The sequence below is a fragment of the Cottoperca gobio genome, chromosome 2 (assembly GCF_900634415.1).
Source record: "Cottoperca gobio chromosome 2, fCotGob3.1, whole genome shotgun sequence".
In the NCBI taxonomy this organism is placed as follows: Eukaryota; Metazoa; Chordata; class Actinopteri; order Perciformes; family Bovichtidae; genus Cottoperca; species Cottoperca gobio.
In genome coordinates this window covers 2,621,329-2,693,417 of record NC_041356.1, presented here as the reverse complement: position 1 = coordinate 2,693,417, position 72,089 = coordinate 2,621,329, and the positions used below count along the sequence as shown (strand labels likewise).

The 72,089-nt window shown below is 40.2% G+C and overlaps 3 protein-coding genes across 4 annotated transcripts in view; all 3 read left to right on the top strand.

Moving 5' to 3' along the window:
• The window catches only part of igf3 (insulin-like growth factor 3), a 5,042-nt gene extending 3,208 nt beyond the window's left edge, over positions 1 to 1,834 (top strand). The window contains exons 3-4 of the mRNA XM_029450467.1: positions 1 to 37; positions 689 to 1,834. The exon at positions 1 to 37 is cut by the window's left edge and continues 151 nt beyond it. Of these exons, the coding sequence (XP_029306327.1) occupies positions 1 to 37; positions 689 to 949 (298 nt within the window). The 3' untranslated portion in view covers positions 950 to 1,834. The remainder of the gene's footprint in view (positions 38 to 688) is intronic.
• Positions 1,835 to 33,339: 31,505 nt separating this feature from the next.
• On the top strand, positions 33,340 to 57,711 carry dennd2da (DENN/MADD domain containing 2Da). Of its 2 annotated transcripts, XM_029451221.1 has the most exons (17): positions 33,340 to 33,539; positions 40,688 to 40,754; positions 40,855 to 40,941; positions 41,126 to 41,191; positions 48,644 to 48,691; positions 49,090 to 49,173; positions 51,656 to 51,828; positions 52,583 to 52,695; positions 52,800 to 52,869; positions 52,962 to 53,039; positions 53,599 to 53,739; positions 55,186 to 55,334; positions 55,907 to 56,078; positions 56,176 to 56,226; positions 56,306 to 56,387; positions 56,469 to 56,714; positions 57,388 to 57,711. In XM_029451221.1, the coding sequence occupies exons 1-17, from the start codon at positions 33,513 to 33,515 to the stop codon at positions 57,453 to 57,455; spliced, it is 1,722 nt and encodes a 573-aa protein (XP_029307081.1). In that variant the 5' UTR covers positions 33,340 to 33,512; the 3' UTR covers positions 57,456 to 57,711. The 2 variants fall into 2 exon arrangements, with proteins under 2 accessions (XP_029307081.1, XP_029307086.1); XM_029451226.1 differs by lacking the exons at positions 33,340 to 33,539; positions 40,688 to 40,754; positions 40,855 to 40,941; positions 41,126 to 41,191 and adding an exon at positions 43,299 to 43,539.
• Positions 57,712 to 58,695: 984 nt separating this feature from the next.
• Positions 58,696 to 71,801, top strand: LOC115020206 (serine/threonine-protein kinase 38-like). The gene is given in 15 exon segments (XM_029450165.1): positions 58,696 to 58,856; positions 60,396 to 60,533; positions 61,218 to 61,269; positions 61,765 to 61,887; positions 62,128 to 62,211; positions 62,373 to 62,496; positions 62,977 to 63,131; positions 63,438 to 63,549; positions 63,786 to 63,847; positions 67,246 to 67,363; positions 67,476 to 67,599; positions 67,786 to 67,834; positions 67,836 to 67,882; positions 69,039 to 69,133; positions 69,221 to 71,801. Coding segments are annotated over 14 exon segments (1,413 nt in total). The 5' UTR covers positions 58,696 to 58,856; positions 60,396 to 60,402; the 3' UTR covers positions 69,358 to 71,801.
• The last annotated feature ends 288 nt before the right edge of the window (positions 71,802 to 72,089 follow it).

The window sequence follows — 72,089 nt, the reverse complement described above, 5'->3', positions numbered from 1 at the left end:
AACCACAGAACGTCTTACCACTACCCAGCTGGACATGGTATGCCCTTCTGATTCTGATCCTGATACTGCCTGAGCTTAGTCTTAGCCTTTGGAACTGTAGCTGGATAAAATAGTCTTAACTCAAGGCTCACTTACTAGCTTTTCCCAGGGCTGTCAAATACATTCGTAGTGCTCAGCAGAGACTGAGGTGTCATCACATGACCTAAGTATGGAACTTTGTATATGGGTGGGGAGGATATAACACCTGTCTTTGTTCAAGGATGTTTTTTGGTAGAGGGGAGACAGTGGATGTGTGCAGAAAGATCAAGGATTGACCCATGGAAATCCTACCCAAACCTGACATGCATAAAAACATTTTCAAACAGAGAATCTGAAAGGACCCGAGGAGCCAGGCGATAATTAGACCTGATCCAAGAGAGACCCACAACAATATAAGGGGGCCCGATCCAACCCTTCTTGAGTTAAGAATATTTTGTCAAGAGGAAAAATACAGTGCAACATTGTTCTCCACTTAGCATAAGGCAACAACAAAATGTTCATGTTAGAAAGTCAAAACCAAAAGTCCATTATAATATAGTTGGTCTCTGTGTTAAATCCTAACTTAGCCCCCACACAGGGCCAAGGTTACCTGCTTCAGCAAATATACATGTCCTCAAATTAACTCCTCATTCTTCTCTTTGTGTTGCAGGCACAGCAGTTCCAAGCATTATTTCAGAAAAAGCTTTCTGAGCACCTGGGGGCTCCCAACAGTCCAAAAAGGGAAGTGTATAGAAAGAAAACACAGCCGTCAGTTCGACGGAAAAGCAAAATTGCAACATCACACAGGAGGATTAAAACAAGGAGCACAACCAGAAGTCCTATTTCTACCTCTGGGAGTCCCCTTCAAAGAATGACAACAGTTGACCTCATAAAAAGCTCAATATTTATAGTTCCTGGATTGAAGAACTGATGCTAACTGTTATAACATCAACTCAAAGTAATTCTCTACTAAGTAGGGGTGGTTGGAAATCACAAAGAGAATTGAGGCTAATGAAGACTTACCGGGTGATAATACACTGAAGTCAACAGCTCCAGGAGGTCCTGACACCACCTCTGGGCTCGCTGCTGTTACACGAGGAACTCAGTGGAAACTCTTGCTCAGCCTTTCATTTGTATTTCTGGAACAAGTGTCATTGCGTGTATTATACACTCTTTTCTAATGTCACTGTCCAGTATTTGTATCTGTAACAGCCACTCTGATAGCTCATTACTGACTGGCCTCAATCTATCAATCTGATGATTTTCAACCCATGATGGACTTGGTCTTGTGGGAAATGGTATTTGTTAAAGAAACAACAACATTGTTTTCCATCCCTGTCTAGACAGATGGATTGTACATTTAAAGGTGGTGTTTTACTCCAGCTCTCCAGGCTTTTTCCACTGCAGCGACCTGACCTGAACTTTTAAGATAATTGTTTGTATTTTTTGGGGGAGGGACATATTATCACCTAATGTGGTTGTTGTGATGAACAAGTTAGCAAACCGTGATATACATATTTAGCATGAATGATATAACATTCAAATTCATTTGGAGTAGTGTCTGTGTCCACTTTACAAAACACCTCCTGATGAAGATATTTGCTAAATGCTCCACCATGCTCACCCAGCTAACTGCACTGTGTCGGGCTGCTGTTTGCTGCTGAGCAGGTAGTGTGCAGTGGCTTTTTAGATTCTGCAGTAGACAGGTGTGCATGCATTAATACGTTTTTCTCTCACTGAGATGATCAAGTATAGTGTTGATTATTTTGTGTTTTATGTAAAATACGTTTACTGCATTTATTATTTATTTTACTATGACAACATTAATATAATAAATATTTTTGAAGAATAAATAATTTAATCTTCATGTTATCACTTGATTTGAAGGAGAAAGCCTAAATAACTGAAAAAGTAATTTGTGGTTTGACTGTGCTCGTGATGTTTCACTAAGCATGTTGCTCACACGCACGTTTTGAACTTCATGAGATTTTATAACGATTACAACTCAAATTGACTTTTTATTTTGACGTTCAGCTTTGCAGCGATCATAAACAGCTGACTCATTTTACTTTGACATGACTAAAGTTATTATCTCTTTCCAAGACCTTTCCACAAGTTGTGAAGGCCACCTCAGCCCTCAGTGAAGAGCGCCCTGATAACACAAATGGCTCCTCTACGCTTACAGTAAGGAGCATTATTCTGTGACAAAGTCTCAGTTTGTATTGAGGGTAAAGGAGTACATGTGCTATCGAGGAAGTGGTCGCTTGTATTTGTGAGCAAATGCTGGTCTTCACTTGTACAATACAGCCTATCATCTATAAAGATTGTAAGGTAAAGTCATTTATCAGGCTCACAAACTATGAACCCATATCACATTTTAGGATACATTTACATTACACTTGTATTCAATGGTTTTGCTCTGCAATTCAGTTGCTGGATTCTAAAATGTGTGTGTGTGTGTGTGTGTTTGTGTGTGTGTGTGGGAAGAAACCTCAGGGAGAGCAATTGAGGAGGGACCTCCCAGGATGGACAGACGTGCAATAGAAGTCTTGTGTTGAGAATAAACAATATAGTAAAAATACAACATGATGTGATCAAATATAAAAAAGATGGATCCAGTAGATGATTGACAGTTGGAAACATAGTCATTAAATAAAGGTGACAATGTACAAAACTGCAGGCCATGATTGAATATCTCTGCTTTACTGTCAGCGCAGTTTATTTGTTTATTTTTATTTGATATGGATATCAATATAGCATTAGAATTGTAACATATATTTTTCAGAATTATCAGATGCACTGTGTTTGTAACAAAACATTAATTTACAACAGGAGGCTTTTAAAAAATGTTTGAAAGCAAAGTTAAAATAGAAAATAATATTATTTTATTATTATTGTTTATTATTATTTTTTGACAGAGACCACATAATAATCATTAATTTCTATACTTGAGATATGATGCATCATACAGTGATATAGCTAAAAGCTTATTTTCATCCCCAGTCCAGGCAGGTGAACAATAATACAAACAGCATTATAAAATACTGTTCATTATGTACATAGTCACAGGATGCATATAGCATTTACAGAACAGTTCTGGTTTGATGAGTTAATAACAATTAAAACATTTTAATTAATGATTGTATTCTTGATTCTCTATTTAACCACCTTTTTAGCCTCAAAACAAGAAAAACAAAACAAAAGTAACTCTTCGGCATCTTTTTTTCTTTCTCTCTAACACACATTAGAAGAGCGGACTAAAGCATATCGACAAACCAATCGAGGATCAGCCCTAGAAGTTTTCTTCAGTTTTTGTGTCCCAAATATGTAACTTTGGTCACATAATAGTATATTGTTTTATGTGAGGGGACATGGTTACCCCTGTCTCTGTTCAAAGATGGTCTCTGGTGTCAGATGTCAATGTCCTCTATTCTTCCACTGACTCCTGGTTGATGACCTTTGACCTCTTCCCCGTTGACGCTGTTAGCTTTGCATAAAACTGTATAAACAACATGTTGGTGTTTTGCAGAGAAGTACATGCTCCTATTTCTGAGCCAGGATTTCAGGACATCAGAAAATCCATACTCTAGTCCAGCACATAAACCTGCAAAACCACCATATATCATTTTTGAAGCCTTTGGACAGAGCCAAGCTAGCTGGTTCCTTTATGCTAAGCTAAGCTAACTGACTGCTAACTGTAGCTTCACATTTCCTGTACAGCCATAAAAGTGGTATCAATCTTCTCTTCTGACACTCAGCTAGAAAGTGAATGAGAGTATTTACAAAAATGTTAAACTATTGCTTTTAAAAGATTTGGACAAGTTGTTCAACTCATAGGAACCTTTTGACTTTCTTAGTTAGTTACTGCATCTCTATTTTCATGTCTTGCCCACCTTAATGCATGCTGTAAAGCAGTCTCTTTTAACCTTTTGACTTTAAAGTTTTCATCTAGAGATTCATCTACAGAGATCCTAAACTTTTAGTACTTCTCAATAAAAAGTTAAATAAAATGGAATTGTTTATAGCATCCTTCGGCGGTCTACTAATGAAAACTGTGTATAATTGAAACACCAGCATTATTTTGGAGTTATGCAAGACAACTCTAAATGTGTTTAGCGAAAATGCAAAAGTGTTTCAGAGCAATCCACTGCTGCGTTAGTGAGTTAGTGCCTTTGTATCCAAATTTCAGATTGAAAGTTCACAAATAAGAGGAGAGATGCTGTATCAGTACTGTATTAGTACATTAGTATGTATTACTATGTAGTACAGTATTTGCACCTAATTCTGGTGAGAAACATGTATTGAATTATTTGAGAGGGCACCTAAGTTCAGAGGTACATGTTGTTGTCTGCAGTGAACAGTTAACTCGTATTCCAAGCTGGAATGTAACAGCACTGCCAACCAGCTGGCTACAGCCTGCCCTGGGCTGTGATTTAGGACAGGATATTGTTGAGATTTTCGGACACAAGACTTGGACTTCTGGTTAGTGATTACACAGCTGATTCTTCAGGTTGCACCATAAGTGAACAACAGATGGTGAGTGCGTCCAAGTACCTGCACAGTACAGAGCAGGTGACATTTATGATAAAGGCTCTCGAAGAGAACAAGTAGCACACACTAGGAGGCTAGTCATTGTTGGCTGTAGCTCAGGAGGTTGAGCAAGGTGGGTGGTTCTGAAGATTCTGAACCCTTTTGGTCCCGACCGTGCCATCGGTTGAATGGCATCAGTGTACGATTGTGTGTGTATGGGTACATTTTTATATGTAGTCTATAGCGCTTCGAGAGTTTGGAAGACAAAAAAGTAGCTATAAAAAAGTCAACTTATCAGAATCAGAAATCAGAAATCTTTTTAAAATTAAAGTGGCGATTACACAATAATTAAATAGAATAAAATGGCTAAAACAGTCAAACATTTTGAGAAATACACTCTTTCTCTGAGAGTGAGAAGTTCAGCTGTTGACTGAGTAAAGGAAGAAGGTGCCACTGCTTCCAAAAGCTGATGGATGCCCTAAAAGTCTTTGGTTTTTCCAGTAAGCAATTTGTTCATTTTTAACGGGGGGGGGGGGAGGACGACGACTTCCAAAATGAAACTCACCGAAGGGCGGGACTCAGAGAAAAAATCGCAATTACAAATCTTTCTGCCACTTCAGTACCACAGACAGCACCATGAATTCATCAATACACAGCACAGTTAGGCAACTGATGTTTCAGAGCCATGGTCGTGGCCATAGATTCTAAAACCTCTGTTGCATAATGAGTCAGACAGACTAGACTAACAAATGATTCAACTAAACAACCAGTATGCACCTGCACTTTCTCTGCTACCAGGGGGTGGAGTGAAGGTGTGTCAGTCTATAATAAATCCGTTTTCCGTGCCATTATACGGCTTAGGCGCAGCATGCAGCACCAAAGCCATATCAACGTAAAACCAATGTGCACCAGAAAATAATATATATATTTTTTTTAATTGGCAATCAGTAGTTTATCATTTTTACCAACCCTAGTAGAGGTGCATGGAGGTCTGGAGTTGAGAACCCAGTGTCTAGGCCAGGGGTGTGTAGGGGGCGGAGCCCTGCCCTTCGCGAACAGCAGAGAAACTGCACAAAGCAAGCCGTAGACCGGGGGTGTCAAACTCAATCACAGAGAGGGCCAACATTAAAAACAGGGACTGCATCAGAGTCTCCCACAGGCGCAGCTTGGCATCATACATGTCTGTGATCACATGGCCCTGAAGCTGGAGGTTTAACAGTGAGATACTTCCTTATGTCACACAAAAAGGCCAGCTCACATCGTCACTTTCGTCCCAGAGATCTGTGGTGTCTTTCCCTTTGCTTTCCAAAAACTTTCATTTCATTCACACATTCACACACAAATGTCTTTTCCCGTGGTTGTTCCATGCATTGATTTAATTACCAAAACCGGCGGGCCAGTTATGACAGACATATGATATTTTCTCGCGGGCCGAATATAATAATAATAATAATAATAATAATAATAATAATAATACATTTTATTTGTAAAGCGCCTTTCAAAGCTAAAAGCAATCTCAAGGCGCAAAAATGCAGGACAACAACAAAAACAGACATTAGAGGTTAAATAGGTCATAATAGCCTTGAGTTTGACACCCGTGCAGTGAACACTGAAACGTGCACATAAATGAGATAAATAATGTAAGCGTTTAGTTTATTTAATAAAAGAGCACCTGTTCAATGCAACACTGATACCACTATTAGTACTCGGAGACGTGTTATTCTTAAAAAATGCACGCATAAAATATTTGGCTTTTATGGCTCTCCCAGCCAAAAAGGTTCCCGACCCCTGGTCTAGGCTATTATTATTATTATTATTATTATTATTATTATTATTATTATTATTATTATTATTATTATTATTATTACTATTGTTATTATTATTATTATTATTATTATTATTATCATTATTGTTATCATTGTTATTGTTATTATTATCATTTTTATTATTATTATTATTAGCCAGATCGTTTTTATAAAATAATTACTGAATTGTTCGTCATCATTTTTTTAAAGTTGTGAATAAATATAATTAATGTAAGATTATTTAAAAGTTTTCTCAATTGGCTCTTTTGATTATCAGAATATGATTTTAGAGGGTAAACATTGATAGAAGAATTAAATGTTCAAACGAGGGCTGTGACATGTGTAAATAATAAAATAATTATTCAACTATAGATAATGCGCAAAAAGCTTAAAGACAAAACTTGCTATAGTTCAGGGGTTCTCAACGGGGGAAGCAATATTTTAGAAAGTTCTTAAATCTAAGATTTGAAAAACAAGAGCGAGGCAAAGTCCTTGTATGTGTAAATTTACTTGGCAATAAACCAAATTCTGAATTGATTCTGATCAGTGTTCAGGCAACTTTGTGTTGAAAAAAAACAAAAAGAACAGCGCCGCCACCCTCAGCCACCACTGCTCGAGAGCATTAATGTTTCCACCATGAATAAAACTAATCGGAATCATAAAAAACTAACGCTCTGGTCGGGACTTGGACCAGCAGCAGACGAGCTGCGCTTTGGCTGCATCTGTATATGCATCTGCATCACTACTGCTGATTCAGGCTGTGTGTGTTTAAAAAACTCTGATAGTTTCCGAACGTTGGAATCGACGTCGCTCCATTTATAATTAATGTGTTGGTAGTCGAACCTCTGATTGAAGAGGAACAATGCGGATTCCGTCCTGGTCGTGGAACAACGGACCAACTCTTCACTCTCGCAAGGATCCTGGAGGGGGCCTGGGAGTACGCCCATCCGGTCTACATGTGTTTTGTGGATCTGGAGAAGGCGTATGACCGGGTCCCCCGGGTGATACTGTGGGAGGTGCTGCGGGAGTATGGGGTGAGGGGGTCACTTTTGAGGGCCATCCAATCCCTGTACGCCCAAAGCGAGAGTTGTGTCCGGATACTCGGCAGTAAGTCGGACTCGTTTCCCGTGAATGTTGGCCTCCGCCAGGGCTGCGCTTTATCACCAATCCTGTTCGTGATTTTCATGGATAGGATATCGAGGCGTAGTCGTGGAGGAGAGGGGTTGCAGTTCGGTGACCTGAGGATCTCATCGCTGCTCTTTGCAGATGATGTGGTCCTTATGGCATCATCGGTCTGTGACCTTCAACAGTCACTGGATCGGTTCGCAGCCGAGTGTGAAGCGGTTGGGATGAGGATCAGCACCTCCAAATCTGAGGCCATGGCTCTCAGCAGGAAACCGGTGGATTGCCTACTCCGGGTAGGGAATGAGCCATTACCCCAAGTGAAGGAGTTCAAGTACCTCGGGGTCTTGTTCGCAAGTGAGGGGACAATGGAGCGAGAGATTGGCCGGAGAATCGGAGCAGCGGGGGCGGTATTACAGTCACTTTACCGCACCGTTGTGATGAAAAGAGAGCTGAGCCAGAAGGCAAAGCTCTCAATCTACCGGTCGATCTTTGTTCCTACCCTCACCTATGGTCATGAAGGCTGGGTCATGACCGAAAGAACGAGATCACGGGTACAAGCGGCCGAAATGGGTTTTCTCAGACGGGTGGCTGGCGTCTCCCTTAGAGATAGGGTGAGAAGCTCAGCCATCCGTGAGAGACTCGGAGTAGAGCCGCTGCTCCTTTACGTTGAAAGGAGCCAGTTGAGGTGGTTCGGGCATCTAGTAAGGATGCCACCTGGGCGCCTCCCTAGGGAGGTGTTCCAGGCACGTCCAGCTGGGAGGAGACCCCGGGGAAGACCCAGGACTCGGTGGAGAAATTATATCTCCTCACTGGCCTGGGAACGCCTCAGGATCCCCCAGTTGGAGCTGGAGGATGTGGCCCGGAGAAGGGAAGATTGGGGTTCCTTACTGGAGCTGCTGCCCCCGCGACCCGATTCCGGATAAGCGGTAGACGATGGATGGATGGATGGTGTTGGATCTTTTACTTTTTTGCACTTTGTAGTTCTCTCCTCTCCTTTCCTCCGCTCTGACTGGAGGTATGTGCGCACTTGTGTGTGTCAGGAGTGGAGCCCCGCCCTTCGCGAAACAGAGCAGAGGAGAGAATGTAAAAAGCGGCAACTCAGTAGACATCGAAACGTGCACATAAATTAGAGCACCTGTTCAATGTGAAAAGTGAGTTGTGATTTGGCGCTATATATTTATTAAAAAAAATAAGCGCCTTAGACTTGTTCCCTTGTTGGCTGCTCGTTTTCCGTTGGATCACTTAAGACTGCAAATTGTTTTGTATTTCTGATAGGCTGCTGTGTTTAACACCAATTAAAGTTTGAATGTCTGACCCGTTTCTCTTTGACTGCAGTATATGACACTGATTAAAGTTTGAATCTCAAACCTTTTACCGTTGCATTTGTTTAACACTCCTGAATAACATTTCTATTTACATGGCTTTTTTTGCTCCCTGGGTAAATGGCGTATTAGGGCAATTGAAGGTAAAAACAATTATTTTAATAGTATAATATTTATTATTATTTATTATTTAGAAATGTTATTATCTAACTTCAATCTCAGAGAATTAAAGTTTTTATAATAAGTAGGGCTGTCAAATTAGTGCGTTAATTTCGATGAATTAATCACAGAAAAAATAACGCGACAAAACAATTTACGCATATCAATCGCCCTCTTAGATGCCCCTTGACCCTTTACGTCAAATGACGCGGAGTGGCCACAGTAGCCTCGTCATCAGCGGATGAGAAAACGTTACTTTATCCCAATGAGTGGAAAGTTTCCATTTAAAAAACTAAAATATTGATAAATGCGATTCATTTATATTAATTAATGACAAAGCATGTAATTAATTCGACTAATTCTTTTAATCGCTTGACATCCCTAATAATAACATGATATAGCAGCCTAATAATACGAATTTAAATATAAAATGAATATAATCAATAATATAAATAATAAATACTAAGAATATTAATCATAATAATACAAACACAATAATAATCAACATTAAAATTCAGGGGAAACAATTAGCCTACATTTTTTTTGATGGGGGCGATATAGGACCTGAATAATTGTTACGAGGGCGCTGGCCCTAAAAAGGTTGAGAACCACTATAGTAAAAATAATGGTCCAAAATGATGTGAAATTGCATAGTTCCATCCATCCATTGCCTACCGCTTATCCGGGGTCGGGTTGCAGGGGCAGCAGCTCCAGTAGGGAACCCCAAACTTCCCTTTTCCGGGCCACATCCGCCAGCTCCGACTGGGGGGCTCCCGAGGCGTTCCCAGGCCAGTGAGGAGATATGATCTCTCCACCGAGTCCTGGGTCTTCCCGAGGTCTCCTCGCAGCTGGACGTGCCTGGAACATCCAGCTGGGAGGAGACTGGACAGTGCTTCCCTAGGGAGGTCCCTAGGGAAGCACCCAAGTGGCATCCTTACTAGATGCCCAATCCACCTCAACTGGCTCCTTTCAACGCAAAAGAGCACTCTACACCGAGTCTCTCACGGATGACTGAGCTTCTCACCCTATCTCTAAGGGAGATGCCAGCCACCCACCTGAGAAAACTTATTTTGGCCGCGTGTACCTGCAAACTTGTTCCTTTGGTCATGACTCAGCCTTAGTGACCGTAGGTGAGGGTTGGAACGAAGATGGACCTGTAGATTGAAAGCTTTGCCTTCTTGCTCATCTCTCTTTTTGTCAAAATGGTGCGGTAAAGCAAATCTCTCGCTCTGTTGTCCCCTCACTCGTGAACGAGACCCCGAGGTACTTGAACTCCTTCACTTGGGTTAAGGACTCATTCCCTACCCGGAGTAGGTAATTCACCGGTTTCCTGCTGAGAGCCATGGCCACAGATTTCGAGGTTCTGATCCTCATCCCAACCGCTTCACACTCGGCTGCGAACTGATCCAGTGATTGCTGAAGTTCACACACTGATGATGCCATCAAGACCACACCATCTGCAAAGAGCAGCAATGAGATCCTCAGGCCACCGAACTGCAACCCCTCTTCTCCACGACTACACCTCAATATCCTGTCCGTGAATATCACAAACAGCATTGGTGATTAAGTGTAGTCCTGGCGGAGGCCAACACTCACTGGAAATGAGTCCGAATCCGAATACTTACTGTCCAGGTATCCGGACACAACTCTTGCTTCGGGCGTACAGGGATTGGATGGCCCTCAAAAGTGACCACCACCCCCCACCCCATACTCCCGCAGCACGTCCAACAGTATCACCATGGGGACCCGGTCATACACCTTCTCCAGATCCACAAAACACATATACCCAGGTTGGGCGTACTCTCCAGGATCTTTGCGAGAGTCAAGAGTTGGTCCATTGTTCCATGGCCAGGACGAAATCCGCATTGTTCCTCTTCAATCCGAGGTTTGACTATCGGCTGAACCCTCCTTTCCAGCACCTTGGAGTAGACTTTACCAGGGAGGCTAAGAAGTGTGATACCCCTGTAGTTGGCATACACTCTCTGGTCCGCCTTTTTGAACAGGGGAACCACCACCCCGGTCTGCCACCCCCTAGGCACTGTCCCAGACTTCCACGCAATGTTGACGAGGTGTGTCAACCAAGACAGCCCCTCCATACCCAAAGCCTTCAGCATTTCTGGACGGATCTCATCAACCCCTGTGGCTTTGCCACTGTGGAGTTGTTTGACTACCTCAGTGACCTCCATCAGGGAAATTGACGATGATCCCCATCAGCTTCCAGCTCTGCCTCTACCATAGAGGGCGTGTTAGTCGGATTCAGGAGTTCCTCAAAGTGCTCTTTCCACCGCCCGATAACCTTCTCAGTCGAAGTCAGCAGGGTCCCACCTTTGCTGTACACAGCTTGGATGTTTCCCCGCTTCCCCCTCCTGATGTGCCGGACGGTTTTCCAGAAGCACTTTGGTGCCAAGCAAAAATCCTTCTCCATAGCTTCTCCAAACTTCTCCCACACCCGCTGCTTTGCCTCTGCCAAGGCTGCAGCCCTTTTGAGCCCATCGGTACCCTGCAACTGTTTCCGGATTCCTCCCAGATAACATAACCAAGAAGGATTTATGCTTTGAAATTGCATAGTTTTGCAATCCAAATCAAAAACCCTACAACTTTCTAGGGAAAGGAAGTTTAAATCTATGATTAATACTTAACAAATTATGGTGACTTATTTGTAAATAGTGTGTTAAATAGGTAGATAAGATTGCTTTGTAAATCTAATTTACACCACTGGGTATAATCTGGTTCAAATTTGACAAGCTCTTTGAAAAGTCTCTTCTTGGGCAGGAAGGTGTTTCTGGCCTTTTGTCTCCACAACATAGTAACAGCTGTTCACAGTCGGCTTGATAAGGCAGAAGGGGAGAGCTTTCTCCTTGTGGCTGCTTGCGTCATAGCCAGATAGTGTTATTTACTCCCATCTCTTCCCATGCGGAGCTATTCTAATAAAGCCCCCACTCACATTTGATTCTCATGGCCATGAGTAGGCTGTTGTCAGCTCAAACGGGTAAATGTTAGACTGGTAACATTTTATACAGATCATATTTTTAACAATCTTAACAAATCTGTGACAAAGGAATACTGTTGCCCTTTTTGGTTTTCTGTTTCAATTGTTTCCAGCAATTGTCTCTAAATTTACGAATATACCTTTAATGCTGACTTCAAGGTTTGAAGTAAATAACCCTGACAAAGTGCAGCTGTAGTCACTCTGATCACCACTATAACATTCCATCTGTATTTCATTGTGACCAAAAAGCCTGTTGTTATATATATATATATATATATATATATATATATATATATATATATATATATATATATATATATATATATATATATAATGCATGCATCAAGTCAACGCTTTCCATTGAAAAGCTCTGCACACCGATGACACCATACCACACGAAATATGTAGATAAAATGTGTAAGAATACGATATATGCAAATCCTCCAACCTAATGGACAACATTAGTTACTTGTCATTTCCTTTTTTAGCAATCCATGTGAGTGCTTTCTCAGCTCTAGCCTCGATCAACAAGGCAACATCACTTCTTAGTACTTTCCAAAACTGCTATAAAAGACTTAAAATAAAGATCACCCGATCTGATCTGCCACCCCTTAAAACTACCTTCTCCAATATTGTTAACGAATGTAGTGGGGGTAGGGGGCGTCATGTACAATGTACATGTTGTGAAGCATGCTAAACTATTTAGCTACCTGGCAAGTGGGATAGTGTTGCCTTTATGGTTAAATGTGGTTAGGTTACAAAAACTTCTTGGTTAAGGTTAGGGTTCGAGTCATGATTAAAAGAAACCAACATTTACTTTCAATAACTACCGTAGTTGAGTGTTTCAATAAAATATTGAAAACTTTTATATATATGAATAATTTTATGAATAATATAAACTCAGCTGTTATGGAGAAAGGCTATTTTAATATCAGAACCAGTGAAATTCATTCCTCACAGTTGGATGGCTGGATGGCCAACTGGGAAAAGATGGGGGTGGGGGCCAAACCCCTGTCATGTTCAGTGAAGAAGTTAGTGATGTGATATTTAGTAATGTAAAGTGTTAATATTTCAGTGACACCTATTTGTCACCAAAGGCTTGATTTGACTCTCACAGACATTTCTGCTGAGCATGCACACAATTGGCACAAAAGGTTTTTGTGTAATTTGAACAGACTGTCAACAGGTCCACCTGCCTCTCGCTACATGTGTCTCTCTGTCAAGGCTGCTGAAGGATCTGGATGCTCTCTTTTATCAGCAGGCTCGTATCTGCAGCAGAGCAGCTGCAAACCCAGTGACAAGCTGCACTCAACCTGCACCAATAATACATCATCATCTGAACACATCAACAGCTAACAGCATCTGCCATCAAACAAGATACAGTGCAGGAATCATGTGTTTTTTAATTCACAGAGTTGTTGTTGCCAGCTTTGGTCCCTGAGTTCCAGGATAAACTACTTCACTGTGCCAGAACAGCTGAACCTGCTGAATGTTTTTGACACCGAATTTCCTTTTGAACCTTTCATCACCCGGTCTTTCATTTTTGCACTTTTGCTCTTCCTTATAGCCTATAAGTATTACCTGGTGAGGACATATTAAGGGCATAGGTGGGATTGCATGGATGTCATTACCATCATAATCCAAATGACATCATCATCAGTGAATGATGTTTACTATCACAGGATATAATTATACTAATTGTAGCCAATGTCCGTGAAAAATCACGAGAAGAGATGAAGAGAAGTAGGCGTGTAGTCGTTGTTGTTATGCTGTTACAGATGTGTGCAAGGCGGAGGAGACCGGCCGCTCCCTTTGTTATCCTGCAGAATACAGTGAGCTGTTTGCTGTGTTTAGCAGTGCTGGCTAACTGGAAGTCTTTTAGGCAAGTGCTCGCATCTGTATTGCTGAGTTTGCGGTTTTGTTGACCCGGTGACGTCATGGGTCACTGGCTAATGTAACCAAAAGCGACTTTGAGTCCTCACGCGGAGTTTATGGCACTTCCGAATGCAGACACAGAAAGTTGTTTAGGATTTTCACACCCATTGAGGATCATGGGAAATTGAGATATATGGCTCACCTGTCATGGTGTGAGTGTCCCAACACATGCAAACAAAACAAGTAATAATCCGTTTTTTAATCTGGACTAAAACATGTATGATTACCACCACCAATTAATTTATTGAGTAAACTGTTATTGGAGAATTAAACTTCTGTACAGATTTAGTTTTTTCATGTGTGGATCAAATATCCTGAAGGAAATTTGCAACTGTTCTAGTCTGAGCATATAGTTTGTGGTGATAGTCTGATATAACAGTAAATAGTCATAAATAAAAAGTAACATCAAAGCTAAAATATATCTGCAGGTATTATTTATTAAGAGTATATCACTTGCACACCCACTGTGTCAGAATCAGATTTGATTAACACCGACTATGAAGAGAATGGGCAAGAGAGAAAGAGAAATTAAAGAGAACCTGAGACTTTATTTTGTCTCTATTTGGTTGTGAGATCTCAGCAACCCTGATGACACTCAGGACACTCAGGACTCTGGTAGTGGAATTTTGACAAAATGTTACTTGTCTATTTCCATTTTAATTTGTTAATTTATACTTTATATCACTCACTTTCAGAGGGAAGATATTGTACTTTTTACTCACCTACATTTATTTGAAAGCTTTATTTACCAGTGACTTTACTGATTCAGATTCTTAAAACACACAAATGTATTAATGTATTAGATTCATAAAAATAAGAGCAGTGTATACAGTAAAATTGTTCAAATTAGCTCCACCATGACCACCTTCAACATTAAAGTGATGCTTACACATCACTTAGAAGGTGGGCGAATTTACCCGAAAATACCTACAAACAACATACCCAAAGTAAATTGAAAGCTCCTCTTCAACCATTTGCACCAGCTGCATGATTTTGGTCTCATTCAAAAGATAACTCTCTTATTGTTCTTGCATAACAGTGAAGAATCACTCCAAGTGCTTCTGGCACTGAGTAATAGTGGCCTGAATATACTGAATTTGAAGAAAATACACTCTGCCAGAATTTCTTTGTTGAAAAAGATGTCTGAAGATGGGTATAGCTGGTAGTCCCGAGCTGAAATACACAATAGAAACATAAAACCAAGTGTTATCAAGTTCACCACCAAATTTCAGATAAAAAGGGATAAAAACTTAATTTATTAGACAGGTTTGTCTAAGAGTAACACCAGGTGTACACCAACTGTGCAATATGTACATGTACTGTACATATTATAATATTTATTAATAAATATTATTTTTATCTATTTATAAATAACAATTATATACCCATATTCCCTGTTAGTAGTAATCACAAGTGAAGTATAAAGAGATTTCTTTCTAATATTTTTATATATTTTTTGTATTTCTTTCTGTACAATAAATAATAAATATTATTTTGGAAATCATTTTTGTTTTGAAAAAACAAACCAAGGGAAGTGACGCATCTAACAAAAGAGGCGCTCATTTTCTATACGATGCGTGGGCACTTTCTTATCAAGTTGACACTCATTGGCTCATGAAGATTGTAAAAAACCCATCGAAGCTCCGATTGGCTCAAATGAAGTGTCAATCTAATGCTGAAACCCCCGCTAAAACCAGGACGTGTCTGAACCGTGATGAGCGCACGAGATATTAAGTTATGACTGTTTATGATCACACAATGTAAAAATTGATCAGCTGATTTCACAGATTGCAACACCTGTTCATGGGCTTTTATTGATGTGACGATGTTCACAGTGGATAACTTTTTTACCGGAAACGAACGTGTGGACATCTGGCAATGCCTTAAGAGAGTCCTTTTCAAAATATTGCTGAAAAGAAGATATTTATGAGGCATAGGTAAGTGGGCTCAAAGTTATGATTTTGATTTTGAGTGTACTTGCTAGTTTGAGGAGCTGATTGTACCGCTGTTGTGATTTTCATCTCTATATTAAAATAGACGAGATTCTAAGCTTTCCAAAAATATAAAAAATACATGTACAGGCGCAATAAAACACCTGCTGGGCCCGCCGGCGGGCCCACGCACGGTGCATTAATAGTTATAATATTATTACTTGCTTGTCTGTGTGGAGTTTGCATCCAGGTTCTCTGGTTTCCTCCCACAGTCCAAAGACATGCAGATTATTATTTCATCAGACAACACGTTTGTTGTTTCCTGCTAGTAAATGTTGCAGCCAGCAATATGACCTTATCTTTAACACCTTTAATATTTCAATTGAAACAGTATTATCCTTATACAGTATGTGTAAATGTATTCCTAATTGAAGTTGCATTTATAGAAGCAAACCTGTTATTTTGGTCTAGTTTTGATAAAACTATACTATTGCAATACAAACTGAGTTAACAATTCTTAACACACAGAAAAGGAGATCCACATTGATTATACTTCTCATCAATAAATCAAAACCAGCAAAAAATCGAAGTTGACTTAGTTCAGTGATATGAACACATCATGTTCTCTCTGATAAGCCTCACAAACTGAAGTAGGTCACATCCGCCATATAATCTTTAACACACAGAATGTTACATGATTGCCAGCCTGATATCAATCATATTTATTTTTCTTACTCGAGAATTTGGACGGACCTTTAATTTTGATTCTAACTTCAAAATGATAATAAAACTACAAGTGCCTTGAGAGTTCCAGCCAAGTTAATCAGATTGATTAATGTTAAAATGTGAAGAGTTTTCAGTAGTGAAGAGCGAGTGAATTGAGCAGTAACAGTTTTATTGGGCTACCTCTGTTATAATGGTAAAGTGAGAGGTACTGTAAATGAAGAAGCAGTAATCAAACTCAGGACAGTCTTACTGTGGTGATGTACGTATTTTTAATACTGCTAATTATAGGTCAACTGATTTAGGACACAAAGCTCTCACATGCAGTCTCAGAGTATTCCCCTACTTGGGTGGTGCAGCCATTCACTAGAAGTTACAAACTGTACATACTATACTGCCTTGTCTTTTCAGTTCCTTTTGATGTGGAAGGATGTAGAACATTTACATGACATGCGTACAATGAAAGAGTTACTAGATGCTGTAATAAATCCTACTGTCCATACTGGCCATCCATACTGAATCATTGTTTTGTAAAAATTAAATCCCATCCCATTTTACAGATTTCTTCTCATTGGAGTTACAGACACTGAACGCAGCCAACATTGCATCATGTCTAATGGAAAACAGGTTTCATCAACCACATCCATCATTATTAGCATGTTCCCCTCGACTCTGCTCTTTGCCTTGTAGGAGACTTCAGCAAGCTTTAGAATAGAATAGAGCATAGGTCTTCAACAGGCGGCTGTACTGCAGGGGGGGGGGGGGTCGCAAAATTGTAGATAAAGATAAAGTAAAACAAAAAATATATATTTTTTGTATATATATTTTGCTTTTTTGCTTTGCTCAAACACATTCCCTTCTCCGCTGTGTTTCGCAAAAGGCGGGACTTCGCTCTTCCGACACACACCTACAGTCAGAGGAAAGGAGAGGGGTGAACTAACAGAAATTCGCGCCACATGCCACTCAGTATAAAGATTTGGTTGTGAAAGAAACCCATATGTATGTAGCTATATGGGGAAAATATCCAAATAATATGATTATGTCAGCAACCTATCTCTTCAGACTGATGTGTTCCTGCCTGTCAGCCATCCTGTGCTGTCAAGTGTGATAATGGCCAGACTGGATCAGGACGTCACTCAGAGCCACACAGTCTGGACAAGGACTAATCACAAAGTCCTTGTCCCACATATAAGAGTTGCATATTGTTGTCTCTTGTCCAAAAGCACGACACTGAGCCCATTAAGATAAATATGTTACATAATGCTTGTCAAAGTTCAAACATCAGATCCCATCAGTGGACAGAGCTACACTGCTGTCAGAACAAGTCCTCTAACTTATGCAACAACATACATTGTTTTAACTGCCCTTTAGGACTATAAAGCTGCTTTTCACACGATCAGCAGTAAAACAGCTCAGCACTGACTGTGCTGTTGTTTTCCTTTTGCTTGAAATTGCCACTGAGCGCTGCGCTCAAAGTTCAAATTATTTAAACTTTGACCTTGATTGCCGCTGACCTTTCAAAGGGCAACTAATGAGATAACAGCTGTATGAACGGGAGGTAACTATAGAAACAAAACTAACTGCCTTCACCGCAAGGCTCTGCGCCCGACCTTGTGGTGAGCGCAGAGAACATTTCCTATTATGTGAAGGCAGTGTTTTGTGATCTGACCCCACGAACAGCAGCTCAACATTATTTGTGACTTTCTCTATCATTTTCAGCCATATTGACCCTGAAACACATTTGAAACACACGTGAGTCACACTATTTGAAAGTGGGGGTTCTTAGCTTTCCTATGATATCTGTATTGTTTTTGCTGTCCAAATATTGGTTATTTATTCAAATGAATCATAAAACATAAAACTAATTCATCCAGACATGTTTTCACAAACACATACACACACTATACTGTTCTCCCTTTATGATTTCCACAAATTAATCCATTGAAAAAAGGCACTCCTATACACACTCATTTCCACGTGCACGCTTGGTCTCACGTGCACGCCCATCAATATAAAATACAAGGAAAAGTATAACTTGTGCACATAATTTGGTCATGTTTGAGCACATGCTTATTTGCACACCCATAGCCACATGCGTGCCCATACTCACGTGCACGATAATAATTTACAATTTTAATTAAAAATGTAATCTGTGCACATGTTTGAGCATATGCTTATGTGCTCACACTCATGCATGTACATGTTCATGTGCACACCCACACCATTGATCATCAACATGGGTTCATGTTTTAAATAAAACAGAGTTTGTATACATAAATACTTGAATAGATAGATATCCAAATAGCAAAAATAACATCCAAATAACAAATATATGCTTTTAGCTGCCTATCTCTGCAAATGTTTCGATTATTAAATCAATCAAGGCAGTTATTATCAGGACAAAAAACCTGTTGTCTCTAATTATGTAATTATCACACTACTACTTTTGTGGTGCCCTCTAATTATTCTATGGTGAATAAACATAGTTGTTTCACGCACCTCCCGCCCCAGTGTGTGCTGGAGGTCACAGTCTAATGAAGCCAACAAAACCACATCACAGTCCGTGAAAATCACTAACAGAATTAGTAAGTAGGGACAACCCTGGAAGAGGACAACACCTACTGGATATGTGTTTGGCTTTATAATTTTGTTTCCTAGTTCTTGTCAGTATACGTGCCGCATCATTCTGGATCAACAAGAGTCTTAAGGGAATTATTGGGACAGCCTGATAATAAGGAATTAAAATAAGAAGGCAGAAAGAAGTTTATTTAATGTGGGAGTTAAAGGACAGATCCTGATCAAAGATAACTCCCAAGATTCCTTACGGTGGTGCTGGAGGCCAAGTTAATGCCATCCAGGGAAACTATATCTTTAGATAATGCATTTCGGAGGTGTTTGGGGCTGCATACAATAATCTCAGTTTTGTCTGTGTTTAACATCATCCATGTTTTTATGTCCTTAAGGCAGGCTTATAGTTTAGTTAACTGAGTGGTTTCATCTAGCTTGAGCAATAGATATAATTGTATATAGTTGATATAATAGGTACAATCATCGGCAAAGCAATGGAAGTTTAAGGAGTGGTTCCTAATAATATTGCCCAAAGGAAGCATATATAAGTTGAATAGACTAGGTCCAAGTACAGAACCCTGCGGGACTCCAAGACTGACTTTCAGTCTGCATGGAGAATTCATCGTTAACGTGTACAAACTGAGATCGCTCAGATAAATAGGACTTAAACCAGTTTAGCGAATTTCCTTTTATGCCAACACAATGTTCTAGTCTCTGTAGTAGAATGTCCTGATCAACAGTGTTGAAAGCAGCACTGAGGTCTAACAAGACAAGAACAGAGACAAGTCCTTTGTCTGATGCCAATAAAAGGTCATTGGTAACTTTCACCAGTGCCGTCTCTGTGCTATGATGAACTCTAAATCCAGATTGAAATACCTCAAATAAATTATTATATAAAAAAATACAACTGTTTTGCGACTGCTTTCTCAAGGATCTTAGTGAGAAAGGGTAGGTTAGATATCGGTCTAAAACCTCTGGATCAAGACTAGGCTTTTTAAGAAGTGGTTTTATTACAGCTACTTTAAAGGATTGTGGTACGTAGCCAGATAATAGAGACTTCTTTAAACAGTTTAGTTGGAATCGGGTCTAAAAGACAGGTTGATGGCTTAGATGATGAGATTGTTGAAGTTAGTTGGTTACGGTCGATTGGAGTTAAACAGTCTAGATATATTTCAGGAGTAATTCGGTACCGATTGAGGGCAAAAGGAGATTAATTTTGTCACTAATAAGTATAATTGTATCGTTAAAGAAGCTCATGAAGTCATCACTACTGAGAGATATAGGAATAGAAGGCTCTGTAGAGCTGTGGCTCTCTGTCAGCCTGGCTACAGTGCTGAAAAGAAATCTGGGGGTGTTCTTATGTTCTTCTATTAATGAAGAGTAATAAGCTGCTCTGGCATTACGGAGAGTCTTCTTATACGTTTTAAGATGATATAACCAGATTAAACGAGATTCTTCCAGTTTGGTGGAATGCCATTTACTTTCAAGATTCCTGGACTTTTGTTTTAGTTTGCGGATTTGGGAGTTAAGCCACGGAGCTTTCTGTTTCATTATCTTCTTTTTTAAGAATAAAAAAATATATATTCAGTTGTTCACAGTTTCAGTGTGATGTGCATCATGACTTCCAGCTTACTGAGAAGTGTTTGTCTGTGCATCACAGTACATTTCAACATCTTCCATTAGATAGAAACACACAAAAGCTACAGGTAGGGTAGTTGTTGTCAATGAAAAGTCCCAGGCTCCATACAGTATACTTAATAAAATAGTGCAAGAGATATAATGGTGCAAGTAAAATGCAGGAATAAATAAAATATATACACATAAAATAGAATAAGATAAAGCAATGTAAAATGAAATACTGTACAGTAGAATAAATACTGTACACTGTAATAATATATAAATATGTGGATACGTAGAATAAACAGGTGTGTGTACTTTAAACACATGTAAGTAGTGACACTTCACAGAGCTCATGAGTTCAACAGTCTCATGGCCTGTGGGATAAAACTGAGAGTCTGCTGCTCTTGGCCCGGATGCTGCGGTACCGTCTGCAGACGGCAGCAGACTCAGCTGTTTGATGCCAAGGTGACGGGGGTCTTTAATAATCCTGTGTGTCTTCTTCCTCCATGGATGGCAGCTCCATCCTGGTGATGTGCTGAGCAGCTTTCACTCTCTGTAGAGGGTGTAACAGTGTGGCAGTCTGACACCACCTGTAATCACATGTATGCTCTCATGCATTTGCTAAAGCAAAATGCTTCTTGGCATCTAACTTCATATCATTTACCATTTATCTTTATTTCACAACATGACTGTGATGATCCATGTGATCAATCTCTGTAGTGTGAACTTTTCACTTAAGATATTTTTTGTGGATGAAACCTTTCCACAAACAATCTTTAATGTTCAAATTTCACAAAACTCATGAACAGGTTAAGAGAAGCAATTTGTGTAAATAAGAGAGTTGGCTGAATCTGACTGGGGACTTATAGACAAGCCTTACAGAAAGAAATAAGAGAGATGTAGGACAAGAATATGAGACCCGAGGCCCAATATTAGTTACTACAGTTAAAGCATTTGTCAAGCCTTTATTTCTATTTTCTTTTATAGAGATGTCTGTCAGAAGTTATGCAAGCAGCAGATAAAAGAAAGGTCAAAATACTAAGGGACAAACTGCTGAATAAAAAAATGTTTATGAAGATGATACACTGTCTCCTGGTCACACTCAGTAATCATCTGTGTGTTTACATCCTTACTAATCTTAACAGTGTACCCAACAAACACTTATCACAATCTACTGTACACTTCTTTCATTGTCATATTCACTCTAACACTGAGCAACACAACAAAAGGAGATCAGGAGACAAAGAATAGCTTGATAAGTAAAGTTTTGTCGGAGGTGAATGAACTCATACATACTGTGCAGGTTTCATGAATGTACTGACGCCGGTGTCCTGCAGCTACAGAGGATTTATAAAGTCAAACATTTAGGACAACGGTTTGCATCTCTAAATTGTAGGTCCAATGAGCAACTCTGACAAGGTTAACATGGCACGTACTCAGAATACACACACCCACATTGGGTAATATGAAAACTGGTAGAGATTACTACATGTCAGGAGCTTATTAATAAGCTTGCAGGTTATGAAAGTGGCAATTACTCACCATTATCAATCAATATCAACAAAGCTCAACTTAGTACAAATGTTTTTCAGAATGCTTTGTAGTAGACATTTAAACATGGCCTAACTAATCAGTAGTGATGTGCTGGTGACATTGTTTAGATGTAGTCCATAAATATCAGGCTCATGATTAACACAATATGTAATGATATACTTAAGCAATAGCTCACGACAGGCCGTGGTATATGCTCATTATATCACAGTTAAGGGGCGTGGCGAAGCGGAGGGTCGACAACCCCCTTAACTGTGATATAATGACCATATATCACGGTCTGAAGTGAGCTATTGCTTTTATAAAACGGTTACCAAGTGTGGCAATATGAAAGAAAAATACACCCTCCAATTTAAATAGTTTTTATTATTAAATAATGATGTTCAAAATAAAATAGTCCCTCCGTTGCCTTCAGCACAAAACATAGTGCTAACAGCTAGCGCGGTGTTCTGTTCGTTTCGGGTTTTTTCCATTTGGTCTACCTGCTCTTCACGTAGCTCGTGCATGTCGTCTTTCAGATGCTTTTTTCTCTGGAGATAGACACTGATCAATCTACTCCTCCATAGTAGAGAACATTGTACTATACTAAATGGACGGTCCCTTGTATTGGCGCATGCGCGACCGGAACCCGGAACCAGATTGAACTGTAAACACGTCTGTGTTTCAGCCTGTATAGTACGTTTTTGATTATTGTCATTTCACGCTGATATTATTTATAATAAACGCAACCGAACGAATGGAACTCTGTTCTTATTTACATAGTAAATCTTTGTAAGTTTGTTTCTTAACGGACGTAATTTAACAGCTGTAACGGTTGTAGGTTTTTCTCAGAGGCGGAGGATACTGACTTGTTGTGAAAAGTAACTACAATTCTACCCGTGATATTATACCCGCTCATTATATCACAGCTAAGAACCAATCAGATTGCTTGATTTGACATGTCCGTTTTATAAAGTAATGTAATGCCCTATGGCCTGCAGTATCACACAGTATCATAAAAACGTGACAGATCTAAATGTATAAAACTTGGTTATTTTTGGAAAATGTGTGTAAAACATGCAGTCGGGGCGGCTGTGGATCAGGACGTAGAGCGGTCGTCCACTAATAGGAGAATCGTGGTTCCCCGGCCCCTGTGGTAAACATGTCGAAGTGTCCTTGGGCAAGATACTGAACCCCATATTGCTCTCAATGGCATGGCCAACGGTGTGTGTGTGTGCGTGTGTGTGTGTGTGTGGCTCTGCCTCTGGGTGAATGGGTGATTGGGTGAATGGGTGAAAACCGCTTTGATTGGTCGGAAAGACAAAAAAGCGCTATATAAATGCAGTCTGTTTACTTTGTAGGACCGATAAACCTTGAATTTTAAAGTATAAATGTATTGTTACATATTTTGAATTTCTGTTTGTCACATATAATATGCACATTAAACTGATTAATACAATTACATTTATGTGCAAATTTGCCATTTATTCTTTTGTCACATATTACGTAACAGTAAGTTCTAAAGTAAAATGATTCACAGTTTAATGTATTAATTATGTAACTATATACTGTTGGGACCCTGCTGACTTCGACTGAGAAGGTTATCGGGCGGTGGAAGGAGCACTTTGAGGAACTCCTGAATCCAACTAACACGGCCTCTATGGTTGAGGCAGAGCTGGAAGCTGATGGGGGACCACTGCTTTGCAGATGATGTGGTCCTGATGGTGTCATCGGTCTGTGACCTTCAGCAGTCACTGGATCGGTTCGCAACCGAGTGTGAAGTGGTTGGGATGAGGATCAGCACCTCAAAATCTGAGGCCCAGCACCTTAAAATCTGAGGCCATGGCTCTCAGCAGGAAACCGGTGGATTGTCTACTCCGGGTAGGGAATAAGCCCTTACCCCAAAGTGAAGGAGTTCAAGTACCTCGGGGTCTTGTTTGCGAGTGAGGGCACGAAGCGAGAGATTGGCCGGAGAATTGGAGCAGCGTGGGCAGTATTGCATTCGCTTTACCGCACCGTTGTGACGAAAAGCTGAGCCAGAAGGCAAAGCTCTTGATCTTCCGGGCGATCTTCGTTCCTACCCTCACCTATGGTCATGAAGGCTGGGTCATGACCGAAAGAACAAGATCGCGGTTACAAGCGGCCAAAATGGGTTTTCTCTGACGGGTGGCTGGCGTCTCCCTTAGAGATAGGGTGAGAAGCTCAGCCATCCGTGAGAGACTCGGAATAGAGCCGCTGCTCCTTTGTGTTGAAAGGAGCCAGTTGAGGTGGTTCGGGTATCTAGTAAGGATGCCACCTGTGCATTTGTTTTGTGTTAAACATTAATATCTACAGTAAATACATACTGAACATGCATTCTTTTCCATTTTCTACTATCGTATGCATTGAATCCAGTAATCAAAATGTTACTCAATTAAATGTATTAAGTATTACCATCAAAGAAGAAGTAAAAGTACTCATTTTGCAAAAAGGCCCTTTTCAGAATAATATATAACATAATTATTATTGATGCGTTAATGTGTTCATCAACTCCTGTTCAGACCTAGTCTGTGCACACTCCTGTGAAAACAGAAAGCACATCACTAATGCAGATTATCCTCTCCAGAATGATTGCTTTCTTCTTTTCCATCCCGCCAGCCAGAATGCACATACAGTGACGTAGACCAGTGGTTCCCAAATGTTCTCTCCTTACTTACCTCTCCACTATGTCTCTGACTGTAATTGTGTGCGTTCGCGCGCGTGTGTGTGGGTTCGGAAGCGGAGCTCCGCCCCTCACGAAGCAAAGCAGAGGAGAGGAGAGAATGTAAATATGGCATGCGTGCGGTGAGGTTCATGGCTGAGGAGGCCTGACTCTGATATTAGCTATCAGTAGCTTGTTGGTGCTACAGTGCACCTGACTCTGATGTTATCCAGCAGTAGCTTGTTGGTGCTTACCGTCTCTGCGTAGAAGAAGAGCAGCAACACAAACCTGTGGGCTCACGTTCGCCCTCTTCAGTGCGGCAGAGTACTGTCTGACTCACCAGGTGTTTTCTCACTGTGATTTTATGTCACATCAGCAAGACTAAATATGTTACACACATAGCATACATTAACTGGACTATGGAAATCAAGACGCATAATAAAAGTGTCTGTAAACATTATATTGGTGACATACAGAGAGATAGCAACAGGCACGCGCCAAATGCATGCGCTCAACCTAGTTTGCGAGGGATTGCGCAATCCGAGGTGAGGCTCAGCTCGTCGCTGCCGCAGCTCGCTTCTTTCCTTTCTTTTCCTTGGCCTAAACATCATCAGAATATAAATTTAATTTTGAAATATTTTTTCCACAAATATGTATTATTACACAAATAGTCTATTCTCTTTATTGCATAGCTTCCCTCTTGGTTGCGCTGCTTACAGCCTCAGATCGAGATTTGGAAGTCTGGCCTTTATGTTAGAGCTTTTATCCAATCATATTTCAGCCATAATGTGTTGCCATGGTCCACGAAATCTGCCCTTAGGCTTTCAGAATCAACAGTGCGGGCGCCTGTAGCTTAAAGTGAACGGAGACAAAACTCTGGCGTTAACCAATCAGATTTCGAGTTGGCGACATCAGGGCCAGCTAGAAGGCATACGATAATGTCAGCATGTCTACGTCTTTTGATTGGATACGCACTATTGAGAGGCAGAGCTATGCAGAGCTAGTAACTGACCTTGAACGAGCTAGTTTGTGTAGATTTCTACATTTCAACCCACAATGGCTGAAGGAGGAGAAGATATCGGTTTGGTCGCAGATATCATTACAACACCATTTTCGAGACAAACTTTTCAAGAAAAGCTAGATATCGTTAGAAGAGAAAGGCCAACTCCGACGCCAGCGAGTCTATCCCTGTGCCTACTGCTTCTGCCGAGCGGTCATTCTCGGCCTTAAAGCGAATTAAAACTTATGGCAGAAATGCTACTGGACAGACTCGGTTTTCAGCATTAGCCTCCATGTCTATAGAAAAGGACTTATTGGTGGAACTGAAACGCACAGATAAACTGTACAACAGTCATTGAAGTCTTCTTGAGGAAAGAAAGGAGGATGGATTTTGTGTTCAAATAATCCGTTGTTTTGGTGAGTAACAAGCATTTTGTTTTTTGGCAAATATATAAAATGTTTGATGCTTCTGCAAGAGATGTAGAGATGTGTGTGGCGCACTGGCTCAGCTGTGCAGTAAAAGTACTCAAGGAGACTTGTTGAATTGTTTTGGTTTAACCTTTATCAAAGTGGACATTCAAGGCTAGGAATACACTTTCACCACTGTCGCAAATATATCCTCATGAACAAATGCAAATTATTTGTTTGTTTTCTTTTATTTTCAGTGAATAGTTTATGTGTCTTTATTCTTTATCGTCACGTTTCTTAAATGAAACTGCTTTAGGTGCGACAATGCGTTGTTTAGTGAACACACTTGTTAAAGCTCACATACTTTTAGTGGACTTAATAAAACTTTGTAGACTATTTATTGATTTATTGATTATAAATGCTTTGGAAATATTAATATAACTATAGTTTCTATAGCCATGGCGTCATAATGATGGTATTAAGAGGTGGAATAATTCAGGTAGGACTGTGTAGGACATCACTGAAGGCCTAGGTGTGAAATGCACGGCCTGCCACTGCTCTCCAGTGTGCAGCACTTCTCAACAGGTTCTGTCCAACATGAGCAAGGTCAGTGTCTTCCATTTTCTGCTACACAGATTACACATTTCGCACCTACTATCTGAGACAGTTCGGGGAGATGTGATGCATATAAACTCTGCACACACACATACTTTACAGAGAAAAAACTGCTGCTGATTTGCATAGATTCCTGTGTCAGCAGATCTAATCAAGGAAAATGAACCTGACCAAAAAGTCAACAAAAATCCTTCGCCTGTCTACGACCTTATCCTCATTGAGTGAACACACAGACATAATGCACAGAATAGGTTTGATGACCTAATGTACAGTGGTGACAGCTAGGATAATGATACTAACAAAGAAAGACGTTAAGTTGTAGGTTTGGATAACTTAGCTATAGCATGGTGTTACGCCTCAAACACAGGGAAGGAAGACTCATACGCACGACTCCGGACACAATGATAAAGTGTAAAAAAACAATACTTTACTTCAATAAAACAAAATCTTAACTCAAAGCGCTCACTAGGAGGATAAACAAAGTTCTCTGAAAAAACACACTGGTACTTGGCACACTGGAACTTACACATGCTATGACAAGGATAAGACAAGACGAACTGACACACGACAAGGGGAGACAGGACAATTTATACAAGAGGTGAGTGGGAACAGGTGAAAACAATCAGGGGCGAGGCAGACACTGACGATGGAGGGACATCACACCAGGACAGGAAGTAAAGGGATCTGGGTTGAGAAACAAGAGGTAGGTACAAAATAAAACAGGAAGTGACAAGACAACATGAACAACTCAACAAATTTGACGAGACTTGACACATGGTCGAAAGTATGTTTGATCATGGGTTTGGTGTTATGGTTGTTTAGCAGAGCTCGCTATTGTTCTCCATTAAAGCAAAGAGACCAAAAATAGTGTAGTTCAGTGATGGGACAGTGATGTATACAGTGGGTCAGAGAGACAGGTCATTTTAAGAGAGCTGCTTGCTGGAGAAAAGACATGACCTGGTGTACGATTAAATCTGAACACAAATTTTCACCGCTTTCCAATTGTAGTTTGAACTTCAAATAGCAGCTCTAACAGTGAGTATCCACCGGTGTCATTTTCATCTGGAACCTACTGTGGTTACTTGAGTATAAAACACACAAGTCTTGCCTCTGAAGCTTGCCTTGTACAGGGCACTGTGTACACTGACACAAACTCCTCCCAGGGAAGAGTTTTATAATTTGTGTACCACGAAGCGTGTTGAGCAGAGCCAGGCATTCTTTGTCTGAGATAACGTCACGACAGCGGTTAACCCAGGCTTTCTTCTATCAGGGTTTGTTGGGGCATCATAAAAGAGGGCTGTTTGGCATCATTCGACTCTGACTACTCTGCTGCCCACTTCAGTCAGGGGAATATAAAAAAATACAACAGGCAGGAGGCAACACTGTGTAAATTTGTAAGTGAATATATTATATTGATATACTGTATATATATATATATATATATATATATATATATATATATATATATATATATATATATATATATACATACAGTATATAACATCATGTGTTTCAAATCAAATCAAATCAAATTTATTTGTATAGCCCAATATCACAAATTATACATTTGTCTCAGTGTGCTTTACAGACTGCACAGGTTACGACACCCTCTGTCCTTAGACCCTAGCATCGCACGAGGAAAAACTTCCTAAAAGAAACCCCATAATTAAAGGGGGAAAAATGGAAGAAACCTCAGGGAGAGCAACAGAGGAGGGATCCCTCTCCCAGGAAGGACAGACATGCAATAGATGTCATGTGTACAGCATAAACAACATAGTACAAATACAACATTTGACAGAAAATGAGTTGTTGAAAAAGAGAAAGTTTGGATGAATCCAAGAAAATGTCAAAAAGGCTTCCCGGTGTCCAGCAGGACCAGGGCAGCAGGCACAGCCACGATTCCTGATCCTGACGTAAACTTTATCAGTGGCAACCTGCCACATGAGACACAGAAACTCCGGAGGATGAGTTAGTAACATACATTTACATAAATGCATACAGATAGAGAGGGAGAAGAAGAGAGGGAGGGGGAGGAGAGAGGAAGAGAAGGAAGAGAGCAGGGAGGTGTCCCCCGGCAGTCTAAGCCTATAGCAGCATAACTAGGGGCTGATCCAGGGCAAACCTGAGCCAGCCCTAACTATAAGCTTTATCAAAAAGGAAACTCTTTAGCCTACTCTTAAATGTGGAGAGGGTGTCTGCCTCCCGAACACAAACTGGAAGCTGGTTCCACTGGAGAGGAGCTTGATAGCTGAAGACTCTGGCTCCCATTGTACTCTTAGAGACTCTAGGAACCACAAGTAACCCTGCAGTCTGGGAGCGTAATGCTCTAGTTGGTTTATAAGGTACTATGAGATCTTTAAGATATGCTGGAGCCTGACCATTAATGGCTTTGTAAGTCAGGAGAAGGATTTTGAATTATATTCTGTATTTTACCGGGAGCCAGTGCAGAGCAGCTAATACAGGAGTAATCCTGTATCCCGTTTCCTTGTTCTTGTCAATACACGTGCCGCTGCATTTTGGATCAACTGAAGAGTCTTAAGTGACTTTTTGGGACAACCTGCAACAATGAGTTGCAGTAATCCAGCCTTGAAGTAACAAATGCATGGACTAGTTTTTCTGCATCATTTTGAGACAGGATGTGTCTTATTTTTGCAATGTTACGTAGATGAAAGAAGGAAGTCCTTGAGATTTGTTTTATGTGGGAGTTAAAAGACAGATCCTGATCAAAGATGATGCCAAGATTCCTTACAGTGGTGCTGGAGACCAAATTAATGCCATCCATAGCTTCTATGTCATTAGAAACTGCGTTTCGGGCCAAGTATAATAACGTTATAAAAAGGCGTTTAGGGCCAAGTATAATAACTTCAGTTTTGTCTGTGTTTAACATCAAGAAGTTGCTAGACATCCAAGTTTTTATGTCCTTAAGGCATGCTTGAAGTTTAGCCAATTGATTGGTTTCATCTGGTTTAATTGATAGATATAATTGGGAATCATCCGCATAACAATGAAAGTTTATAGAGTGGTTCCTTATAGGAACCACTCTATATATATCCAAAGGAAGCATATATAAGGTGAATAGAATCAGTCCAAGTACAGAATCCTGTGGAACTCCAAGACTGACTTTGGCTGTCATGGAGGATTTATCGTTAACATATACAAATTGAGATCGCTCAGATAAATAGGACTTGAACCAGCTTAGTGCGGTTCCTTTTATGCCAACACAATGTTCTAGTCTCTGTAGTAGAATGTCATGATCAACAGTGTCGAAAGCAGCACTGAGGTCATACAAGACAAGAACAGAGAAAAGTCCTTTGTCTGATGCCAATAGAAGGTCATTGGTAACTTTCACCAGTGCCATCTCTGTGCTATGATGTACTCTAAATCCAGATTGAAATACCTCAAATAAACTATTATTATGTAAAAAATCACACAACTGTTTTGCGACTGCTTTCTCAAGGATTTTAGCGAGAAAGGGAAGGTTAGATATCGGCCTATAGTTGGCTGAAACCTCTGGATTAAGACTAGGCTTTTTAAGAAGTGGTTTTATTACAGCTACTTTAAAGGATTTTGGTACGTAGCCAGATAATAGAGACAGGTTGATCATATTTAATAACGAATTGTTAATTAAGGGTAAAACTTATTTAAACAGTTTAGTTGGAATCGGGTCTAAAAGACAGGTTGATGGCTTAGACGATGAGATTGTTGAAGTTAGTTGGTTAAGGTTGATTGGAGTAAAACAGTCTAGATATATTTCAGGAGTTACTAATGTTTTTAAAATTCCGGAGGTTGAAGTTAAGTCATTACCAATTGAGGTCAGGAGGAGATTAATTTTGTCTCTAATAATTATAATTTTATCGTTAAAGAAGCTCATGAAGTCGGCACTCCTGAGAGATATAGGAATAGAAGGCTCTGTAGAGCTGTGACTCTCTGCCAGCCTGGCTACAGTGCTGAAAATAAACCTGGGGTTGTTCTTATTTTTCTTCTATTAAGGAAGAGTAATAAGCTGCTCTGGCATTACGGAGAGCCTTCTTATACGTTTTAAGATGATCTAGCCAGATTAAACGAGATTCTTCCAATTTAGTGGAACGCCATTTACTTTCAAGATTTCTCGACTTTTGTTTTAGTTTGCGGATTTGTAAATTAAGCCATGGAGCTTTCTTTTTCTGTTTTATGATCTTCTTCTTTAGAGGAGCGACAGAGTCGAGTGTTTGTACTAGTTTATGGAGTGTATACTTGTTAGCTATAGCTAAACTGTTACTGTTGTAACCGCGAAAAGTGCGAAAAGGAGTGTACCAGCACATCCAACCCTATTAGGGCAGGTGCTTAGTTGATCAATAAAATCAAATAAATAGCTTGCACACCGCAAGGCTCCATTTATTGCACCAGGCGATGTTGCGAGCACAACTGCTCTTCATTAGACGGATATAAGGTAACCTAGGTGCAACAAATCATCAACATTTGAGCCCTGCAGATTATTGTTTTTAAGCCTCGAGTGTAGCAATTTGGCTGGCGCCATCTTGATTTTTTGGAACCAGAAGTGACATGAAAGGATTGAGCTAAGTACAACCGAATGCTGAACCAGACATTTTAGGTTGTCAAAATGTTAAAATGAACTTTCATGACGTGAAAAAAGGGTTAAAGTTCTAAATTGAAAACACGGACCCAGACTGGACAACACTGTGGTAGCGACCTGTCCATCACAACATAGCAAAACCCTAAAGCATAACCTGCTTTATCATCTATTTTACTCTAAATGGAATCATAAATTACAAAATGAACATCATGCTGTATCGAAGAAGCACTTGAAACTAGAGATTAAGACTATAAACTCTGAGATAATAAATAAAGTGAGAAGTAGGCTCATTTTCTTATAGACTTCTATACAACCAGACATTTTTTTGCAACCAGTGGAGTCGTCCCCTCCATGTAATTAGAGAGAATGCAGGTTTAAAGGACTCACACATTTGCTTCACTTTTCAGACCTGGAGGTTGCTGCCTGGTTAGTGGTGAGGCAGCTACCGTAGTTCACCAGCTAGTGAATTCAAATATATTTCTATTGCCTAATATCACTGTGGGGCACTGTGAGAGTAATGTTTTTCGATTTCTCGAGTGCCTTCAACACCATTCAGCTCAAGCTTCTGGGGGACAAGTCGGAGCGCTCTGGGGTGGATCACCACCTCACCGACTGGATTCTGGACTACCTCACCAACCAGCCACAGTACGTGAGGACTAAGGAGTGTCATTCAGACACGATTGTCTGCACCCCCCCCCCCCCTCTCTATACTGCAGGCTTCACCCACAACACAGCAAACTGTCACCTGCAAAACTTCTCAGTATTCGTCAGCCTCCTCTCTGTAAGACAGCAAAGAGACGAAGCACATCCAGCTCAACGCAGGGAAGACTAAAGAGCTGGTGGTGGACTTCAGAAGGCGTAGACATTCTCCCCCCACCTGTGAACATCCAGGGAACGGACATTTACATTGTTAAATCTTACAAGTACCTGGGTGTTCACCTGAACAATAAACGGGACTGATCAGATAACTCTGATGCACTCTACAAGAAAAGGACAGAGCAGACTTTATCAAGAGGATGATGGCCAAGCTGTCATTCCTCTTGGACAACACGTCCCACCCCCTTCAGGACACTTCATCAGCACTGGGTAGCTCGTTCAGTAACAGGCTGCTTCACCCACGGTCTGCGGTCAGACTGTACAGTCACCACAGTCCTTGGTAAACCACCTCAGACACCAATCAATCACACTTACTTTTACTATGCTGCTTCTTATTACTACCATGGTTGTTTACTTATTTTATTTTATTACACATGTGTTTGTCTCTTTTATGTAATGTGTTAGCCTACTTGTTTTATTTTGTCTTTCATATGTACTGTCCCTTTGCTGTTGTAACACTGATGTGGGACATATAAAGGATTTCTGATTTCTGATCACAAATCTGCCTCAAATGGCTTCAACTAACCCTGTGATAAATCTCCATTGATTTTGCGAATACAAATGTGTGGCTGGAGTATGCAACTGACTCACAATGGGCAGTTTTAAAAGAAAGATTAAAGTTGATGCAGTAGAACCACAGATATTGTCTTTTTTATTCTTCTAAACAGATATTGTAAATTCTTTGTGACTTTTTGTTTGCCAGCTAACACAAGCAGACTCAGGTTTGTAGAGTGATAACATCATATTAATCGTTATCCATTATAGTTCCAAAAGCAGATGAACAGGTTTCACTGGAAATGTCACACACAAACACACACACACCCACATTGTGTCGCCTGCGTCACTGTACCTTGGTTTAACATTGAAAGAGGAAATCCCAGCCTGAGACTAAAGTCCTTCAACCGCACAGCAAATGCACTTCCTCATACATGTGCATGCACTTGCTGCTTCATCGTCACTGATAACAACACTGCCTGCATGCTGTGGAAGAGAACATTTTCAGCCCTATTGATGAAGTTAGAAAAATCAAAGTTATGGTAAAGTCATAACAGTAGATCTGGATACAGTGGATAAATACGTTCCTTTCATCTGCTCAGCCAAGACAAATGGACAAGACGTCACAGCAAGCACAGGTGAGTGTTGCTTCCATAAACCATGCTCTTTGTGTTTCCACTTCAAGGCTGCTTCACTTGTTTGTATAGGCTCAACTGTGATTAACTTGTCGCTTTCATTCTTTCCTTCCTATACGATTGATATATTGATATATATATCAATATTGATATATCATTGATATATCAGTATATCTGAAAAATATCATGAATGAAGGTACAAAACAGTCTGTGGCAATGAGAAGGATTTCACAGTGAAAGTTAAAGACGTTGAAAATCTGAGATACTGACATTTCCTGTGAATATCACATGACAGGAGGAATAGAGAACTTTGATCTGAACAACTTCACTTTTACTTCCTGTTGTAAGAATTACGTTACAAGTGCACTCCATTTAGATGTTGAATCTTGGGGGAGGGGTGTGTGCTTGCATTACCCACATAATATTAGAAACCTCAACTATCAACTATTGCAACTTCCTGCACACCTGTGAGCTAGAAACCTCTTTCTTTTTTTTTAACACTTTCTTTATTGTTTTTTTAGCATATATAGACACTACATAAGACAGTACACAAACTTCCACATCCAAGACATAACAAAATGAAGTACATTAAAAGTCACACAAATAACATAATTAAATTAAATTAACTACACAAACATGTGGGTATGCTATGTAAGGAAATATACAAACATGTAGGCAGATATGAAAGGCTTCAATCCTTCTCCCAGCATAGGAACATTAATCATCTCCAAGTTGCTGACCCAGAGTGCCCTCTAGATCTGCATGTTCCAGATAGTTAAGGAACGGGCCCCATACTTTTTTAAATAGTTCTTGTTTTCCTTTAATTGAATAGGTTATTTTCTCTAATGAGACACATGCAGACAATTCTTTTAGCCATTTACCAATACTTGGACTGTTTACATTTTTCCATGAAAGTGCTATCATACGTTTTGCCTGTAGCAGACAGGGTAACACCCTAACAAAAAAAGCCTGGGCTCCATGCTTAACTGCAATGATAAAATCTCTTCTATCATACATTTAACCTCCTCCCAAAACGTTTTTATCTTGGTACACTCCCAAACACAATGGAAGAACGTTCCCTTGGATTGTCCACATTTAAAACATAAGTCTGGGATATTACCATTAAATCTGTTTAGCTTTTCTGGAGTAATATATGTACGCATTAGCCAGTTATATTGTAAGAGCTTAAAACGGGTATTCGCTGTTTGTGATTGCGCTTTCTTGCAGGCACCTTCCCACTCATCAATTGAAAGGTCTTCTTGCAGATCCTCCCTCCAATTTTTAAATTTCGCTTCGGAGGACTCAGGGGACGCAGATATAAGCAAGTTATAAAGTGCAGAAATTAAGTTTTTCCCCCTACAGTCCTTTAATATTATTTTTTCTAATGGTGAGTATGGAGGTATAGATAATAAGTGTTTTTTATTTGCTCCAATAAAGCTTCTAATTTGTACAATTTTGAAAAAATGTTTCGGTGGAATGTTGTTTACTTGCAAGCTCCTCAAACGACATCAGTTTATCATCATTGAGCCTATATAGATCCTGAATTTTCTGTACACCCTTATCTGACCAAACCTTAAACCCACTATCAGCTCTGCCTGGAGTGAAGTCATCATTTCCCCAAATTGGACTAAAACGTGAGAGAGAAAGGGGCTCGCCCAAGTACTTCCTCACTTCATGCCAGACTCTAATCATGCTCCTAGTAATAGGGTTAGTGTTTTTTTTATAAGTTTCTTAAGACATACATAAGACAGACGTACATACATACATACATACATACATGGGAAGAGGTAGCTCTAAAAATTGGGCCTCCATCTCTCTCCAGGCAGGGAGGTTGTCGTTTGCAAAATAAAACATAGTAGTCTTTAACTGAGTTGCCCAGTAGTACCAGAGAGGATTAGGACATGCAAGACCCTCTCTATCATAGGGCATATACAGGAGGGTTAAGCGCAAGCGGGCTCGTTTGTTGTTCCACAAACAAATTAAAAATAATTTCCTTAACTTTGAAAATAAGTTTGGAGGAGGAGGCAGGGGGATGTTTTGGAATAGATACAGCAACTTGGGGAGTATGTTCATTTTTAATAGATCGACATAGGCTTCCATCTATCAATTGTGCTGGTAATTGACTCCATAATAGGATCGTAATTAGAATTCACCACATCTGTTATATTGGGCACTATTTTTACACCCAAATATGTAAAATGATCTGCAACTTTAAACTGGGAGACTGGTGCAGTCGGACTACTTCTCTCTTTGGAATTTAATAACATAATGGAAGATTTGGAATGATTAATTTTGTAACCGGAAAATTCACCAAATTTTCCTATCACGTCTAATAATACTGGAATTGATCTCTCCAACTCCCTGAGAAACACTATGATGTCATCAGCATATAAAGCTAAGCGGTGGTCTGTTTGACCTATAGTTATACCAGAGATCTTTGGATGAGACCGAACAGCTATGGCCAGCGGTTCTATTGCCATTATAAACAAAAGTGGTGATAGACGACACCCCTTGTGGATCTTAATTTGTTTCGAGGTTGTATTATTTGTAAGTATTTCTGCAACAGGGCCAGTGTACAACAATTTAACCCATTTACAAAAACAATTACCACATCCAAAGCGTTCGAGGACATCAAAAAGATATGGCCATTCGACCCTATCGAATGCCTTCTCGCCATCTAACGATAAGAGAGCAGTATCTGGCATTTCCTTTTGGCTATGTAGAATGTTCAGTACCCTCCTGACATTATGAAACCCTTGGCGCCCCTTAATACACCCATTCTCATGTTCCTTAATTATCCCTGGGAGCAGGCCTTCCAACCTTTTCGCAAGAATTTTACATAACACCTTAGAAACTTCTTTCTAGATCAAAGTGCTGCACCCAGACTTCGATGACTACAAATGACCGACTACAGAGGCTCTAATCAACTCGATTCGCTCTTTTTTGTTTTGCCATTAGGAGAAGTTGTGGATAGTACCTGGTACCTAGTACTTACTTTCATACCACCACAGCTAGAGAGTGACGTTAAAATGCTGCAGACCACTAATTGGTCAGAGAGAATCGTCACTAGCACGTCATGGGACATCCTGCTGAAATCCATCGTTTAAACAGTCAATTGTGATTCGCATTTTATTTTATTCGCTTGACCCTGATTTGTAAAAAATGGCAGACAATAACACCAGGGCAAACACCCCACCTTCTATACCAGTGGTAGCTACGGCAGTTTCATGCGTTGTAGCTACGCTGAACAGCAGATCGTCCCGCCTACGATCTGCAGTGGAAAATTAAATCTGAAAAGTACCTCGTACCAAAAGAGAGTCGAGTGGAGTAGAGCTATACCATGCTGTGGAAAAGCATGGTATAGCTACAAACTGTTTTACTGGAGGCTCATTGAATGGAAATGAAAATTGACATTACATTAGTTATGACATTAGTTAAAAGAAGATCAGATAGAATAGCCTAAACATGTGTGATCTGTTTAAAGAGATGTCTTAGAGATACAGTAGTTTTGGGGTATAGAACCGTCTTTTTACACTTTCCCAGAGTCACAAACTAATACATGCTCTAGGATGGACATTTTGTTATGTATTTATTGTAGTCTGATGTTATGTCAAACATCGATATTAGGCTATCTTGACTCAATTGTTGAATGTCTATGGGATCAAATAACATAATCATGATTCTATAGGCATCCAGGAATTGAGCGAAACTAAACAAGTAAACTAAGAGGGGGTGAGGGGAATGCTTTTTCAAAGCTTTGTCTGAGGGGAGGCCCACTGTCTCAGGCTTTGAAAACAACCCTGATCTACTATTATGACAGTAACACTGTGTTTTGATTACTTTAAAATTCCATCAGGGTATTTATGTGATGTTTATGGTATCCCAGCAGGCGCTCTGGGAAGTGCAGATCAACCCTTTCTGTACGTTGTGTATGCATTAGTTAGCAGTCAGTCATTTGAATTATACACCCATCAAGTTTATTTAAATAGTCTCAATATAATTTAAATTATCTCGATTGGGGATATGTGATGTTTAGTGGTGAAACAAAGTTTATTCAACTGCTGTTACTTAGTGCAGTTTTGAGGTAATTGTACTTTTATTTCCTTGTTCTGCTACTGAGAAATATTGTGATTTTATTCACCTGTATTTTTTTTCTGAAACTTGTAGATACAGGTTTCTTTGCATATCTTCCAGATTATATTTTATGAAAAAACTAAATGGAGCTTTTACGAGAAAAAGATGTATATATGTATTTCTAACTTAAAGCAAATTAACTAACTACAAAATGTTAGTACTGCAACATTCCTCATTTTGTTCTTTCAAGATACAGACACGTATTAGAACCTTTTTTTTTTTTTTTAAACTCATTCTGCAGAAGAATTGAATGTTGATTGATATTAAGTACACCACTGGCAGGTTGGAAACCCAGCTTTGGCTGAATAATGCCGAAAGTAAAATTAAGCAGCTGAAAACTTCACAATTAAGAGTTCAATCAAATTAAGAACATTAAGAACATTCCTGCCTTAGAAAGGTTTAATATTGGTGGTAATACAAATACAAATACAACCTTACTTTGAAGAGATAAGCTAAACAAACTCACTGCAATTTAGTCATAAATGTGTGTGTTTGTGATGCAGTCAGGTGCTGTATTGTCTACCTACAGGCGTGGTCACTATAACTGCTTAAGCCATCTGTTGTTTGAAGTGAATGATAAGGAAGGACAAGTGTGCACAGGTCTAAAAGCTCATCCAACGGTCACCAGTTGGAGGCCCAAAATAAAATTTGCATTCTGATGTACTTTTTCAGGGCTGGAGCTTTTTAGAGGCAACAGCAGGATTTGATTTCATTTAAAGCGTGTGGAGTTTTTATGTGAATATTGTTTCTTATTCATATGGTGATGTCTCTTTTGTTTGGGGGTGGTCTTTTCTTCATACTACCACGGGGAGCTACCGTAGATACTTTTAGGGCCAAAGATGCTTCCCAGACGTGCTGGGTGGATGGACAAACTACTATTTGTCAAGATATAGTTCCAACTTGTAACTCTCCCTTTTTACATTTTTAGTTTTGGAACATATTAAATAAAAAAGATGCATGTTAATCAGTGAGCTTTAGAATTGTTGGTGGGTGTATTTTTAAACTTCGGACAGAGCCAGGCTTGCTGTTTGTGCTTAATAACAAACTGATATCACCATTATGCACACCACCGTGTACAGTAATAAAACGAAAGAATAGAGCTTGCTCAATAGTAATAGTAATGTTTATACACATACAGTATATCTCAAAAGTGAGTACACCCTTTAGATTTTTGCAAATATTCTGTTATATCCTTTCAGGGGATAACATTATCCTACTGAAACTTTGATATAACTTAAAGTAGTCAGTGTGCTGCTTGAATAACAGTATAGATTTATTGTCCTTTGAAAATTACTCAGTACACAGCTGTTAATGTCTAAACAGCTGGCAACAAAAGTGAGTACACCCCATAGTGAACATGTCTAAATTGTGCCCAAAGTGTCAATATTTTGTGTGACCACCATTGTTATCTAGCACTGCTTTAACCCTCCTGGGCATGGAATTCACGTCAGTCTCACCTCAACTCTAACTCCATTCTTAGCGTCTCAAGTTACTTTTCGAATTGTAAACAATGAGCAGCGTGTGGCGGTCTTGGCCAGGATATCCACTGGCTACACCTGAACCCCAAAAGTATTCTCCCTTGCCCCTAGTGGCTAATCGTGGTCAGACTGATAGCTGAGTGGTTCAGAGATTGAGGTGGCAGCACGCTGTGCAAGGTAGCGCAAACATGATGCCTTGCCATGTCCTCCAAATCTTTCTGATGGATCCAAAAGAATTCTCAGGCCATATGGGATATGTAAACCCTCCAGCACGTTTTGGGTCCGGGGTGTTCGTCCAGTTGGGTGTGCCCGTATAAGATGCAGTGAATCTCCTTTCAGATGTCTGCACTTCCTCTCACAGATTGAGCCCAAAATCTATTTTTGGACAAAAGACAACATCAGGCATGTGTAAAGAAGTTGGTGGCTGGAAGATATATTGCGACAGTAATAACTAGGCTACTTTCAGTTGCGTAATGTGTAATGTGAAACATTAGAATTCATCCACTGTACACCATGAACATTTACATTTACAGCAAATTTCATGACAAGCTATTTAAAAATATTGTGTATGAAGTTAAAAAGAGTTCACCCTCTGGGGACCAAAACGTCTATTGAAAATTTCTTCGACAATCGACCTGGTGAAAGTTCATCATTAGGAATCATCCTCTGAATATCCATATCAACTTGCATGACCAGTAGCTGTTGAGACACTACAGACAGACTAACATCCATCCATCATCTACCGCTTATCCGGGGTCGGGTCACGGGGGCAGCAGCTCCAGTAAGGAACCCCAATCTTCCCTTCTCCGGGCCACATCCTCTAGCTCCGACTTGGGGATCCCGAGGTGTTCCCAGGCCAGTGAGGTGATATAATCTCTCCACCGAGTCCTGGGTCTTCCCTAGGGTCTCCTCCCAGCTGGACGTGCCTGGAACACCTTCCTAGGGAGGCGCCCAGGTGGCATCCTTACTAGATGCCTGAACCACCTCAACTGGCTCCTTTCAACGTAAAGGAGCAGCGGCTCTACTCCGAGTCTCTCACGGATGGTTGAGCTTCTCACCCTATCTCTAAGGGAGACGCCAGCCACCCGTCTGAGAAAACCCATTTTGGCCGCTTGTACCTGTGATCTCGTTCTTTCGGTCATGACCCAGCCTTCATGACCATAGGTGAGGGTAGGAACGAAGATCGACCGGTAGATTGAGAGCTTTGCCTTCTGGCTCAGCTCTCTTTTCGTCACAACGGTAAAGCGACTGCAGTATCGCCCCCGCTGCTCCGATTCTCCGGCCAATCTCTCGCTCCATCGTCCCCTCACTCGCGAACAAGACCCCGAGGTTCTTGAACTCCTTCACTTGGGGTAAGGGCTCATTCCCTACCCAGAGTAGGCAATCCACCGGTTTCCTGCTAACAGACTAACATGTTTTTGTTTTTTTTGTTAGCAAGGTGAACAATTATATATTTCTCTCTAGACCACTAATTAATTATACAATTCAATTCTTAGTTTTATATTTATTTAAATGTATCTTTATTCCTTTTTCTCTCAGAGTTCGGAGCAGCAACGGTCTCCAAACACTAGAAGAAGTTTCAGCTTCTCATCTCTCCGTATTAAAAGTAAGACTGTAGATCATTCAATTCACATTCACAGTGATGTAAAATGTCTTAATTTAACTAGGATGCACCTCATTAGCATTTTCCATTGATAACTCTGCAGAAAGGCACCACAGCTATGAAGACAATGGATTTACACGGCAGAGAGGGTTGCTGTCTTTTTCATCAGTACGGGAGACATCGAGAAAGGGTAAACAATAAACTTTCATAATTCTCTTACAATCTTAAATCTGCCAAGGTGATAACAATAATCACACACATTTTCATACAATAACATTAGAAATCAGTTTGTTCCCTCATGAACAACACAAACTGGTCAAAGCTTTTAAGGTAAATGTTGTAGACATCAAGTTATTTTTCTTTTCTTTTCCCAGAGCCAGTCCAAGATGAAGATGGTGCTTCACAGCTCTACTGTATACAGGACCAGGTGAACAAGACAGGTATGCATGAAGATACCATGAGCATGGACATGGCAAAGCATGGCATACTACATAGAGCATGACATTCTTTGAAGAAGAGCATTAGCGAGTCACGCTAATCTTAGCTGATCGGCAGAGGTGGGAGTAATGGTGCGTTCACAGCAGACGTGAAGCAAATTTTTCATGTGGCGCGATTACATTTAAAGTCAATGCAAAGCTTATCATCTTGCAGACAGACCTGACAAAGCATTAATTCAGGCTTTATACCAACCAGTATCATTATGTAGTTATTTCAGCATTCATTTGATGCATTTATTGCAATTAAATCACAGAAAAATCTGTTCATTTTGGTTTCATACCATAGTAAACAAGATAAGTTCAGCCGACGTATGTCAACGTCAAACGTGTTGCCCTTTAAAAATGCCCTTTTGTATTGGGTTGCCTGATTCTTGCCATTGCACTATTTCCAATACAGCTTATGTGGTTATTTAAAGAAAAAGCCGGTTCCCTGAAAATGGCATTACTAATTTGCATGCACAGCCGATACTTTATAAAAGAAAGATATTGCTGCCAGTATTAACATTTCAACAACAAAATGAAGAAACATTTTAAATAAATGTACTGTATATGCAAAACATTCAGTGACAACGTACTTCATTATTTCCGCATGTGGCAACTACATCATGATGTTCCTGATAATAAGTATTTTGATATGATTGAAGTTATGGAAAGATGGTGGTCTTGTGTAAATATTAAAATAATGAACAGAGATTTTTTTCTTCATCAATATTTAAACCTTATCACTTGTGGGACGAAGGACACAAACCCTGGTCTCATGTTTCAAAGTTCTGCCCTTTGGTGGGCGCCATACACCTGCACACAACTTCTGTGAGGTGAAGAATGGCGCTCTTGCTGGACTGGAAAAACATTGCCAGTGATCATAATCCAGGCAGCCATGATGTTTCCTCACATACTTATTACACACAACTATTTAATAGTGCATACACCTGAGTTTTGAGAGAGAGAGAGAGAGAGAGAGAGAGAGAGAGAGGGTTGTAAAAACAGTTTTTTCATTTTGAAATGAAAAGGCCAAATGTTTTCTTACACTATATGCTATATGACAAAAGTTCAGGCTTTTTTTCTGTGGTCCTGAATTTCCATTTTATTTTAATAATCATAAATAATAAAATAATAACAGCATTTGAGTTCGGACATTAATCATATTCAGAATCATATTTTCAGATTATTTCTATTATTCACAGACATCATATACAGGTTTGTACATGGCCCTAATTTTCTACTTACCATGCAGTATTGCAAAAAATTATTAAAGGGGCACTTTACATGTCATGGTGAATTTAGTCATAAGAAGTAGGCTACTGCTAGGTCTGTGAAACCAGCTGTGTAGTGCTGTCTGTTGCTCTGGACAAGCTTTCTTAAATCTGTTTAATGGTCAGAGATATATTATGGGAAGTGTAGTATCCAGAGATGGAGCTTTACTAGGGAATAAAAGTCTCTCTGGATCAATTTTACCATTCTTACCATATGTTGCATTTTAAACAAAACTATAAGCAAGTCCCCCAAAAAGACATAACTAAATGACTGTAGTGCCCCTACAAGTCCAACGTCAGATCGCTTCCTACATACTATGGCGAACATCCAAGTGAGTTGGAAAATATGCCAGCTATTAGCCCTTTGAAAACTGATGTGATCATGATGTGATGTGAAGGCTACTTGACAGATGTGGGTATTTCTCTATTTACAAGTTAGAAAAAAGCTACTAGTAAACATATTTTTTTAGGAATCTCAACATGTCTTAACATTCTTGTCAAAGTGGAAGTAATTAAAGTAAGTCTGATTCCGCTCCCTGACAATGAACAGGTACCTATGAAGGTAAAAGCTATTCTGGTCTGCACTTACTCAACGAGTTTGAGTCACTGGTTGTTGCTTCAGAGTTACAGCTGGAGGGACTATACTTTTTGTTTGCGTTGTTGTTGGCCTGTTCAGCTTGATTCAGTTGAGGTCTACTGAACCATTCCCATTACAGACAATAATAATTTAAATAATATAATAGCCAGAAGTGGGAAAAACATTATATGCAGTTTTTCGGACCTGACTTGAACGCAACACACGAGAGGACAGCCTGGGCACGCTCTCAGCAGAGCTGTTACAGCCGGTGGTGAGCGCGAGCCAGTATGCGATTTCTGTGCGGTAATGCAGACGATAAAATGCCGCTGTTGTGTTAGCGAGTTTGCTGACAAAAACAGCTGAGAGGACGACAGCGTGTTTGTGGGGTTAAGCAGAAATGAGTAAAGCGGTAACAAGGAGAATAAAAGGGCCCGGAGTGACGAACTTTAAGAGCAGATGGAGTGAGTATTGCACAGCTGACACAGCCGAGGATATATCCACTGTCATTTATTATACTCTACGTAACGTTCGCTTGGAGCCATTATGTGATATCCAGGTTTAAAGCACACTGAAGAACAGTAACATAAAAGTGCTTGCGTCACTAATAAACGCTGTTTTGTTTATAGACTAACGTAGGCTGCTGGAGCGTACCTGTTCCGTGCGATGTTGACTTGTCTCGAGCGAGTTGTATATTTGGGCATCAAGTTGTCAACCACGTTATGTTAAAACAAGCTACACGTAGATTAGTTTGCATTGATAGATCATTTACGGCCCCCACTTTCTGTTTGTGTAGTTGAATACTTTGGACAACGTAAGTGGAATAAAGTGCAGCATGGTGAAATATAAAAACGCCGAATTGAATAATGGACTCCAGTGTTTGGCTTTGTAGCGCTCACTGCCTCAAACGATAACAACATTAAATCCAGTTATTTCTAAATGTTGGTATCCCAATCCCGTCCACCAACAACACAACGTGTTATGTACGTGTTTACTGTAACAATCCAAAGCCAGACTTTAGCCGTGACGAGTGCACGTACAGCATGGTGCCAAACTACATGCCTTAAATCTTAATATCCTATTAGATATTTATTCATATCTATCAACGAATAGCTTTAATTTATTAATATAAATAAATAATATTATTATAGACATATTATACATAATATGTCTCTTTTGCTGCAGTCATTTTAGAACACTTATGTCATCAGTAATACCAAACTGCCATTGATATTTCAAATCGAACACCTTTACACACAACAAAGCCCATGTGAGGCTCTCCATGGCTGGCTTAGCCAGGAATGTGGCTGTTGATGCAGAGAATGATCACAGATGAAACCACATTTATAAACTAAGAACTGCTATATGTTGGATATGACTGGACTAATAGATAATCAGATAAATTGTCAGATTTTATTTGAACTCTGCAGGTTTTCTGAATGAAAAAGAACATATAAACAGGAGTCAGGCCGTTTTAGTTGGGCTTTGGTGACTGCGCCATTTTCTTATAGAATTGACAGCATGGTGTTGTAACATGTTCACTAGCCTCAGGGCGTTTTAAACAACTTGTATTTACACCTACATCATAGCTGAGCTGCAGTAGCACAACTTGGCAGGAGCATGGAGGCTGAAGAAAAGTTTGCTCTGATGTCAAGAGTAAGAAATGACACTACAATCTTATATAGTTGTTGCTGTGTATTTTGTATGTGTCTTAGCAGCTGAAGTGGAGAAACACAGCCACTGCTATAGACGGAATCAAAGTTTCAGGCTTCCGGTGGAATCGCAATGCATGCTGGTGTGGCAAGCCTAGAAAAGTGAGCACCAACTCTACAAGGGCCGCCATATTGGATTTCTTCTCTACGTGTTTACATTGTATTTAGCTTATTCTTCAAGCGTGTTGTAAACAAACCTACTACTCTACAATGAGTTCTGAACTCCTTTCTCATGATGAGGTTCAGATGTGGAAAGTCGAAGCTTTGAAAGTATTTTGCCGCAAGCGGAATTTAAAGGTTTCAGGAACAAAACTCGAGCTTATTGCCAGGGTGTTTGCTGCATCAGAGATGGGCATTGAGGAGCAACCAACAGCTAACGAAAGAATTTCAATCACAGAAAAAGAAAAGACTAACTTTTGGTTATGCCGAGTGGCGTTTCAGTGCCTGATCCCTTGACATTGCAGGATGGCTGGGTCAATGAAAACAACAGCATGACTTCTTGGCCGCAGATATACCTCAGCGATATAACATTATTTTTAATGTTATACCTCAGCGATATAACATTATTTTTAATGTCTGACCACCCGGGGAACGATGTTGAGTTTCATAAACAAACTTTGAACGAATACAAAGAAAGCAAAGCATTTAGACTGTTTGGCTGGTTGAAACAAATATTTTCCAATCCTCTCGCAGAGTATTGCTTTTTGAAAGCAAAATGTACTCATTCAATGAAAGTTTCCCATACGCCACATTCGGGATGGATCTGCGCAGTCAAGAAAACTGGCGATATCATAAGTTCTTATTGCAGTTGTGTTGCAGGGTAAGCTATTATAAAAATATACCTAACTTGTGTTTGTTAATTATTATAAAACTTAATATATAGAAAGTACATTTGTCAATATATAAATCAAGTAGATAGACTACATACGGATCTACTTGATTTATATATTGACAAATGTATTTTCTATACTAACAAATGAATTCCCTGATCCTGAACTCGACCTGGGGTATGTTACATACCCCAGGTCGAGTTCAAGATCAGGGAATTCATTTATTGGTTTTCCTTGCATATGAAATGCTCACTGCAAATCCGCAAAGATTTCTTGGGCTGCCAAGACTTCTCATTGTAATCCTGTCTCTTTACAGCTTTGGTCCATGCTAGCCTTCTATCATTGTTCTTTAGTGCTGTTGGAAATGGAAATAGTTCGAACGGGGGCTTGCAGTCGCAATTTTTGCAATCGTGAAGCTCACAATGAGATTCTGCCCATTTATTTAGCTTTTTCCCACAGTTTGAACATCCTTTGACCAAACACAATGTAAACACGCTTGAAGAATAAGCGTATAACATACCCCAGGTCGAGTTCAGGATCAGGGAATTAATTTGTTAGTATAGAAAAATGTAAACACGTAGAGAATAAATCCAATATGGCGGCCCTTGTAGAGTTGGTGCTCACTTTTCTAGACTTGCCACACCAGCATGCATTGTGATTCCACCGGAAGCCCGAAACTCCGATTCAGTCTATTGACACACTTGAAACACCTTGTCCTGACAACAGCTGTTTTGTAAGGAAGACTTTAGCTTCAGTAAAATGTTGTTATCAGGACCAGGGAGCTGAGCCAGATTGAAAGTGAAACCTGGACAACTCCTTCGTGTGCTGTATGTGTTCATTCAGTTTTTAACTTAACACATACATGTAGGTCTTTGACAGCAAACCAGACATTGTAGTGACAAACGCTAATTACTAGTTAGATATAGATAGATTAGAGATACCAGTTTTGTCTTTAACTTTTCCGTTAGAGCTCCGGTGTCTGTGTGGCGACCCTCCCTTTACCAACACAGTTCAACACAATTAACCGGATCTAATATTTTCCACCAGGATGAAACATGCTCAACTCCTACTTGCCCTAAACTGTGTTGGTCCCTTTTTTAGGGTTGCACCGATATCAGGCCAATACTGTATCAAATAACTGAAATTTAATTAAATTCTATCTTCTATATACTATTTTATTACAAATGTTTACAGAAGTTGCTGTTGTACAATGTATTATTATAATGATAAATAACAAATTGGTAAACTTATATCTCTGCATTTATTTGTTACATTTAGTTTTATAAGGTTAGGAAAGCAATGTCAAGCCTGATGTTTCCTTACACATAGTGAGGCTTACAGCTTATTCATTTAACGCTGCTATCGGGTCGGTACAATTGTCTAACTTCAGTAAGAATAATGTCTTACTTGTGATAATGAGTTCACCTAACATGAGATACTTAATACTTTTTACTTGGGCCAAATTCCAGGAAGGAGTATTTCTCTTTTACTCTGTTCTTTCTTTTTCTTTCTGATGAGACGAGTTGTAAAATTATTTCAGTAATTAATTACTTTTCATACACTTGACCTGAGCTATTCCTTTGTTTGTAATGCCAAGCCAGTGAGTTCCCAAGTGAGGTTTACAAAGTTGAGATATATATATATACTTTCTTCAAATAGCTTATTGAAATATGAAACAGTAAATCAAATACACTGATGCGTGACATGAATTGAACCTTTTGAATAGTATTTATCAGCTTTTTCATAATGCTGATTATTTAACATCTGAAAGCAAGGTCAACAGAATGTTCCTGTAGAAAGCAGTTTTTTCCCACACGACCTCAATGTAGCATAAGTATGAAAATTCTTTCCTCAGTCTGAAGTAAACAAATGATTCAGCAGTGTTAGTGCTGCAGTATCACAGAGGACTATTGGACAAGACCTGTGTTGTTAATGATGGTCGCTCTACTACATTGTAATAAACCAAATGGATAAGACTGCACAGGGGTTCGATTCCAGTGTCGAAGTGTCCTTGGACAAGATACTGAACTCCAAATTGCTCCCGATGGCCAACGGTGTGTGTGTGTGAATGTTTATCCCTACTGACGAGCTGATGTGCACCTTGTATGGTGACTCTGACTCTGTCTGACGTTTATAAATGTGTGTGAAAGTTGTGTTGTAAAGCGCTTTGAGTGATCGCAATGATTGTGAAAGTCCATTTAGCATTTACACCGAGCAGCTCGAGGCTTAGTCTATGAAATACATATCATATGCTCCAGAGCTGCAGTGTGGTGTTGGCTCAGCCCACAGACTCTTGTCTGGGGAGTCGTCTTCTGTCACTGTTCATCTGCAGCATACTTTAACTTCTGCTTTTGTGTTATTGGTCATGTGTTCTTGGTCGCTTGGTCGACCCATGACTGCACCCTGATAGTGAAGGTACTGTAGTATTGAACTGTATTGTCACCATTTCCTATGAAGAAATAAAATGACGAAAACAGACAACCATAAATAATTTTTATTAAGATGTTTCAGTATTTCCATGGCGCCATTATGTCACTTGTACAAATCAAATGATAAAATCCAACAGTCTAATAACTTTAGTTCCTGGGAAAATAGTAAATATGAAATAAATGTGTATTCTTGATTCATTCTAGAAAGTTGTTCAATGTCATGTTGCATCTTAAACATCTTGCACATTAATTCACCTCATTTGTGATAGAAAGGAAACTCATTAACAAAAACGAGGAGTGTTTGACTTAAGTTGACCTCATCAGCTGTGACTGTTCTTTTAGAAACAAATGAATCCCTGAAAGCCCTCTCTATCTATGTGTGGACACACACACAACATGGTGGACACACACACAACATGACATTAGTGTTTGATAAGTGGTGTAGGTGACAGTATTGATCAAACATGATTTGTAAGGGAAAGAGAATGTAATAATTGTTTAGATAAGTGATATACAAATAAAGTTATTATTATTATTATTATTATTATTATTATTATTATTATTATTATTCACCCAACTTGTGTCTGTGCTGTGTAGGTGAGCAGCCCAAAGGTAACCTCATCTCGGATGTGCCTGGGAAACAAAGTAAGTGCAGTAGCTGGAGCAACAATGTTCTCCATCAAACTATTTAGTTTTGACTGTAAAGATAAGGTTTTCTGTAAACATGTTACCTAAAGTCAAACAAAGGGTTCATAATTGGAATTTGACATTTTATGTCTAATGGAATAGTCTGAGCATCTGTTGCAATAGATTCCAATGACAATGACATTTTCTTTTCTTTTTATATATCTGCAGCATAATCCGCTTCTCCATGTTTGCTCCGTATGGATGTTGGCGGCATAATTTGTACTTGTGTTACTTAACTCCGACCTGAGCAGAGATCTAATCAGCCGCATTATGTGGCGTGGCATATACAGTAGCAGGGGAAGTGAATGTTGTGTCACGGTTTCAGTATTGACCAGCTGCTGCTTGTGTTACTGCAGCAGGTGAAGATGAAGGTGAACGACAAGGAGCCCTCAAGAGGTTTAGTGCCATGTGGTCCTCCTTCCGCAGAGGCAAAAGAGATCGTGAGTATTACATTACACAATGGTTTACTGTACTTCCACTTTCTTGTTTGCCTTAGTCAGTCAGAGCAGAAAGTGGAAAAGGCTTTGCAGGTGGTCACGTTGTGGTGAAGGGTTAAATGAGTAGTCGAGGGGGGGGGGCGCATCAGAGTACTGCTGCAGAGTCACCCGGCGATTTTCCATTTAGCTCCTCATTTCCCTCTATCAGTGTCTCAGAGAATCTCCGTGGTTTAGGTTTGATAACGTCTGAAATAACAACAGTCAGTCATTCCCCACCAAGCAAACTACCTGAAAAGATTTCATAAAATGCGATTGAACCATAACCCCAGCAACGATGGTTTATCCTGTGGAAGATATTATAAGTATTATGATCACAAGTCATTTGATTTTGATTGCCAACTGCTTTTATTTGAGGAGCTCCATGAACTTGAAGAGAAGACGGGAAGAATGGAGGCAGAGGCACTAAGACAACAGGCCCATGCTGAGAGACGACGTGTGTCAGGAAACCGTTAGTGTTCCTGTGCTCACTGCTCTCCGATGCTTACTGTGGAGGAATACTTTTGCTACAAAGACATGCTTATGCCAGACTTATTAAATAGATATTCCCACAGATGAGTCATCCCATCAGTGTAGCCACAGCAAATGCATTTGCAGAACTTATCAACAGTTTCGTCCTGATGAAAACTAATGATCATTATATTCTTGCTATTCGGGAAACCTGCAGACATGAAGCATTTTATTTAGTTTGCTGCTTCTTCTCTTGCACAAACACACAATAAATTGAAAGCCACCCACAGCCTCGCACATGTAAACAAACCAACGTTTAAGTTGCTACAGCTACTTACTGTGTATACTTGGGGTCTCAGAGACTGAGCGTTTGAAATAATTCATGTAGAAATCAGTTTTATTTGGAAAGCTGAAAGAGCCTCCTGCTGCTTGCCCAGATATAGCACGACCCGTAGAGCCACATTTATGGGGAAAACGCCAGTTTGAAATAGACTCAAATGATCCTTTCATTACTCCGTTCATTTTCTTGTGTCTGCCTCCACCTGCCTCTGACAGCTCATGCGTCTGTTCTCTCCCTGGACCCAGCTTCACTATGATATTCAAGCACATGTTATTTGCAGCCAGTACGGCAGATTAACAATCAGCCCAAATACAGTTGTTTCTGTTTTCATGGTGATTTATTGTATTGGTACAGATGTTATTTGTACAACACAGAAATAGTAGCCTCTCCACAACCAGCTCTGTCCGTGTGGTAACAACTAACAAGCTCAGGAATTTTGTTATACACATTTGACTCATAGCAAAGTTAGTCATTTAAATGAACCTGCTGTTGTATTGTTTTTATTTCTTCCAAAACTGTCCTCGCTGAGTACTACCTTCAGAGGAACAGGTTTTTCAGGTATAACATATCATCTCTGCATACCCCAAACCTTTGTAAGGCAAAACACGCCTACTGATCACCATTACACACAGGGCAACTTGGAGTATGTGTGCAGGTACTGTGAGTGTGGTAGGAGTTGCACCAGCAGGCCTCAAACACAGAGACAAAAGGCTGCCAGCCTGAGAAAGAAAAACACGTTGCTGTGGTGCTTTTATTTTAGACAAAAAGGAAGGAATGCAGCAGAGAACACATGAACAGGCTGGCAGCCAGTGAAGGAGACAGGACGGAGCTGGGCTGTGTGTGAGCTGAATAATGGTCTCTGAACAGAGCAGCAGTGTGCAGTCGTCAGAAGAGATGTCTGGTCCACACTGTAAATAATTATATCAGTAGAATGAGAGGTTCCATCCACAGACTGGATACATATGACTATCCAACAGTCAGACCCTCCTATCAGTTTTCTACATCAGAAACAACATAATCATCAGTTGGAATATGGCAAGAATATTACCATAATATATTATTTACTTCATTTTACCAACCACAGTAAGAACAACAACATAAAGAACCAAATTCATAGATACCAAGGCACTTTCTGTGAGCACCCACATAGAACAGTGTCATGATAGTGGGATCCACTGTGTGTGTAAGATCTCCTGAGACACTTTACAATGGATTACATACAACATGGTGATGATTTGGGTGCCATGGTTGATCAGACCAAGTTGGACCGAGTCCATTCCAGTCTAGGTCACTGTTGACAGTCAGGACATGAAATCACAGTTTATGTTCTTTGTTAATTCTAATGGTTTGTCGTCATTCTCATTTAAATAATTTTAAATGTGTCGGATTTGTATTACTTCAGTAGGCGAAATCATTTAAAGAAGTAGTTCAACATTTGTTGAAATGCTTGGGAGTCAGTGTTCTTGTCAGGTTTGGTTTCATCATGCCTGTGTAGAAATCGAATAACCTATCCAACCTCACAAGCCTCACTGCAGTGTGAGCCATCACACGTCCAATGAGGCCTGTAAACCTCGACATCTGGATCACCGTGGTAACCCTGCATGCTAAAGCACAATGTATTTCTACATTCCTGTTTAGGAGTCAAAGACTCTGAGCCGACGGAGCTGCCACCGGTGTTGACAGAAAACCCATCCGGGCAGCACCGCTACGTCAGTGGTCAGTACTTCTTTGAGTATCTGGTGGTGGTCAGCCTGAAGAAGACCAAGGATGGCAGCAGCTACGAACCTCAGATCACCTACCAGTTTCCCAAGGTCAGTGTGATAGTGGAACACGGAGGCCTGGAAGAAAAGAAGTTTGAATATTTAGATTTTTTTTTTAACACGTTTTAAATAATTGGGATGTAAGAAACGTATCACAAAGATTCTTTCAATGATTTATGTTTATGACATTACCTTTTTAGTGGACATCAAGTCCACTAAAATCACAAATCACAATCACAAAATGGGCATTACAAGGCATGATTTGGTAATAACAAAATACATTTAAATTCTTTCTCATTTGATGAATATTGGAAACAAATAAACACATTCATAAATATAAAACATAATCTTATAAAGAACAGAAACTAAATATCTTTGTTTTTCTGATTGCTTCTGAGAATTAAAAATGTAACACAAGAATTTCACATATCCATGTACAACACTGTTGCAGGGATGAACCCTATAATTAGCATCCATATTACCAATAAGCACTGTATAAAGGGATTTGTGTGGAGCTTCTAAGTGGTTTATATCTAAGTCTAGCAACAAATAAAAGAAGAGACAAAGAGTGCGAGCTGAGGACACAGATGTATAAGGTACCCGTAACCTAGACCACAAATTACTGAATCATCAGCTTATCAGTCTAAATTATGTGCAAAGATGTTTATATGACAGTGAAAAAATAAATACAGCCACTTCAACTGAGTTTTTCCCACTGAGAAGCATACCTGACATAAGCTGAGATGTTCATATTATATAGTGTGTGATTGACTTTAATAACAGTGGTGTGGCTGTGTACTTTCAGAGGGATGGGATGGCCAGATTTCAGAAGGAGGAGGAGGAGAAGACGCTGAAGGCGATCACTCTCTTTTGTTTCCCAGAGGGCATCAACTGGGCTCCTTTGACAGAATACCATAGGTATAACTGCTCCTCTGTCAGCTGTGTTATCACTTGTTTCCCCTGTTTTGATGGTTCAGTTCTTTGTACATCCCTTGCTCTGAGGTTTCTCTGTGTGTTCCCAGTGAGACTTTCTCCTTTGTTCTGACTGAGATTGATGGCAGCAGAAGAAATGGATATTGCAGGAGGTTACTGGTCAGTGTGTAGACTGAAGGTGTCTTCACTGTGTCATCATTTGGATCTCATTTCCCCATGTCCATTAAATATCCTCTGCTTCCAATCTGCAGCCTGGAGGGAAAGGAGCTCGACCACCTGAGGCTTACTGTATCATCAGCACGCTGGCTTGTTTTGGACTCTTCTCCAAGGTGCGTTTAACTGAACGTTTCTACTGGGGGAAATTATGTTATGTTAGTGTTGTGTTAGTGGTCTTGCCTTCGGTCTTCAACAGCCGTTCAGTTCGTCCATGCTGATCCTTTATTTATCAGTTGGATCAGTCTTTCTGAAAGGCCTTCATCACCAGTGATATAAACTGCCAGGTTCAGTACTTGGCCAGACTTTGGGACTTGCCATCATTTAGCATTTGTTTGGCTTGTAACTTGTGATTCAGATAAGTTCACTAAATAAGATTTGGGCTTGGTTGGTTGAGAAAACAATGAAAAACCGATGCTGTTGCCTTGCCCTCATTTTTGCATTCATTAAAACAGAATCTGATTTCATTGGTCAAACACTAATTTCTGACAAAATGTCAGTAGAAACATTTTTAGCACACACAATTCCATCTTTCCAAACATTCCAGTTCCAAACTAAATGATGTGATCACAGTTCTTACTTGTTTTTGTGCTGATATCTTATATTGGACTTCAGATGCTTCGTACAGTACACAACCTTTATCAATGTATTATTCATTAAAATAACTGTGTGCAGATATTTGACGAGGTGGAGAAGCGGCGGCAGATCTCCATGGCCATGATCTACCCATTCATGCAGAAGCTGAGGGAGGCTCCATTCCCCGCTCCGGGAAACACTGTGGAGATTAAGAGCTTCATTCCAGAGTCGGGTACTCAGGTCAGACCAAACCCTCCTTCTGCTCATAGAGGTCCATTCAGCGTTTGATGATCTAGGTATCAAACGTCTGTGTGCAGATCCAGTCATTTGTCTGGTCTTGGTGGGAGTGTATCATGAAACTTGATGCAATTTAAATGAGATTTAAAATCGCTCAGGTTTAGAGTTATTAGATTGTTGTCACAAAGGTATTTGCTGAGATCTCCGTCCGAATGAGGCAAAATGTCTAAGAATAATTCCAATACACAAAGAAAAACCGTCGGATAACCGGACCAACTTTAGAAGATAAAATGAAGGTGAATAGTAAAATGATCACCAAAACTGTCTGTGGTAAACACCCGTCACAGCACAAAGGTTTCTTGTACACTTTCAGTTTGACCTCCATATTAAATTCTATAGATCATTTGGCTAACCTTTATGACTGGTCGTGTCTCTTGCCACCTTTGGACCTTCTTTTAGCTACGTCACTGAAGTGATGGACAGTGCTCAGGATATCTGCACGTCAAAAAGCATTGATTTCAGTCTCCTGGTATAAGTCCTACAAATGCCTTATGAGGTTTTAAATCTTAAATTCAATTCGCAAGTCTTATTGAGGATATGATGTTTACATGGAACAGAAATCGGGTTATTAATATCCCCATATAGATGTTTAATACTAGTATCCCGGTTACTTAAAACTGCATGTGATTTACGCGGGCGCCATTGTTTGTGTTACCGTCGAGTCACTTGGCTTAAGCCGCTTCTGCGCAGCTAATTGGCGGTGCACAGTAACCAGGGTAAGATGTTTACATGCAACAGTTTCTGTCACAGTACTCCACCTATCTTATTCAGGTTTCTCATGAACGGAGTTAAGAGTTAATCTGTGTTTCTGAAATTGGGATATGGTGTTTACATGATCAAATACATAAAGGGATACTAATGTCCATGTAAACCAGCTCCATTTCTCTGAAAGTTGTGAAAGAAATGTAGTACAAAATTGGATTCAAAAGAAATGAGTCACACTCCGAGCACGAGTGCAGTGTAACCCGGTGACTTTAAATGGTGAGATCCTCCAGGTGGGTGTGTTGTTGTGGAGTCGTGTCTGAACCTGTCCTGCATTACCCAACCTTTGCCTCAGAGCAGAAACCTGACACTTCTCGCATCAGGCCACATACCATGTTTCAAGAGTCATCTCCAGTTTGTCACTGATGCTGGTGAGTGTTTGTGCTAAAGTTACTGTGGCCAGCCCTCAGGATAAAGGAAGGACACAGACATGGTTCCCAGTTCATGATGGCAGTGAGGGAGATGTACCATTATGACAAGTGGAAGAACTAAATCATGAAAAGCTCTAAAAGCTGCATGTCATCCCTTTCTTGACATCTAGGTGAGGCTTGGTTGCCTTTAGAATCAGACAGTAAGAGTCAGTTGAGTGATGTTTACATTTTTGTGACCGTGGTGACTCTCCACTAGATCATCAGTCTGACCCGGCCGTTGGATTCCTGGCTGGAGCATGTGAACTTCGCCACGCTCTTCGGCTGCCTGACAGACGAGGAGGTGTTGCTAGTGTTTGCTGCCGCCGTCTTGGAGAGACGGATTGTTTTCATCGCTGATGAACTGGGGTATTACACACTCACACAGATATACAGATGCCATGGGGACACAATCCTCTCAACCGCTTTACAACACATGTCAGCGTTCATACACATTCACACAGAGTCAGAGGCTGCTGTACATAGAAAGTGCCACCTGCTCATCAGTAGTGATTAACATTCACACACACTCACACACCGTTGAAGCTGTTGACTGCAGGCTGAGATCGAACCACTGACCTCTGACCAGTGGACGACCACTCTAGCTCCTGAGCCACAGCCACCAAAGTTGTTATAGTATAGTTAATCAATGTCAATGTTCATTATCCTCTATCATTTGAAAGTTGCCCATTATTCAAATACTGTCTTTTATAAGAAATGTTTGGAAAATGCTCTTCACAGAGTTTGGAGTTTTGAAAGGCAATTGGCTGATCTGGCAACAGAGGAAAAAGTGTCCAGGTTTAAAAGTCACTGACGTGACATTTGCATAAATACTTGTAATAACTTTGTGGGACAAATAAAGGGACAAAATGAAATAACTCAGATTAGCCTATAAATCCTGGACTAAATCAGTTCTGACATCAGCTCTGTCGTCTCTACAGCACATTATCACAAGTCATCCATGCAGTCGCAGCCCTCGTTTACCCCTTCACCTGGCAGCACACACTGATCTCCATCGTTCCTGAGATCCTGATCGATGTGGTGATGGCACCCACTCCCTACCTGCTGGGAGTCCAGAAACGCCTGCTGGACCAGGTCACCGACCAGAGTGATGTGAGTCGTCATGGAGAACACAACAAAATGTTGCTTCATTTGTGCAAAGGCAAGGCAGTGACCTCCTAATTCTGCTGTTTTGTTCTTTCTATAACAGCTGCTGGTGGTCGACTTGTCTGAGGATAAAAAGGAGACCTTCATTCATTCAGTAAGTGTAGTATCAAAAAAATTATCTTTTGGAAAAGTTAAAAACATTTGTGTAAAACTGTATAATCTTTCTTTTCCAGATTGGTGATGAAAGCTCTATTCTGCCCCCAAAGCTTCAAAGTGAAATACTAGAAGCACTAACTAACAGAAAGAAATCATCAAGTGAGTAAACTAAACGCGTGTGTCAGTTAGAAACAGAAATATGATTCCATCCTCCCACATGTTTCATGTCCTGTGTTTCAGCGGTGGAGGAGACGAACCGGGTGGTATCGGAAGCCTTCCTGCATTTCTTTGTGAAAACAGTCGGCCATTACAACTCGTATGTGAAATACAGTCGTGCCGGAGAGCAGGGGGTGTTTGAAAAGAGAAGTTTCTACAAGGCCATTGATTCCAAGACCACTCGACACTTTGTCAAGAAGTTCATCCAGACACAGATGTTTGACCTGTTTATCCAGGAGGTGGAGCAGCAACAGCCTGGACCGCAGCAAGGTGACGACTGGGAACACGACACACACACACACACACACAGCTGGAAAACAGCTTGTAAAGAAAAACTAACTATAACTCTTTGTGAAGTGATGTTCTAAAGTTGCCGTTTGATTGACGTACAACTATGGTTGGGCAATATGTTAGAATAAGAGCTGCCCCTTCTTTGTAGATTAGTCGACTAACTGGTTGTTTGGTCTTAAGCCGGGCTCAGGCTACAAGAGTTTTGCAATCGTAAACGATTTTGAAATCGGGTTGCCCCACACGCATGAGGAGAAACTTCACAGATGTTCTGCTCTCTAATCTCAAACCTGCACACACTACCGGATTAGAAAATAATGGTGCATCACACACTACAGGATATTATTAAGATTATCGAGTCGGAGGGAGCAATGCCCCACCTCACCTCACCTCACCACCTGTTGTCATGGGGAAGCAGATGTAAACTAAATGAGACTGATGTGTTACATGTATACCTACACTAAGAAAACGCATCATCAATTTAATTAAAGCAACTCAACTTTATCCTTCGCTGTATGTAGTCTAATAAATGTCCAGTCTGGTCAACTTCAATCTTCTGGTTTCATCATTTACTATCATGTTACTGAGTAATGTTTGGTTGTAATGTAATGTTTTTACAGTGCACTGATTCCAGCTCCTCTCCTTTGTCCCGCAGGAATATTTCACAAAAAGATCCTTGAATACCAAGAGAAGAAGAAAAAGGACAAAACAAGGAAACACTAGCTCTCAGCGGGGGACCCGGGTGTACATAAGGGAGTTCATAGGAAAATATGTGAATGTTGCACTGTGTGTTTTATGTCCTGTGTCAGTTTGGTTTTAAACATGTACCAATGTGTGAATTACTGTATGGCTATGTTGCTGCTACTCTGTGAAACACTGGCAGAATGACAGACTTCAGATCCATGTGTTGGTTCTCAGCCTGTGGCCGCAGTCTGTCGCTAATGAATCATTTCGAATAAAGACTAGTTTTTTTACAGTCTGATGCTTAGGACCCTAATTATTCGAAGCCGTTTGTGTTTGTTTGTTTCTATACAGTGTATATGTCTGTCCATCCTTTCTTTAGTTTTTTATTTGTGAGACGCCAGCCACCCATCTGAGAAAACTCATTTTGTACCCAAATTAAACATCCTTCCTTTCATTGAACAAAAATGCAGGAATTTATCAGAACGGTCCAGTTCTCTCCCAAAACATGTATAAGTTCACCATGAGATCAGAAGGCAGCAACCGTTACAGAGACACCCTAATGTATGACAAAAGAAATGTGAATCAGGCAGAGTAGCCTACTCTAGATGTAGGCTGCCTAAGGCCCTGGATAAGTGTAAAATGACTGCTCTGGAAAAGACAATGTAGCCTAAGCTATTTAATGTTTGTCAAATTAAGTGAGTTTGCATTGGCAGCAATATTATAACTGTACAATAAAGTTTGGGAGAAAGGCAAGCTTTCAGTGTTGTGAGAAGAAGCCGTCATTGTCCCAATCAAAATAATCTGGAAAGTCCCTATCAGATAAATACGGGCCTAGCTGCAACGTCACATGTCTTAATTCAGGTGCATCCAGTAATCATTATAGTTTTCTTTATGAAATAATGGCAAAGTAACTCAAAGTTACAAACTGAGGTCACATTGATTTGGACTACTGCTCATATGGGCATTATGGGTGATTGGTGAACAAACTCTCCAAACAAGCTTTTCTGAAAGAAAAGATGGAAACACATATTTGGCTGTCAAAATCAGAAGTAAAAGGCATTGTACGATAAGAAATCAATAAAGAGTGGACAACAGCACTGGGATCAGGAGGTAAGAGACTTTACATTCATTTCGAAATAAAGTTGGTTTTGTGAGAAATGGAGGAGGGACTAGAAAATAAGAGGCAACATTGACTGGGTTAAAATGAGAACTGAGAGTAATCTTCACATTATAGGCAAGCATTCAACCGGTTTGAGTGAACATTGTCCGGTACCAGAAACTGTAGAGCATGGGTTTCTGTTGAACCCCGGAGGGGGCAGAGGGAGGAGGAGGAGGAGGAGGTTGTTTGTCCACTAGGTGTCATACTGAGTTCAAGCTGATGGTGACGCAACCCTCGGCGAAGCAGAGGAAGAGACGGCAGACACCGCACCTTCGACTAAGGTAAGTGAACAAAGACCAACTACAAAAATACAAAATGAAAGGACTAGAAGACAATATGTTAAACATTTTCATTACTTTATTATGTTACTAAATGAAGTGTAAACGTGCTCGGTTGTATGATGTTCCGTTTAAAAACAAAAGACTAAAGCTATTTTAGTAGATAAGTAGCTAACGTTTACTAGCTAACTTTCCCTTAGCTATTCGCTTTGGGTAACTTCAAGTAGTCAAGTTCGTGAAAATGGAACTCGAGATTTTCTGCTTAAAATTTTCAAAATAAAACTCAGAATAACAAATAAGGGATGAAACCGTTTTTTTAAATAAACAAGTTTTATTTTTAAGGTCATATCCGGTGTAATTTATACGTTCTCTGCCTGACTTGACGCAGCCAGGAACTTTAATAGCTAACTAGCTAGCTAACTAATGTAGCAGGTTTTAAGCATTTCTTTATGAGGCTATGGGTTAGCAGAAAAGCGAACTTACAATTCTAAACTAATTGAACCAAGGTTACGTTAAAGTAAGGTAGTTACACTCTATTTATAATCTTAAACTTTTTAGGTAACGTTAGTTTATGTCACGTATGATTACGTTGCAACCGAAACAACTTTGGTAGCTAGCTACGTGTTGTTGACAGGTCAGTCTGTTTTTGACAAGAGACAAAAGGGACGACACGATGAGCTCTAACGTTAATTTGAATACTGTAACGTTACAAATGTAACTCAAAATGTTACATTTTATAATATTATTAGTATTATTTTCTAACTGTTAGCTATATAAAAAATGTACCAAACACATATTTGACAATTTATCAGCTAATGTAAACAATTGGTGTAGTATTTTATATGGAGAGTTCAATATTCCATAGAACATAAAAATGCTTTTAGAAGTGTAATTATTTTAATCATCTGTAATTTTGATATACCAAAAGGCTGACCAATAACACCACCACATATTTTTCGACATGCTTTCCATTAAATCAAATCTTCTGTATTGACTTAATATCCTTATGTCTCATCAAGTCTGAAGAAGCACTTAAAACTATCTGTATGGCAGGATAGTCAAATGAGTGAATTGAAGCAATACATTTATCTGAATTATTTAGTTTCGTGATTATGTTGTTTCACTACCATTACATCGGCATTAAGTCTAGAAACATATTAGAGCTCAGCCTGCCTCAATCCCTATCCATCTCACAGAAGGACTCTAGCATCAGTGCTTGCACAAATCTGATTTCCTCATTATTTCTTCATAACTGCACAATGTTATAAACATTGCTCTGCTCAGACAGCAGAAACAGCTGCTTTCCTTCCTCTTTTTCTGGGCCAACTGTCATCTCATTTCATACTTCCAATCTTTGAGAGCTCAGCTCAGTGTTGTAACATCTATCCTTCGCAGTCGATCCTCCTTAAGCCCTCCGTTTTGCCTTCTCACTCCTCACTGATGCAGTGTTTTATCTCGGCTATGGGGCAGCATTATAAAAGGACAAGGGGTTGTACTGTGAGCATCCTCTCTGATCACTTCATCCTCTGTGTGTCTTCTCAGGTAAAGCATGGCAATGACTAGCCCAAGCTCATGCTCCTCCATGAGTAACCACACCAAGGAGCGCGTCACTATGGCCAAAGTGACCCTGGAGAACTTCTACAGTAACCTCATCGCCCAGCACGAGGAGAGAGAGATGAGGTAACATCTTCAAGTTTCAGATCTACACACATCATTTTTCAGTGGCTGCACGGTGACCTTTTGCAGCACTTTACAATGCACACAGATCTTTGAGGACCTTATTCTTGCAGTTCCAGGTTAAAACATTCTAACAATTTATTTCACAGTGAAACAGAAATATAATACTTCTGCATCTGCTCAGAAATTGATACACACACAAATAAAAGTTACATCAGATTATATTCATCACTGTCCTGGTTGTTTTAGTATGGAGGCTTGGTGAGTTTAGGGAAATCTAAAAAAGATGACATTAAACAGTGGCTCAATGGCAGGAATTCTAACTCCAAACCCCCAGCTTGTAACAAAGGCTTTCTGTTATACATTTGTAACCTCATGCTGAGATCAGGATCCAATTAAATAATTCAATCCAGAGAAGCACGATCCCTTTGAGTATCGTAATATAGCAAGTCTAGGGATGTATCAAAGTATTCATTTCATCCTTTTGATTGATATGTAGCTGATATCTTTGAGTTTATGTTGAATGAGCATCCTTTCGAATAGTTTTATTCAATACAAAAAATACAAATTGGTTTCAGGCAACTCTTTCTTGATACTGTTTTACCCCCAAAATACCTGCTATGATGGGATGTGCATTCACTACATTGTGGCTATAAAACAATGGTAATGCTCAGATTGTCTCTTCAGGCAGCAGAAGCTTGAGAAAGTGATGGACCAGGAGGGCTTGGCAGATGAAGAGGTGAGTGACAAACTCACACAAGCAGTGTTTTCCCAGCATGCTCTGTGGCTGAATGGGAGAAGTTGTTCTCCACAGTGTTGGTAAGATTTTTAGATCTGCTGGAACACTGCTATTAGATGTTTAATGTTTGTCAACACTAAACATTTATATTGATTGTTCTCACAAGTGTTTGATTCAATGTCACCTGCACAAAAATGTACCTTGAAAGAATAGTTAGGAATTTTCAAGTGCACATAATGAGAAGACATATGGGGAAATAAATCGCAGAAACAATACACAGACTGTCGAAAGCACTAATTTAGTTTGGGGTGGGCTTGTAACAGTGTTATGAAATCATTTCTTCACAGTGGAAACTTATAAATTATTGAAAATTCCCCAATTTGTGGAGGGGATAAAACAGCAGATCAAAAGATCTTAAATTCCTGATGGGACTGTATAAAAGTAATGAATGATGTTAAATAGCGTGTATTAAAAATAGATGCGTGTGCTCTGCAGAAACGTATCCGGCGTTCTCAGCATGCAAGGAAAGAGACGGAGTTTCTGCGTCTGAAACGTACTCGACTTGGTCTGGAGGACTTTGAGTCCCTGAAGGTGATTGGCCGAGGAGCTTTTGGAGAGGTAAAAATCTTTTACATAAATACTTGGAACATGATTCCTGGGTTTTTGTAAAGCCATATATGAGATTGTGGCTTGTTGACATTCAGTAAAAATGCTCATGTATCATAAGTCTGGAGAGTATATTAATGATAATAGTAGCATGTTTCCCTCAGCGTATTATAGCACTGCCTCCCGTGAGTGAGAGAGTTGTGATCCTCCATGCATCCTGTGTCTGAAACACATGGACTCTTTCTTATTTAGGTTCGTCTGGTGCAGAAGAAAGACACCGGTCATGTCTATGCCATGAAGATCCTCCGCAAAGCTGACATGCTGGAGAAGGAACAGGTGGGGCAGAAGAATCCACACACTGGGATGCTACTGCTACTGCATCAGAAGGACATCTTTGAACCTGTGCGTGCGTGTGTGTGTGTGTGTGGGTGTGTGTGTGTGTGTGTGTGTGTGTGTGTGTGTGTGTGGGTGGGCGGGTGCGGCTGTCTGTTTTGTAGGTTGGTCACATCCGTGCTGAGCGGGACATTCTGGTAGAGGCAGATAGCCTGTGGGTGGTCAAAATGTTCTACAGCTTCCAGGATAAGATGAATCTCTACCTCATCATGGAGTTCCTGCCTGGAGGTATGGCCTGTCACGAGAACCGATACTTCGGCAACAAGTCGATTCCAAAATTCTGATAACATACTCGTTTTTCGACAGAACCGCAGGTAACGGGGATCAGGGCTTGAGACTAACCGAGTGCCTAGAGTTACAATCCAAAAGGACGCAATAAATTCACTATTGACCAGGGCACGCATCTAATTTTTTCGTAAAATAGCTCCATTGTGTTCAACAAAATATAATAATATAACAAAATATTTGTTACGTTTTTTTACTATGGTCTCTCTACTATTAGAACGCAACTGCCATGTTTTATTTCTCTTATTCACTGTCTTGCTTGCTCGACCGCAGCTACCTCTCTGTTGTTCTCGTTCTTGTTGTCAGCGAATTCGCACTGCGTATCTCTTTTTATAAAACGAGTCGGTAATCCAACTGTCAGCTTTTGTCCATAACTACAACATGATGAGCGCTGATGTGACTGTGGTCTCTGCTGTGGTGCAGGAGACATGATGACCCTGCTGATGAAGAAGGACACTCTGACAGAAGAGGCCACTCAGTTCTACATAGCTGAGACGGTGCTGGCCATCGACTCCATCCACCAGCTGGGCTTCATCCACAGAGACATCAAACCAGACAACCTGCTGCTGGACTCCAGGGTGAGTCATGAAGACATCATAATGACGCAAAACATTTTTTATTACACTTACTATATAGCCCTCTCTCATGTGTGCGTGTGTGAGGGGTAGGAGTAGGGTAACTGACATAGCATATTATTTCCCTCCCCAGTCTGTATATGTAGCATACATTGAACTTTACCATACTTAAATTGGCCCTTGATGTCCATAATGTGCTCAGCTAGAGACGGATGACATTGGAGAACTCCCAGCATGGGTTCATATTGTTTACACATCACTGTGTGCTGCAGACTTCAGCAGTTGTAACAGTGTGTTTTGTGTTTCCAGGGTCATGTGAAGCTGTCTGACTTTGGTCTGTGCACAGGGCTGAAGAGAGCTCACCGCACTGAGTTCTACAAGAACCTGAACCACAGCCTACCCAGTGACCTCAGTAAACAAAGTCAGTAAGCCCTTCCATTTATATCAACTGGAGCTCTGGCATTTGTTCATGTTATTTGACTCCTTTAAAAAAAAAAAAAAAAAACTTTTATAAATATAGATACATACACAACTGAAGAGTTTGACCCTATGTATTCCATGTAAAACTGTAAATAAATCAGGAATGAGTCCACACTGGTTAAGATGTTTAATGCATCAGTAGTTGCTTTTAAATACTGAGCTATTTTGTCCCCACAGCCTTCCAGAACATGAACTCCAAGAGGAAAGCAGAGACCTGGAAGAGGAACAGGAGGCAACTGGTAGGACTGAACAGAGATGACTTTACACGTTGACCGTTTTATTATGAATGAATCCAATGAAAGAATACAGCACCATTTTAAAAGATTTTCTTTTTTTTTTAATATTGTAGGTTTTTACTCACACCAGATGACTAAATATTTTTGCCACAAAAGTAATAATGCAATTAACTAACTATTAGGGCTGTCTCACCTGTGTACGTTTTTGGTATAGACCAGGGGTGTCCAAACTGCGGCCCGCGGTCCATTTTTAATTGGCCCGCAGCAAATTCTAAAAGTATAATGGAATATGGCCCAGATAGAAACTTGCGCTTGAATGTTTTGTACGTCTTAGTTCTAACACAGAAACACAGTTTTGACTTGTCAGCTAACTTAAAAAATCAAGTGTCAGATAAAGCTTGAGCTTTAGATTTTTACTCGATTGCATGTGATGAGAGCACAGATGCGACAGACACCGCACAGCTGTTCATTGTTTTTGCGAGGAGTTGACGATAACTTTTGCGTTACGGGAGAGCTGCTTGGTCTTAGGAGTCTAAAGGTCACAACATAATTCGAGCACGACGACTTTACCACAGATAATTTCAAGCTTTCCTGTCTGATGTTGATGCTGAATACGGGGACGTACTCCACCATTCTGATGTGCGCTGGCTGAGTCGCGGCTCCGTGCTGCAGCGGTTTTATTCCCTGAGATCAGAAATCGATCTGTTTTTGAAAGAGAAGGACCGACCTCTTCATGAGCTGAGTGACCCTCCATGTTTGGCAGACCTGGCATTATTAGTTAATCTTACTGGTCATCTCAACACTGAACAAGAGCCTACTGCGCACATGAAAGCATTCTGCATGAAACTCCGTCTCTTTGAGACACAATTATGAAACTTCAATGTTGTGCACTTCCCCACGCTTTCTGATAACAAGGGGAAATATGTGTCTGTGATCACGTTTCTCATGACAGAATTCAGTCAGCACTTCCAAGATTTTTCTATCATTGAGAAAGAAATTGAGTTGTTCTCGACTCCCTGATGAATGCAGAATGAGTTTAAGAGAATCTGCATCTAGAACTTATATATAATAATTATATACGATAATTCCCTGAAGAATCAACATCAGCTTCTCTCCCTCCCCGACTTCTACTGGAGCTTGGAAAAGTTTCCTCTGACGAGACGTCACACACAAATAATGATGAGTCTGTTCGGCTCATATAACTGAGCAAACACTTTCTGTTAACTCTGAACAAAAGCAGGTTGAGAACCAAAATGACCGACGGCATCTCTGTGATGTGCTTCGTATCTGAACCACCAAGCTTACTCCTCACCTGCAGCATCCTTCAGTCCAAAGTCAGTCAGAGTGCAACGCTGTTCCCTTTATAGGCGAGTTAAAAAATCTATTAAAGTATTCTTGTTAATAAGATACATTTTTCTATACATTCAGAAAATTAAAGTTGATAACATTTTCTAACTAACGTTCGTTGATCAAATCTAATCAAATTTATTTGTATAGCCCTATATCACATATTCTACATTTGTCTCAGTGTGCTTTACAGACTGTACAGGTTAAGACACCCTCTGTCCTTAGACCCTCGTATCGCACAAGGAAAAACTTCCTAAAAGAAACCCCATAATTAAAGGGGGAAAAATGGAAGAAACGTCAGGGAGAGCAACTGAGGAGGGATCCCTCTCCCAGGACGGACAGACGTGCAATAGATGTCGTGTGTACAGGATAAACAACATAGTACAAATACAACATTTGAGAGAAAATTATGTTGTGTTGGAAAAGAGAAAGTTTGGATGAATCCAGGAAAAAAGGCTTCCCGGTGTCCAGCAGGACCAGGGTAGCAGGCGCAGCCATGATTCCTGATCCTGACGTAAACTTTATCAGTGGCAACCTGCCACATGAGAGACAGACACTCCGGAGTTAGTAACATACATTTACATAAATGCATACAGATAGCGAGGGAGGGGAGGAGAGGAGGAGAGAAGAGAAGGAAGAGAGCAGGGAGGTGTCCCCCGGCAGTCTAAGCCTATAGCAGCATAACTAGGGGCTGATCCAGGGCAAACCTGAGCCAGCCCTAACTATAAGCTTTATCAAAAAGGAAAGTCTTTAGCCTACTCTTAAATGTGGAGAGTGTGTCTGCCTCCCGAACACAAACTGGAAGCTGGTTCCACTGGAGAGGAGCTTGATAGCTGAAGGCTCTGGCTCCCATTGTACTCTTAGAGACTCTAGGAACCACAAGTAACCCTGCAGTCTGGGAGCGTAATGCTCTAGTTGGTTTATAAGGTACTATGAGATCTTTAAGATATGCTGGAGCCTGACCATTAATTGCTTTGTAAGTCAGGAGAAGGATTTTGAATTCTATTCTGTATTTTACCGGGAGCCAGTGCAGAGCAGCTAATACAGGAGTAATATGATCCCGTTTCCTTGTTCTTGTCAATACACGTGCTGCTGCATTTTGGATCAACTGAAGAGTCTTAAGTGAACTTTTTGGGACAACCTGATAACAATGAGTTGCAGTAATCCAGCCTTGAAGTAACAAATGCGTGGACTAGTTTTTCTGCATCATTTTGAGACAGGATGTGTCTTATTTTTGCAATGTTACGTAGATGAAAGAAGGCAGTCCTTGAGATTTGTTTTATGTGGGAGTTAAAAGACAGATCCTGATCAAAGATGACTGCCTAAGATTCCTTACAGTGGTGCTGGAGGACCAAGTTAATGCCATCCAGAGCTTCTATGTCATTAGAAACTGCTGTTTCGGAGGCGTTTAGGGACCAAGTATAATAACTTCAGTTTTGTCTGTGTTTAACATCAAAAAGTTGCTAGACATCCAAGTTTTTATGTCCTTAAGGCATGCTTGAAGTTTAGCCAATTGATTGGTTTCATCTGGTTTAATTGATAGATATAATTGGGTATCATCCGCATAGCAATGAAAGTTTATAGAGTGGTTCCTTATAATATTGCCCAAAGGAAGCATATATAAGATGAATAGAATCGGTCCAAGTACAGAACCCTGCGGAACTCCAAGACTGACTTTGGCTGTCATGGAGTTGATGTGTTAACAAGCCCAATAACTTATTTGTTTAACAAGCTTGAGATATATCCATCCCCATTTCCTGTTTTCTTTAGGCAATATACCTCAAAAGTATGAGTGGCCCAGCTCTTCGTATATTTTTCTGTATGTGGCCCTCAGTGAAAAAAGTTTGGACACCCCTGGTATAGACTGAATGTGTCTTGGTATCAAAAGTCTTTTCAGATTTATAGTTTTGTTGACTTTGTTGTTGACCAGATAGTTCCTGACTTGAATCCAAATTTGCCAGTGTCAGACTGTACTTTATTAAAGTTCTTGTGCTGCTGAAAAGAGTCGTGAAGATGAATGTGCAAATCTCCCCCCCCCCCCCCCCCCCCGGCAGGCTTTCTCCACAGTGGGAACCCCCGACTACATCGCTCCAGAGGTCTTCATGCAAAATGGATACAACAAGCTCTGTGATTGGTGGAGCCTTGGGGTCATAATGTATGAGATGCTGATAGGTAATTACTCTGATTAACATTATCAACCTTGTTGACCTTCAGGGGTGTTGCAGCAGGCCAGGCCAGATGTGGTTTAAAGGACAGTTGGTGTTGTTGTCCTCACTGTCTGCAGGTTATCCTCCGTTCTGCTCAGAGACGCCTCAGGAGACGTACAGGAAAGTGATGAACTGGCGAGAGACGCTCACCTTTCCCCCAGAAGTGCCTATATCAGAGAAGGCCAAAGACTTGATCCTCAGGCAGGCACACACCTCTGTTCACTTGTGCAGTAGTAACCCACATTAGTGATTGTACCTGTTTTGTACATTGACAATGGATGCTCTTTTCTTTTCTTCCAACATGTCAAAGTGATATAAGGGCACCTAAAAGGTTTTCTCACAGTTGTTGAATGTGTTTGATATTAATTGGACATGTTTTGTGAGCAGGTTCTGCTGTGAGGAGGAGCACAGGATTGGTGCTGCAGGTGTGGAGGAGAATCAAGTCCAATCTTTTCTTTGAGGGGGTGGACTATGACCATATCAGGTGGGGACGGTTACCACATGTTAATGTTCAAGGACAGTTATTACAGTGGGACATTTGAAAGCTTTCTTTTGTCTTTGTCTTTTTTTGATCATGTCTCATGTAACTAGAGATGCCATGGGTAGGAACATGTCCCATCGGTTAGACTCCTTACATCACCGGTGTTACCATTCACACACAGGTTTAGACATTGTCTCATAATGTTATCAGGTTATTAGCGTTGGGCTTGAATCTGTTATCCTCAGCTGTCTTCTTGTCCGTCCACTCTCCTTACTCTCGTCCAGTGATGAGTGAAATCTGACATTTCACTTTGATTATTGTTACTCCGTCGTCCGACTAGTATTGATAACACACAAATTACAAATTAGTTTTTTATTTGATCAATGCTATTTAAAAAATAACGGTGGGGCAGTGGGCACATGATGTAATCAGTATATCCTTAATTTTAAATGTAGTGTAAAGAAATTAAACCTACACCCTAAATTGTAAAACAAGAGGGACAGACAGCTAATTTGGTATTCCAACAATACTTCCACTACACAGAGGCTGTTGTGTCAGCACAATCTGACAGATATAGAATTTGCACTTGATCTTTCTCTAAAAGTAATACATGACCTGGCTGATACTTCAAAGATACATTTTGCATCTTGTATATCACCTTTTCAGTATTCAGTGTTTGTTCATCATGATTCTGTCTTATAATGTCAGTGTTTTTATGTTGTTACTGATGTGACGTGTGCTTGATTTATAAATCGGGAACAAACAGATCAGACCAGATCTGGTTCAGTCCGTCAGCTCAGTCCAGCCAGGCACAAATAAGATGTTTCCGCTGTACCGTGGTTTGTTTTGGTGATTGTGCTCATTCAGTCTGCTCAGAAACATTCCAAATGTCCTCAGTGGTTAGCTGATCAGAAACAAACACTAAGAAGCACATGGTAAGAGACCGATTATTGATGATGCAGCTTCATCTAAACAGTAACAACTAGTTGTTAATATTTACCATAGCAACCGCTGGACTGCCCACCCGAAGGACGTGTTCTCTGAATCTGGTTAACAACATCCAAGCAAACATGATCTACCTCATTTCTGAAATGCAAAATGTCACTTTGGCGACCTTTCAAACTCTTTTCTCTAACTTCACTGATGCTCCCCTCTCCAGAGAGAGGCCTGCAGCCATTCCCATCGAGATCAAAAGCATCGACGACACCTCAAACTTTGATGAATTCCCTGATTCAGATATCCTCACACCAACCGGTACAGGTAACAGCTGTTTCTGTTGAACACATTTACGCTTTTGTTCCTCTGAAACAACTAAACCCCTCTCTTTTCCTTCTCCTCCAGTTGCCCCGGTGTCCAACCAGACCGAGGCTGACCTGAAAAACAAGGACTGGGTCTTCATCAACTACACCTACAAACGCTTCGAAGGCCTGACTGCTCGAGGAGCTATACCGTCCTACATGAAGTCAGGGAAGAGATGAACGCCTCCAGGCAGGCTTTTGACCAACACCACCATCAAACCTGAAAGAGTCGTCCAAACCCCCGCTGTGTGAGGAGCTTCAGCCGTGAAGGGAGAACTCTGTCTGTTTTCTGTTACCTGACGATGAGTCACTCAGCACTCTGCAAATAATAAAGGGGCTCAATTTCATCCATTGCTTTCCAGGAACTGCCGCCTTCATTTCCGCAGGTCTTCACTTTCTCTGATGCTTGCGAGAGTACCTTTCTACTTCCTGCTCACACATGAAGACTGAACTGCAATTTAAAGTGATTGGGATTCTCTCCACTTGCCTTTTCCACCAGTGGATGCAGTGGGATATTTTCACTGCTGTTACCAGCCTCCATCACATTCCCTCAATAAACCAGCACCAGTGTGATGGACTTACCAAGGGCTCTTCTCCTTCCAGACGAGGACATCCACTCCATGTTCCCTTTTCTGTTGACTTGTCAACTCAAACATTGCATTAAGTCATCACTTGACTTGAATCCGGTGTTCTTCAGGGATCCTGTCCAAATGTTTCTGGTGGTTTCACTATGAGGCTTCTATAAAGTGCTGCTTCTGACCTAACCAAAGACTGTGAGCTGATTGATGTTTCTGCTTCATCCCTTCTTTTTTTTTTTTGGTTCACATTGCAAATGTTGCTTATTGAAAAGTATGAATATATAAGTGATGTATTTTGTGGAACAAACACAAGAGTCTTGTTACATTTTCACCACTTATGTTGAATGACTTTAGCACCTTATGTGATGTTTGATCCAACTCCAGTACAGTCAAACCTACAGCTCATTTATGCGTGTGCTTTTATTGGACTGGAAAAGTACACTTGTGTCCAGACATGAGTTTGACAGGAGGAGTGAAGATAAGCTTTCCATTTCCCAGTTGTAATGCCATGAACACGATGCAAAGTCCTCACCAGGGAGGGGAAGCCTTGATCGTCGTGTAACCTCTTCCCATGCTAACTTAAACTAATGCAATTCTTGTAGACTTATCAGCTGTTAAAGGCAGTTTGACCCACTCTACCTATTTAACAGTGAACAGAATGATGCATTACTGTAGTGCCAGGCAAAGCATTCAACTCATTGGGATGCAGTGTGAACCAGATCTAGTGTGGACTAACTTTTTAAATAGAAGCACAGGGCTAAACATCTTTCAGTGAACACAATATCCAAAATGCTGTCATTTAAAATGAATGTAAATGAAGTTTTATGGAGAATAGTATGTTTTGCTAATTCCACAATGCTGTTTGTGTTGATGTAACCTGGACCATACGATATTTCTTTTTCCTTTTTGTTTTTCTGTGTCCTGGCACATAAGGTATAACTATGGAAGCCCATTACGCCCTAGGAAAGAGACGGAACAAGACACACAGTCAGGAACCGTAACAAAAAAAAATAATAATAAAAAAAAAAAAGAGGGATCTTAAATCAAAATAATGTGCCAGGATAACATTTTTACTTTTATAATATTGACATAATACATTTTAGATTGACTCAAAACTGTCCAAGTCAAATTATGACAAACAAGTCTGACTTTATAAAGTTGAAATTGGGACTTAGTATCTAAATCAATCTGAAAATATTTATTTTCATCAAAATCTTGACTCTTGAATTTGGTTTTATTTAGAAGTTTTTACTTGTATGTAGTATGTCGGAACATTGAATACGTAAATCTCAAATTTTGAGTCGACTGATGTCAAAGATTTCTCTTCTCTCGTCAAAATTATGACAAAAGCCATATTTTGAGATTTAAGAAATTAAATTCTGACACTTTCATACAACAATGACTTAAAAGATCCCTTTAAAGATGAGTCAGTGTTTTATAAGTGGGACTTAAAAACAGAAAGTTGACTTCGTCATTCCCATTTAAAAAATAATATGCCTAGCAGGAATTGGCTTCCATATCTAACAGTTTAGCCTGAAGTTTTTTCTTGTGTGTTATGTAAAAGTTAGTGTATTCAGAGAGTGTGTAGATGAAGCACATTGTAAGCATTTTAGAAAAGCATGCAATAGGGCTTTTTCTATGGCAGGGGTCAATATTTGAAACTATCTGTTATTGGAAGGCTCCTGCGCTGGATGCTTTTTACAGCAGCAGATGGGTCAGCTTAAAGCAATAGAGCACATGGAATTACTTATTTTATTGATGCCACTTGTGTGTGTGTGTGTGTGTGTGTGTGTGTGTGTGGGTGGAGAGGGGGGGGGTGAGCGGATGTGATCATGCTCAAATGATGCAATGTTGGATTGATGTGTATGTTGTTTTCTACGAGTGATGCTCAGGTGTGTGTATGCCCTGCTCGTGTCATCATGTGATCTGAGAGGCTGAAATGAGGGATTTTGGGAAGGTGAGTGTACATTATTTAAACCACTTTGTAGTGCGTGGCTGTTGTATTGTTTTTTTCTGCTATTTGACAATGAATTACTCTGCACTTACTGTGTTGTGTACTCTTTAATCAACACTTGGTTGTATGATGCCGTGGTGCAGGTATAAATATGATGCACCTTTAATGTCCTTGTAGGGACGTTTGTTCTGAACTCTGTCTTGCAGCCAAAACAACACATACCACAAACCTTTTGAGATGTATACCCTTTACCAGGATAACTGAAGGGCTATTGTGAAGGAATCACTAAATGATTTTACTGTAATGGATTTAGCCAAGAGTATTAAAATCCATTAACACACGCTGTATTGGTTCCAGGGAGGCTCAGCACATATATTGAT

What these genes read in the sequence shown, in the direction of transcription:
- dennd2da (XM_029451221.1), top strand. Translation starts at nt 33,513, where the DNA reads ATGGACAAGACGTCACAGCAAGCACAG. An exon ending in ACGGGAGACATCGAGAAAGG is followed by an intron (nt 40,942 to 41,125) that starts GTAAACAATAAA and finishes TTCTTTTCCCAG; the next exon opens with AGCCAGTCCAAGATGAAGAT. An exon ending in GTTTTGGACTCTTCTCCAAG is followed by an intron (nt 53,040 to 53,598) that starts GTGCGTTTAACT and finishes AACTGTGTGCAG; the next exon opens with ATATTTGACGAGGTGGAGAA.